Here is a 72089-nt window from a genome sequence, read left to right as displayed (position 1 = left end):
AAAACGCTAAACTCGATTTCTAATCGGATCGGATCGAGGAGTCGTAAACGTAAGAAGTTAGCTTGTCGTAAGAATAAAAACATTCAACGATTTAGTATTATTCGCATTTTAAAATTTAAAATGTGAATGTACGTTAAACAGAAACTCACACTCACAATTAAGTAAACAACCGATCATCCCGAGACCTCGACTCGAGTAGTCAAACTAGTCAAATCGACGATCAATTATTAAATCGACGAAAAACATCGTGACCCTTACTTATCCCTTTTCGTTATTTTTTTAACTGTGAGACTTGCTTGCGGGACACGATTCTACGCGGAGCACAAAGAGTGTGACTTGGGACGGACTTCGGCATTGCTATATCAGGTAGGGTGAGCCGCCCACTAGAGTGAGCCGGTACCTTCTGGGTTAGTGGTTTTCTATATATAAAAATGTATATGCTATACGTCTTTATCGCATGTTGCATTCATTTGCATTTTACTTTGGTCGTATTGTCTCGAGACTGACCATTTTATTTTATGCATGTTTATAAGTTAGTGATTCTGTTTACTGATGTCTGGCACCGCAAGTTTATTTATTATATGGTGAATCTCGCGTCTTGATGTCAGGGTATCATCACGGTGAATCCGTTGTCCTGATGTCTGTCACCGTGTGACTTATTACTACAGTGATAAACGTGTCTTGATATCTGGCATTGTAGTACATTATTGGCTCTCGGTTCACCCAAAGGCAAACCTTAGAGCCGGTCGGGTGGATATACCCTATCGGTGAATTTGCTATTTCGAGCCGAGTCACATATTTTACATCTGCATGATTTTACTTGACTTTCCCTAAACTTTACGGGACTTGTTATAGTCTCGGTTTGACTTTCATTACGTGTTTTTACGCTAACTGTCTATATATATATACTGTTATATTTATATATATGTATATATAAAAATGGTTTTCAAACCTAACTACGGTTGGGTGGTCTCATCTGCATTGGGTTAGCGAGGACGAGTGCTCACCCTTACTTTTCAAGTACCTGGAAGCCGGTTCGCAAGGACTTGGATTAGGTGCTAGTGGCATTGCATCGCTCGTGGTTCACTTTTGATACCGAGGAGTCAGCTTCCGGTGTGACTTCAGATTTACCTGATATTCGTTTCTATTTTAACAATTGCACGACGCGTACTCTGTTGCTTTTCATTTGAGTAGTGCAGTCGTTTCTTTTTGCCCGTATTTATTATGATGACACACTTTTCTCATGTCATACTTGAACTTTCAGTTTTTTGCTACCTTCCGCTTATTCGTATTTATTCAATAAATTGAGCTTCCTTTGTTTTAACCCAAAATTCACTATTATTTACTTATCCCCATAGTCCTGTAGTCGTGAGTTGGCGTTGTCGATGCGTAGGATCCCGTATTGACTGGTACTAACTTAAGACTACAACGATTACTGTTGCATTTCGGGACCGAAAATGGTCCAGGGGTGTGACAGCCAACCTCGTTATCTCCCTGGTCACAACCCCCTGAAACGGCCCAATCTCGGATAGCCAAGTGGATTTGAGACAAGATCTGAAACATGAGGATTGGAGACGAGGAATCACAACACCAAGGATGTTGTCCTCACCAACGTCTCATGCCCGATAAGGGGAGGGAAAGACCTAGACCCCCAGCGTAGAAACCAGCACGACACGAGATGAAGACTTGTCCCCCACCGCCGCTAACCCAAGACCTCCAGAAGAAAGAAGGAGAAAAAAGACAACGAGAAACTCGCCGATTGCTAAAACCTGAGGATGATAGATCTCTCCACCACCATAGGGTTCATCTAATTGACGAAGAAAACTTGGAAAACCAGGTTTGCTGCCAACGATGCAAAGCTACGGCCACAAAACCCTAGGAGGTGCGGCGCTCTCATAGCTCAGCAGAGCTTCATTTTGAACAAAAACTAATATTATATATAAATATACATAGTTCGCGATTTATTTTGAAATTCTATAGTTGTAGAACGCGAATATGAAAACAAACAAGAATGCAGACACGTGTATAAATAAAATGTGATTTATTTATAATGAAGCGCGGGGTTACAATCTTTGTGAACTCCTCTGATTCTATTTCCGTATATGACTTGACTCAAGGGTGACGTGCACTTGATCTTGAGAATTTGAGTTTGATTTGGATTTGGATTTGATGAAGAACAAGCGATTTGGCCGCTTGATGATTCTTTGTGGACTTGAGTTTGGATTTGGATTTGATGAAGAACGAGCGATTTGGCCGCTTGATGATTCTTCGTGGACTTGAGTTTGGATTTAGATTTGATGAAGAACGAGCGATTTGGCCGCTTGATGATTCTCCGTGGACTTGAGTTTGGATTTGGATTTGTTGAAGAACGAGCGATTTGGTGGCTTGACGATTCTTCGTGGATTTGATGATATTCGTGGACTTGATGATCTTCGTAGACTTGAGAGACTTCGAGATTTGTCGAGAGTGATTTTGCTCAAGTGATTTTTCTCTCTTCTTCTCAAGTCCCCTTTCTTCATGTTGAAATGGGTATTTATAGTGTCAAGGTTTCTATTCTATAGAATATTTAATGACACTAAAATAATAAATTTATTTAATTGTATAATTAAATCAATATGTATTTTCCGATTAATTTGAATTAGTTATTCTTATAACTAAATTAAACAGAAAATAATTTATTTAATTATAACCGTTAGGGAATTTATTAATTTAATTAAATGTCCGATTACCATTTCGAATCGTCAATGACATTCAATTTTCCGATTTACGTCGGAATCACGTAGGTTCGATTACGATCATCTGTTTATGTGCTGATACGAGTTTTATTCGGATCCGCACCAATTTTGCTGACTTTTGGGCCACGTGTGCATTTTGTCGGGTCCTTGGTCGATTTAATCATTTAATGAAGATGATTTACTTCGTTAAATTTCATGTGTCTACAATAGTGAAGTTTCTTATTTGGTCCATATAAATAGTCAAATTGAATCTTTTATGTAATTAATATATTAATCAAAATAACGTTAATTTTCTATGATTAAGAAAATGAAGTCTTGAGTCATTTGGTACTGGAATTCGGGACGATCGTATTGATATGTATGTAGGTGATATTATAAAGGAATATTATCGGTTAAACTACCATATAAGTTTACTAGCTTATTGAGCTAATGAAGACAAGAAGTCCCTACTGCGAGGAAAATTAAATTGATGATGCATGCAATGACTTGTCTCTTAACATTCTTTCAATGAATATTGACGATAGATGTTCATATTTATGATCTGATCGATGTCTAACATATAAATAGCTAGCTTAGCATCGAAAATCAACTATTAGTTCAAAAATATTTAAAGACAAAGGATCCAAAGAGTACGTCGTTGTTGATTTGGTAGTCTGACGTTACGGTATGGGCTTAATTATGGTACATAGCCAGCGACTTGTATAAATATAGTAGTCTGAAACAATGAAGGGAACCAGAACTTCAGAAGTGAAAGAACTCATAATTTCCCAAGGATCATAAGTAACAAACAGTCATGTTTACTGAAGTTTCTGGGCCACTACACCGTGTCTACAATGGTTGCAAAGAGAGTTGATGAAATAGAAGATTGCATAATAAAAATTTTGCGCAAGGAAGATGGAGAACTGAAGGTCATCGGCCTCGATACCGCGTGGAGTTTAGTCCGAAATTCAACGAAAAGCATACCTGTAACTTTGCAACTATGCGATGAGAAGTATTGTCACATTGTTCAGCTTCCTTACTTTAATTCGATGCCAAGCTCACTCTTCGATCAATTTTCTCCGTCTCCCGGACTTCACCTTTGTAGGCCTAGGGATTAAGGAAAACGTATATATCCAAGTTGGGAAAGTATGGCCTTGGTGTTAAGAACTCTGTTGATTTGTGGACATTGATTGGAAATGTTCAGAAGCGATATATACCTAGACGTAGTTGAAAATAGTTGTTGGGTTTCCGGGCCAGCACTGCATGTCTGTTTGCATCGCCTTGATAGATCCTCGCGATCGACTATGAGTGTGGTTTTGCATGCTACATCGAGTGCTTTTGGTTATTTCAGAATGGCCTGGGGATGAATTTGTTGGGTGGACACAGATAGATATGCAAGCTAGGAAGCCTGGCCGGATTTGATTATTTTCATTGATATTGCCTTGTTTCTATTTCAGTCTATCTTCTTAATCGAACATTTCCTAAAGATTATTCGCCCTCCGGGGTTAGTACTGTTCACAAGATTGTTCTGATTATTTGAAAAACTGCCACTCGGTCGGGTTGAGCTGTTGGGCTTTCGGGTTGGCTTTTGTTCTGTTCGTTATTTTTCTTAGATCAGGGGGAGAGAGAGAGAGAGATGGTAAGCTGGGTATTTTTGTGGCTGCATGCGTTTCGTGGCTATTGGGTTTCCATCTGTTGTTGCTGTGTGAAGAAAGAAAAGGGGAGGTGCCGTCTGCTTACAATTCGATAGAAAGGAGGAGGTTTCATTTGTGTAATGAGGTTGAGGGAAGGTGTAGAAAAGGGTATCGCGAGCTTTTCCTCTTCGTTGTTTAGTTGCTTCGATTGGTCTTATTAGCCTGGATGGTATTTTGAGTTTTTTGATGGGTTTTATACGGTGATTGATTTGTGGTATGGTTTTGAAATCTGAATATGCGGGACTTCCCGATCAAACTCTAGAACTTCATCGGAAAACTTCTAATGCCGACATCACCCGAAAAATTCAAATGAGGAAGTGTTTTCATTTCGAGCTCGGCGATTGGGTCCAGTTTGACACCGATAAAATGGTGGAAGTAAGCTTTTTGTCTCTGTTTGCTGTTGTGCTACTTCTTGGTTGGATTTCGTTGGTATGTATTACATCTTTGTATTGAAGAAAACTAAGACGATTGAGTTTCCACAAATAGTGGGTTTCATATCGATTTGCTTGGCCAAATGGCCAGATTGGGGGTTCTTTGTTTTCTTTTTCCTAACTTTGATTCAGCTCAAATTGGCTTCCATCGTTTGTTTTGTTAGGAATGGATTCTGTAACAACGTATTGGGTCGCCTGTTCTTTGTTGGTTGCTTATTGTTTGATACTGTGCTTTTATAGCAAGCATGAAACCTGGAAGGAAGTCGGCAAGGGTGAATTTTTTTTTGATGAAAATGTTTCTGAGAGTGAAGTTGCTGACCCTATAAGAATTGAAGAGACATCAAGTATTCACATTTGTTTGTTGTCTCTCCGTTTTAACTGTTTTCAATTATTGAAACTACTATGTTTGTTTTCATTAATCGCTTTTTATAAGAAGGTAAAGCTTTACCATCATACTTAGGTCTACAAAGTTTGTCTCATCATCGGGGTTATCTTTAACTGGCAGTAACCTTTATCTCAAAAGTTATACAATGTGTAATGAATCTGGGAGAATACAAATTTCTTCATTATTCATTTATGTGACTGATCGAGTGTAGTTATTGTTCATTATTCCTTCGTGTAAATTTCACATCCTTCGATTTTGTTTCTTGACTATTTCTATGTCAGGTCATTGAGTTAACATTGTGAATAGTTAACTATTGTTGTATCATACCCTTGCTTTAAGAGAAAGTGCTAGAAGAATGTGGTATGACTCGGATTTTCCATGTTGGTCAAAACTATAAAACACAACAAATCCCATGGCTAAAAAAAGCATGGAAGCACAATCAGTGCCAATGAATTTGATAGCACACCATTTCACTTGCCTCGCAACATCCTGATAGTACAAATGACTCCAAGAGCTCGGCAATTTGTTCTACTCTCAGCAGTTTCCTACTACAGGTAGATTAGAAAATGCTTGCTTTCCTATAGGAGCTTACTATTTATGAGATTTGAACAGAAATGGTGTTGTCTTTGTCCATAGAAGACCAACTTTCTAAGGCTAATCAATTAGAGGAGGCTACAATTATTTCTTTCATTTTCTTTTTCCAGAGCAGTTCTCTTAAGAGTTGATGGTTACCTTTCTTTTTATAGTTTCAGCTACAAACACTCAATATGAATGAACTAGGCAATAAAGGTGATCAAGCAACACAAAAATTAGTATTTTACTAATCAGGTTAGCTTTATATATCATTCTGATAGTGTCTTAATTACATCAACATGATGCCTGACTATTAAGTACCGTTGCAAAACAAATAATTCATACGGTGCATCAATGCATGCAACATTGTTCAGTCCTCTTATGGCTCACTACTCGCACATACATTCTAATTGTTTTTCCATTCATTCGTTCTCTCAGCTTCTGCAGCTTTTGATTTATTTAAAATTTTTTCTGGGCATACAAAGTGAAACGTTGACAAACCCCGTATTGTCCATTTGCTTCAGGTCAGCCTTTGAATGCAAATAATATGATTTTGTATTTAGAGTACCTCGCTGTTGCTTTTTCTAAGTTGACTCTCTGCATTTAAGTTTTCGTATTTATTGACATTTTAGTTTGTTTCGTCTTGATTTTGACGATCACTACAGGATCAGTGACAGAGAAACGTACAACGTAATGTTTGAAGAAATAAATTACACTATAATTGGCTGATAAAGTGGGTAATGTTGTATTATGACGATGTAAACCTCTCTGTATTCCTCTGTATGACGATCACTACAGGATCAGTGATTCACATCTTGGGAGGACAAGCGAAAGTTTTTGTTTGGGTAAGTTTCCTGAATGTTGATTTACTTGACAAGACAGGAAATTGAAAATACAACGGGAATAAGGTGGGTATTTTTATTTTTTGTTTTTGGTTCTTATCAGTGTTATATGGCTTTAGGTACATTGTTACAGACCTATGTTGTTCCTTTTTTGAATCACCCACTGTTCTTTGCCCTGCTATTTTTGCAAACCTATGTCTATACTACGTCTAGGATCGCTTTTGCTAACTTTTTGATGGTGGTGATTTTGTATTTGGTTAGTTCATCAATATTACGAATTTGAAAACCCAACTCACAGTTAATCGATTCCTTCATTGGCAGCCTTACTTGGAGAATCAACAAAGCAAGCTCTTACTTTCGTCATTGTGCTTATGTTTTAAGGAGTGTTGTGTATTTTGATGTCATGATGATTGTAATAACCCTAGTTTTTCAAAACAATATTTGGTTTGATTAAATTCTATAAAGTTTTGAAATTTAATTACAATGAATTGAATTGGTTGCGACTTTACGAAACGAAAACGGAAATGTTTTTGGAACGTTTAATTAAAAAAACGTTACGTTTCCGAACTAATATATCGACTTTTATTCCGTCGCTCGGTTGCGAAAACTTCCTTTACGAAAGTTGTAGAGCTCGTCGATACGAGTTCGTGGATACGTAACGTGTTCTAATCGGACGTTGTACGTAAAAGTTATTAATGATAGAAGTTGTTTCCGATTTTGGAAACTAGTATAAAAAGGGAATTTTGTCAGCTAGGGTTTACAAAATTGGAAACTCCCTCCCTCTGTCTTCTCTCTCCCCGAACTCCCTCACCTCACCTCAGAAAATCGCCTCCGGCGATCTACCTCACGGGGCCATCGTGACGTGCACCGCTCCCACCTACGACATCGCAAGGACCCCTGCAGCCACCCTTCAGCTCGCCACCTCGAGCCTTGCCGCCGTGAGGACACCCGACGTCGCCAAAGATTCTGCAAATCGCCGCGCCGAGCTTCTCCGCCACCACCGTGCTCGAGGCGAGATCGCCACCATCGAATCGAGGTGAGATTCATGCTAGTGATGTACTGTGTGCTCGTTGTGATGATTTTTGGTATATTCGGAGTGAGATCGAAGGGAGAATGGAGGAGAGGGTTACCGCCGCCTAGAGGCGGCGCGTGGGGGTGCGTGGGTTAGCCTAGGAGGGGTTTGAGACCGTGGGAAGGAAGAGGAGGAGGAGAGGGAGAGATTGGGCCGGGCGGTGGCGTGATACGCCCCGGTGTCGGAGTAGGCGAGTGGGCCCCACGCGCGGCCGCCGGCGAGTGGCGCGTGAACAGTGTTTCCGAAGGATAATTTTGTAATTTATTTTTACGTACAGTAAATGTAAAAATGTGATTTACGTACGGTAAATATAAATGTTATTTACGTACGATAAATGTAAATTTTATTTACATACGGTAAATGTAAATGTAAATTACTTTTAGTAAATGTAAAAAGTAACTTTAGAAGGGTAATTCAGTAATTATTATTTACTGAGACAGTACGTACATTTGAATATGATTTATATGTACAGAAATACGTAAACAGTATGTACTCGTACAGAAATACGTATTGGATGTGTATTTGTACAGTAATACATGAATAGTACATAGTGAACAGTAAACCGTAAAACCGAAAATTGCTTAACAGTAACAGATTATTACTGTTTCGGCATTTAAAGGTTTACGAAACGTTTCTAAATTCTTTTCTTATCTTTTCAAGGTGATCGATAAATCAAGCAAAAGAATTATCTTCGGAAATTGTGGAATTACGCTCGAGTTGATAAGGTGAGTAACATCTCACTTATTTACGAATATACCCTTGAGGAGATTCAACATTTTGCAAAATATTAAAGGACGAAATATGACATGTATATAATAAAGTGGATTATATATATATATTGTATAAATGGTAAATAGGTGCATATATATATATAGTTTGCTATATTATATACTGTTAGGATTTCGTTTGTGAATATGATCACAGTGGTGATGAGAATTATATATTGAGCATGTGAGGCGTTTTGTACAAATAATAAGTAGATTATTGTACGTGGTTTTAACGTTGAGAATTGTTAAATCGTTTTGTCTTCGGACGTGTTTAAGAAATATGACATGTATATAATAAAGTGGATTATATATATATATATTGTATAAATGGTAAATAGGTACATATATATATAGTTCGCTAAATTATATACTGTTAAGATTTCGTTTATGAATTATGACCACAGTGGTGATGAGAATTATATATTGAGCATGTGATGCAATTTGTACAATAATGAGTAGGTTATTGTACGTGTTTATGTCTTCGGACCAGTCTTCGGACGTGTGTGGCATGTCGGAACCTAGCCTTTGGCCGGGCGAAAGTTATGATACAGTTAGAGCTCTAGTCTGTCTGCCGGAGTACTACATGAGAGGAAACAGGTGGGTTATCAGCTCATGAGTACTCATATGTTTGACATCGGGTAGTGAGGAGGTTGCTCTATGTCGGATGTTGGGCAGCGAGGAGCTTGCCCAATGTCGGGCGTTGGGTAGCAAGGAGGTTGCCCAACGTCGGCGGTGTACTACTTGAGGGGTAACAGAGGTGTACCAGCGCTCATTAGTACCCGTATTATAAATGCATTTGGGTAAACAGAGGGGTTGCCCAATTTCTCATGAGCACTATCATTTTCATATTTTTGGGACAACCAGATGGGCCGTCCATTGACTCATGAGTGCATTTATATTTGTTGATCTGTGGATTGTTGTATATATTGATATGCGAATTATATTTGTTTTATTTTACTCATACGAGCTGTAAAGCTTACCGGGTTTGTGTTTACAATCCCGGTTCACCAATTCGATGATGTAGGGGATACTACTGTAGGTGTCGATTAGTGGGAATCGAAGGACAACTCCGGAGACTCGAAGTTGTTCATTATCTTGTGTGTGGTGAGGTTTCTGTTGCGGATTTGTGTGTGAGAACTTGTGAGGATTTATTTGTGAGTTGTGAGAGATTGTGAGGATTATTACATTTCCATTTTTATGTAATGTTGATTTATAATTTGGTTTGTAATAATTGGTTGTCTGAGTTGTATTGTGAACTCAGTAATGATCCACTGTGCATTTAAAACAATTTCGATTCGTTGAGGTTGTTTTGGTGTTTTTCGACTTTGGAATTTGGAGTTTTTTATGCTCGAAATTTTAGGGTCGTTACAGTTGGCGATTATCAATATCATCCGGGAGCGATGATCCGACTGCAGGCGGGCACCCATCACGTGCTCCTCGGTATTGATATGTTGTCGGGTACGCGAGAGTGTTTTAGGAGCCATACCTTATGGTTTGGTCCTCTATGGAGTATCGTGATGATACTTCGATGATTCATCTTATTCTGGTATTTCATGTTGATATCTATTGAATCTGTTTTGACTGAACTCGAGATTTCACAAGTATTCACTAAGTGTTTCATTGTTTGAAGGTGATGAACTCAGATAAGGGCCGAGGACAGGCGAGAGGCCGAGGTCGAGGTAGGACCACAGGCCGAGTCCGCAACGTGGAGAACCTTTATGAGGAGGCTGCTCCACAGGAAGAACAGGTTGAGCCTGCTGCTGCGGTTAGAGATGATAGTCGAGTGTTGAAGCTGATCAAGGATATCAGTGCACTGTCAGCGCCGACCTTTCATGGAGGACTAGATCATATGGTAGCTGACCATTGGATCGAGGGTATGGAGACTTATTTTGAGATGATAGAGTTCACAGAGATTGAGAAGAGAAAGATAGCCACATTCTTTCTAAAAGATGATGCTCTAGACTGGTGGAAGAGCATGAGACAGACAGTGGATGTGTCTACATTCACATGGGAGGGTTTCACTGCTCTTTTCCGAGAGAAGTATTTTCCAGCTTCAGTGCAGGAGAACTTAGAGCTTGAGTTTCTTGCGCTGGTGCAGGGAGACATGACAGTTAGGGAGTATGATGCACGTTTTTCGCAGCTGTATCGGTATGTCAGACCTATGGGTGTGACCTCTTTAGCTCAGAAGTATCTACGAGGGCTGAAACAGGAGTACAAGACCATGATATCAGTTCTTTGTTTGGCTACTAAGGAGTTGATATTTGAGAGCGCCATGAGCTTGGAGCAGGCTGATAAGACTCGAGCAGGAGATGTGGGAAGTAGAGATGCAAAGGGAAAAGGCAAGGCAATCTGTATAGGCAGCGAGTGCTCGGGGCCGCCTGGTAGGTCATGGAAGAGGCCAAGACCCCACTATCAGATTTCGGCAAAAGCAACACATCTAACTATCAGGGCTGCACCAGATAGACCATTAGCATCAGTGAGGTGTTATGTATGCAATGAAGCGGGGCACTACGCCACAGCATGTCCGAAATCGAAGAGAGTTGGTTGCTACCGATGCGGGCAAGTGGGACACATTGCTAGGGATTGTACCCGACCCCTTCAGGGTAGACAAGAACGGCCGCAGAGACAGCTTCCAGCCGGCCAAGCTAGAGTGTTCGCAGTGGGTCAGCGAGACACAGGGGTGGAAGGTACATTATCACTTTTTGACTACCTTGCTAGAGTACTGTTTGATACGGGAGCATCGCATTCATTTATTGCTAGTTCAGTAGTAGAGATGCTAGGATTGATTCCTACACCTCTTGGGAACGCTTTATGTGTCACTTCACCCCTTGGGGTGTCCCTTGAGTTAGAGACAATCTACAAAGCTTGTCCGATTGTGATTGGGAGTAGAGAGTTCTCTGCTTCATTGATTGTGATTCCGGACCACACCTATGATGTGATCTTGGGGATTGATTGGCTGAGGCCGCAACATGCGGTGATTGATTGTTTTGACATGGTGATGTCCTTTCATAGTCTTGGGGAGCCAGTGTTTCGTTATCGTTGCCTCAAGTCAGATAATGCCATGAGATCAGGAGTTCTGGCACATGTGGAGTCGGTGGATCAGAAGGAAACTATTACAGACATTATGGTAGTATCAGAGTTTAGTGAGGTGTTCCAAGAGATACCGGGGCTACCTCCTCGAAGAGTGGTAGATTTCTGCATTGATGTAGTACCTGGTACAGCACCTGTATCAAAGGCGCCTTATAGAATGGGGCAGAACGAACTTAAGGAGTTGAAGGTGCAGATCGATGAGCTATTGGACCAAGGGTTCATTAGACCTAGTGTTTCACCTTGGGGAGTACCGGTTTTGTTCGTGAAGAAGAAAGATGGTTCTCTGCGGTTATGTGTGGACTATAGAGAACTGAACAAGGTGACCATCAAGAATAGGTACCCCTTACCTAGGATTGATGACTTGTTCGACCAGCTTAAAGGTGCTATGGTGTTCTCTAAGATTGATTTGAGATCCGGTTATCATCAGCTCAGAGTGAAGGAAAGAGATATATCGAAGACAGCCTTCAAGACCCGGTATGGACATTATGAGTTTGTTGTAATGTCATTTTGTCTAACGAATGCTCCAGCTGTCTTTATGAGTTTGATGAACCAAGTCTTTAGCTCGTACTTGGATGAGTTTGTTGTGGTGTTTGTGGATGACATTCTGATATACTCCAAGACACAAGAAGAACATGTGGTGCATCTGAGAACAGTGTTGCAGACCTTGAAGGAGGCAAGATTGTATGCCAAGCTAGAGAAGTGTGAGTTCTGGAAAGAAGAGGTCAAATTCCTTGGTCATGTTGTCTCAAAAGATGGAGTATTAGTGGACCCGTCAAAGGTAGAGGCAGTAAAGAATTGGAGTCGTCCAAAGAACCCTACAGAGATTCGTAGTTTCCTCGGTTTGGCAGGTTACTACAGGAGGTTTATCGAGGGGTTTTCTAGTATTACATCTTCATTGACCAAGTTGACTAAGAAAGATACTCCGTTCGTGTGGAGGGATGCATGTGAGGAAGCATTCAACAAACTAAAGACCAGTTTGACCACAGCTCCAGTGTTGACGATTCCTTCAAGTGGTGGTGGCTATGTCATTTACAGTGATGCTTCACTCCAAGGTTTGGGTTGTGTGTTGATGCAGCATGGGGGAGTTGTTACTTACGACTCTAGACAGTTAAAGATTAATGAGAAGAACTACCCTACACACGACCTAGAACTTGCGGGAGTTGTGTTTGCCCTGAAGATTTGGAGACATTACTTGTACGGAGAGAAGTTTCAACTATTTTCAGATCATAAGAGTTTGAAGTACTTGTTCTCACAGAAAGAGCTAAATATGAGGCAGAGGAGATGGATGGAACTCCTCAAGGACTATGACTTCACATTAGAGTATCACCCGGGGAAGGCAAATGTGGTGGTCGATTCCTTGAGCAAGAAACCGAGAGGTGTGGTGGCGTCACTTATGATCTAGGAATGGTTCATGCTCGAAACTGCATCAGAGTTTGATTTGGTACCATCGGGAGGAGAACCAAGGGTCTTTCTTGGCAGCTCCGGCCTTCGTGGCTCACACCGCCACTCTCTAAGCCACCGCGAGCTCGACCCCTCCCTTTCCTAGGCAAGACGCGACCTCTTTCGTCGCCGGGAAGCTACACCGAGCTCCTGCATCTGCTGCGACGAACAGCCGCCGCTCAAGCTTCCTCCGATCGAGCTAGGGTTCAAGGCAAGTGCATCTCCGCCGCTTTTCAACCGCAGTACCGCCTACGATCGGAGGGAAAACTCAACGCCGTGCCGCTCCTCACCTTGACTCTAGCACGATCGATCCGACGAACTCCGGTGCTCCCTAGACGTCGATTAGGTGAGGACTTGATTTTAATTGGTTGTGATGATTGTTATTGTGATTTTGGGTTTGAATCGGAGGTGAATTGATGGAGGATCGGAGGAGGAGGAGATTTGGGGATACCGCCGCCTTAGGCGGCGCGTGTAAACGCGTGGAGGTGGCTAGGCACGGTGTGATGCCGTGGGAAGGAAGAGGGGAGGAAGGAGAAGGGTTTTGGGGCGGCGGTGGCGTGATACGCACCGTGGTTGGAGTCGGCGCGTGTGCCCCACGCGCTGCCACAGTGAGTGGCGCGTGCTCCCTACGCGCCGCCACCTGCGGCGGCGCGTGAACAGTGTTTCCGAAGGGTAATTTTGTAATTTAATTTCACGTGCGGTAAATATAAAAGTGATTTTACGTACGGTAAATGTAAATTTATTTTACGTATGGTAAATGTAAATATAAATTACTTTCAGTAAATATAAAAAGTAATTTATAAAGGGTAAATCAGTAATTAATATTTACTGAGACAGTATTTACATTTAAATAGTATTTGTACGTACAGAAATACGTAAACAGTATTACACGTACATGGATACGTAATTGATGTGTATTTGTACATAAATACGTGAATAGTAATTACGTGAACAGTAATCTAGTGAACAGTAAATTCATAAAACCAGAAATTGCTGAACAGTAACTTATTATTACTGTTTCGACATTTAAAGGTTTACGAAATGTTTCTAAATTCTTTTCTTATATTTTCAAGGTGATCGATAAATCAAGGAAAAGAATTATCTTCGGAAATTGTGGAATTACGCTCGAGTTGATAAGGTGAGTAAAATCTCACATATTTATGAATCTACCCTTGCGGAGATTCAAGATTTTGCAAGAGTTTTAAATATTGAAATATGACATATATATGATATAGTGGAATATATATATATATATTTGTATAAATGGTAAATAAGTACATATATATATAGTTTGCTATATTATATACTATTATGAATTCATTGTGAATATGATCACAGTGGTAATGAGAATTATATAATGAGCATGTGATGCGATTTGTACAAATAATGAGTAGATTATTGTACGTGGTTTTAACGTTAAGAATTGTTAAAACGTTTTGTCTTCAGACGTGTTTATGAAATATGACATGTATATAATAAAGTGGATTATATATATATATATTGTATAAATGGTAAATAGGTACATATATATATATATAGTTTGCTATATTATATACTGTTAGGATTTCATTTGTGAATATGATCACAGTGGTGATGAGAATTATATATTGAGCATGTTGATCCGATTTGTACAATAATGAGTAGATTGTTGTACGTGTTTATGTCTTCGGACCAGTCTTCGGATGTGTTTGGCATGTCGGAACCCAGCATTTGGCCGGGCGAAAGTTACGATACAGTTAGAGCTCTAGTCTGTCTGCCGGAGTACTGCATGTGAGGTAACAGGTGGGTTATCGGCTCATGAGTACTCATATTTTTGGACATCGGGTAGCGAGAAGGTTGCTCTATGTCAGACGTTGGGTAGCGAGGAGGTTGCCCAACGTCGGCGGTGTACTACTTGAGGGGTAACAGAGGTGTACCAGCGCTCATTAGTACCCGTATTATAAATACATTTGAGCACTATTATTTTCGTATTTTTGAGACAATCAGATGGGCCGTCCATTTACTCATGAGTGCATTTATATTTGTTGATTTACGGATTGTCGTATATGTTGATATGCGAGATATATTGTTTTATTTTACTCATACGAGCTGTAAAGCTTACCGGGTTTGTGTTTACAATCCCGGTACACCAATTTGATGGTGTAGGGGATACTACGGCAGGTGTCGATTAGTGGGAATCGAAGGACGACTCCGAAGACTCGAAGTTGTTCATTATCCTGCTTGTGGTGAGGTTTCTATTGCAGATTTGTGTGTGAGAACTTGTGAGGATTTATTTTTGAGTTGTGAGAGATTGTGAGGATTATTACATTCCCATTTTATGTAATGTTGAATTATAAATTTGGTTTGTAATAATTGGTTGTCTGAGTTATATTGTGAACTCAGTAATGATCCGCTGTGCATTTAAATAATTTCGATTTATTTGAGATTGTTTTGGCGTTGTACGATTTTAATATTTTGAGTTTTTATACTCAAAATTTGAGGGTCGTTACAAATTGTGCTTTTTTAAATGAACAGCTTTGTTTTGGATTGTGTGTTTGTGGATTATTAAGAAAGCAGGGATGTAAAAGAAGCAGACTCTCCTCCCTCTCATACTCTTAAGCCAAAATGGGGTTGTTTGTTCTTCTTAGGGTCCAATCACTTTGTTTTCAGCGTTATGTAATCATGACATAAAATTTCGATTTGTAGCAAGTTGGGACAAAGATTCCAGTAGTTTGAACACAGGCTGTGTATGGGTTGTAGTTGTCAGGGTTAGTTGGGTCTGGTGAAAGGTACATGTAAGTTACCTTTCTTTCTCTGTATATGGTGTGGAGACAATAGAAGCTACATGAAAATCCCTAAATGAACCTGTAAACATTTTACATGAGATAATAAAGAATAATATTTTCATAATGAATGGTAAATGAACATGTTAGTATAAGGAATGAATGAGCATAGTTATAGATTTGGTCCCATTTGATTTGACTTTATATGAAAAAAATACTAATTGCTAATAATGTGGGTGTTGGAGCAAAACAAATAAAAGAGTATTAATAACATTTATATTGCGATGCATTATTGGCCATCACTGTACAAAGGAAATGTATTGATAGAGTTGATTAGAAAATGTATATGAATTGCATGAGGGATATCCTGAATTGGGAAGCATGGTTCTTTAAAAGAATTTAGTGATTTTCTTTTTAAAGGTTTAACATTAGTGACTAACGTGCTTTGAGCCCTGTTCACCTGGTCAGTTACTGACCATGGGGGATTTGCTCAATGACCCTTAGATCAGATCAAGCCATTTTAATCTAACGGCCACTTTATTCAAAGAGATTTAATTAAACTAAAAGTCTAAACACATTATTTTATATTTTTATTCAAGATAATCAGCTTTTCCTTTCTTTTAACCCAGATTTCTGAGTTTCAACTTGTCTCTTCTCCCAAAATTCATTATATTTAGGGAACCTGGAGAAGATATTCATTGGAGAAGGAGATCCAACGCCAGAAGCCGCCTACCAAGGTTGCCCTAATCTCCTCTTCTTCGTCTTCTTCTTTTCATCTTCTCAATTGTAGGATTCTCCACTTCTACACCTTCCTCGTATTCGTATTCACCGGCTCTCCAGCTTCTAATTGCAGGTACTAGTTCTCATCCCAACCCAGTTCAATCTCAAATCCCATTTATTCCCAAATTTCAGAATCTTAAAACCACCTTCCTCTCACTTTCTCAATCCTCTCTGAAAACAAGAGAAGATTGGTATAAATCGATTACTGAAGATTTGGGATTAATAATGTGGCAGTATAAAGTATTTTTGGATGGAGCAGCAAAGAAAATGAGTTCAGGTCATAATGTTAGCAACAATAAGATTGGTTTCTTGGCCTTCTTGGACTAAGATCGATCGCGGGATAATTGGATGAAGGTGAGAAATAATCGAATGATTTAATAAGGGAAAATAGAAATAAAAAAACATTAATTCAAATTAGCCAAACTTTTCTCAGCCCTCAGATCAAGAAGAAGCAAATCGGGTGGTAATTGGTGACCAGGTGAACGGGACTGAACGTGCTTTTGTATTTGCAGATATCATAGTTGTTGATATGTGAATTATGGTTGATAACAGAGTAGGAACAGTTTGGTGAGTTCTTCAAGGCTTTGCGAGTAATTTTATGTTATTAACGAATCTTTCTTTTTGACACCGTAGACCATTAGATTTTTGCTCTTTGATCAGTTTTGTCCATTGAAGGTATAGATGTATGCGTAAATATTCAGATATCAGATTAATATATGTGATTTGGGAGGCTTTGCGGACAGTTTGAATCCTTGACGTTGCTATAGTAAATGTCTGTAAACTTGGTCTTATATCATTGTGTTGGTTTTGTTATAACTAGAGTCTTTGACAAGTCATCTATACTTTGATTGAGTCCAGTTTCATATTATTTAGTCGGATCGGACCTCTCTAAATTTTGTTCTGGAAACCTAGCCCTACAACTAGGAAACATAAACCAGAGTTCCTATACACTATTCTGTTTGCAGGCTATCCACTGTTTGCAATATTGATGAGTTACAATCCCTTCAATTCCAACGTACCCTTTCCTTTGATTTCTATTTTTCCTTTACGTTTTCATAGAGCTTGGAAATACATCGCAATACTCGCACATGATATGATCTCATATCAAATACCATTCATCTTCTATTATGGTGCAATTCTTACAAAAGATGGATTCAAATAAAAAAGAGATTGAAAATTATCAATGTTTTCAGATGCGAAAGCGAAGGCGAAGGCGAAGGCGACATGGTCAAGCCTCACAAGGCGAGAGCATCGGCGTGCAAATGCGATTTAAGGCGATCGTCTTTCCAACAAACATTAATTTAATATAATACATTTTCAAGTAATATGAATATCCTTCAAAATATGTAAATATGTCATTATAACCATAACATTCATCCAAAATAAGGTTCTAATCAAATTATAGAATTAATATATAGTCATACTAAATTAAATGCAACAGCTACACTTCAATGCGTTCAATCTTGTTCAATCTTCATCGTCATATCCACTCACACCCACATGAATATCATTACAATCATCAATGTTCAATGCATCAATATGTGGATGTAAAGTAAGGTCTTCAATCTCATCTTCATTCCTAAGTAATGAATCCAATGTTTTCATTTTCTTCTTGGATTTGGATTTTTCTTTACCTAAAAAAACATACTAGTATAAATATGGATTGATACGTATATTTTAAACAAACTAAATAACATGAGGATGAATAAGAAAGTACTTACTTGAGCTTTCAACATTCTTCCTTTTAGAAGAAGGTGCGTAAGAGGGCTCATCAAATCTCATGTCATCATCCGACAAAGGAACATCATCTATTGTTGGCTCATCTAGTGGCTCTACACATATAGGAACTCTAGTTGACAAATTTTGTTCATAACATTCAATCGGTACATTCCTTATAGCTTCCACCTCAAACACACCTTCTTCAAGCCAAGAGAGATCATTTGGCAATATAGGATCTTCCACCTCTGATATCCATTCATCATCGGAATCGATTTCTTCCACTAAAATGAGATCAAGCTTCTTCACTCGTCTTCTAATGTTTCTTTCCCTTAGTAAAGAGTTGTACTTGACATAACAGAATTTAGAAACGTTTCGTAAACCTTTACATGCCGTAACAGTAATAATCTGTTACTGTTCAACAATTTCTGGTTTTACGAATCACTGTATTTACTATTCATGTATTACTGTATAAATACACATACATTACGTATTCCTGTACGAGTACATACTGTTTACGTATTTATGTACGTATAATACTATTCAAATGTACATATTGTCTCAGTAAATAATAATTACTGAATTACCCTTCCAAAATTACTTTTACATTTACTGAAAGTAATTTACATTTACATTTACCGTACGTAAATAAAATTTACATTTACTGTACGTAAATCACATTTTTACATTCACCGTCGTAAAAATAAATTTAAAAAATTTCAGATTCGAAATCACGTATCACGCCACCGCCGCCCCAAAACCCCTCCTTTTTTCCCCCTCTTCCTCCCCACGGCCTCATGCCGTCCCTAGACCCCTCCAAGCCCTCATACGCGCCGCCCAAGGCTACGACATCTCTCCCAAATCCTACCTCCTCCGATCTCTTCCAAATCGAAACCAAACAACCACAAATCAACAATCAAGCATCACAACAACCTAATCATGCTAACCCTCACCTCAATCAAGCTTGGAGACCACCGGAGATTGGCTTTGACACGGCGGAGGAAACGCAGCAACTTGGTGATGTTGGTGGAGCTCTGGCGCGGCGCGAGAGGGTGCGTCCTCCTTGGGGTCGCCTGCGGGGCGTGGTGCGACGCCTCCTAGGCCGGCGGTGAGGACCACGTCTCCCTGAGATGGGAGATCGGTGGTGAAGCCGAGAGGGAAGAGGGAGCATCAGGTGAGAGGGAGGCGAAGTGAGAGGAGAGAGAGTGTGGTTTCCAGAAATGGAAACCCTAATCACAAAAATGCCATTTTTATACTCGTTTCCAAAATCAGAAACTAACTTCCGCGTTAATAATTTTCACGTACGACTTCCGATTCGAACGCGTGAAGCGTCCACGAACTCGTATCGACGAGCTCTACAACTTTCGTGAAGGAAGTTTTTGTAACCGAGCGACGGAATAAAAGTCGATATATTAGTTCGGAAACATAACGTTTTTCTAATTAAATGTTCCGAGAACGTTTTATTTTCGTAAAGTCGCATACAATCAAATTTATTTTACTTGAATTTCACAACTTTATAGAATTCATATCAAACCAAATATTGTTTGAAAAATAGGGTTATTACACCAGTACCCCGGCAGACAGACTAGAGCTCTAACTGTATCGTAACTGTCGCCCGGCCAAGGCTAGGTTCTGAAGACAACAAAACGTTTTAATATAACTAAAGTTAAAACCACGTATAAAAGAATCATCACATGACATTGTACAAATCAAAGTGACATGCTAAAATAAATAAATATCAACACTATAATGAAGTTATTCGCAAACGGAAATTATGACAGTATATAATATAGCAAACCATATATATGTACTTATTTTACCAATTATACACATACACAATTCACTATATTATATATATATATCATAGTTCATTCTTTTTAATTAAGTGTAATTATGAAGCTCCGCAAGGGTAGATTTGTCACTGTGAGATTTTACTCACCTTATTTTCCTGAGCGTAATTTCCGTAATTCCGAAAGCAAATCCTTACTTGTTTCGTCGATCACCTAGAATAGATAAGAAGTGATTTAGAAGCGTTACGTAAAACCTCAAATGCCGAAATAGTAATAATATTTTACTATTAAGTAATTTCTGGTTTTTACGAAATTACTATTCACGCAATCCTTTTGAAGCAATGAACTCATTGGTCTCGCAATCTTGGAAAAGTCCTTGATAAACCTACGATTGAAACCTGCATGTCCAAGAAACGATCGAACATCCCTCACACTTGTGGGGAGGGGTAAGTGACGCACAAGATCTATTTTAGACTTATCAACCTCAATTCCTCTAGATGAAACAATGTGGCCTAAGACAATGCCTTGCGTGACCATGAAATGACATTTTTCCCAATTCAAAACCAAGTTAGTTTCTTCACAACGTTTGAGAACAAGTTCAACATTTTCTAAATAAGTTTCGAAATCTTCACCGTAGACAGAAAAATCATCCATGAATACTTCAATTTTAGAACCAATATACTCAGAGAAAATGTGATACATACAATGTTGAAACGTACCTGGAGCGTTGCATAAACCAAAAGGCATGCGACGATAAGCAAACGTACCAAAAGGGCATGTGAACGTAGTCTTCTCTTGATCTTCTTCCGCAACACTTATTTGGTTGTATCCACTATATCCATCAAGGAAACAATAGAAAGAGTGATTAGCTAACCTCTCAAGCATTTGATCAATGAATGGCAATGGCATGTGGTCCTTCCTTGTTGTAGCATTGAGCTTCCTATAGTCAATACACACTCTATAACCGGTCACTGTCCTTTGAGGCACCAACTCGTTCTCTTTATTCTTCACCACCATGATGCCTGACTTCTTTGGCAGAACTTGTATAGGAGAGATCCACCTACTATCTGAGATGGGGTAGATCACACCACAATCGTGCAACTTAGTGATTTCATCCTTTACAACTTGCATCATTGGTGGGTGAAGGCGTCTCTGACTTTCCTTGGTTGGTTTGGCACCATCTTCTAGCAATATTCGATGCACACACATGGTAGAGCTGATTCCTTTGATGTCGGCTAGGGTCCATCCTATTGCCGTCTTGTGTCTCTTCAACACTTCAATCAATCTCTCCTCTTGTTCCTCATTGAGTGCAGATGAAATGATCACTGGCAATGTATCCTCATCTCCCAAAAATGCATACTTCAAGTGGTCCGGAAGAACCTTAAGATCAAGCTTCGGAGCTTGTACCACAGAAGGAACATTCTTGTTAGTAGTTAAGAGAATTGGACTAGGAGAGACAAAGCTTACCTCACGTGTCACCTCAAGAGAGGTCACGTTCTCATGAATGAAGGATGGCACGGCATTTTTAGCTTCTAACTCCGAAATGTTAGAACTATCACTTGTAAATCCGGCCCCTTGGGCAATGGTAAGTGCCAACTCGTCATGTGTCAAGGTATCTAGATAATTATCTAAAAGGGAATCAAGAATGTCAACTGAAAAACAAGAGTTTTTTTCGCCAACAGTCCCTCAACTCTGGTGCACCTACCAATTTGATACCTCAACTCTTAATCGTACCAATGTGATACCCAGACTCTAGTATTACTAGAGTTTTTTTCACCAACAGTCCCTCAACTCTGGTGCACATACAAATATGATATACAAACTCTTAATCGTACCAATGTGATACCCAGACTCTAGTATTACTATCATCGAAGTACTCCCGTCCGTTTTTTTCAACTTTCCCGTTATCTTTATGATGTGGCAAATAGGTAGGGCCCACAAAGATGGGTAAACATGAAATTTTACCACAAGAAGGTTGTGTATTAAGTGTTGCATAACATATTATGCATCATGGAACAATATTTATGTTGATCTGCCATGATTTTTGCTTGTAAGAACTAATGGTACTTAAACATGTATTTGAATTTCGTTAAGTTATGTGTTTCTATATTCTTATGAGATTGTGGAAATGAGATGTTCCATATAAATTTATATATTTATTCTATTAGTTTAACAAGTGCTAGGGTAAAAATAGAAAATGAGATTGATCTAGGTTTTATCAGATTGTGGTCGACTGGTTGGCGGTAGTTCTTTAGTTTAGATAAGAGACACAAATTAAGGAGTAGGGAGGGAAAATTTGCGCCAAAATTGGAATTGTTTGGTGTCTTTCTCAGGGTAAAGGTGGGGAAAAACATTGCTCCTCTCAGATGGGGTTAATTTTGTCTTTTAACCCTCTTTGTGAGCCTCATGTACTTGCCACGTCACCAAGATGACGGAGAAGTTGAAAAAAACTGACGGAAGTACTTCAATGATAGCAATACTAGAGTCTAGGTATCACATTGGTACGATTAAGAGTTGAGGTATCACATTGGTACGATTAAGAGTTGAGGTATCACATTGGTAGGTACACCAGAGTTGAGGGACTGTTGGTGAAAAAAACTCGAAAAACAAACACTTAATTCCGAAAGAGGATACCTCATAGCTTTGAAGATGTTGAAGCTAATCACTTCACCATCAAACTCAAAGGTGAGTGATCCACTAAAGACATCTATTTTTGTTCTTACAGTCCTCATGAAGGGGCGGCTCAACAAGATAGGGACCTCCTTGTCATCTGCCTCAGTTAGTTCCATGTCTTTGACATAGAAGTCTGCAGGGAAAATTAAGCTCGAAACCTGCACAAGAACATCTTCAACATAGCCCAAAGGGACCTTATTGGAACAATCAGCCAATCGAATCACAACATTGTCACGTTTCAAATCACCTAGACCTAGGTCCTCATAGATATAGTATGGCATTACATTAATAGATGCACCTAAGTCTAGCATTATCTTTTCAAATGTCATGTTTCCGATTGTACAAGGGATAGAAAAACTCCCTGGATCCTTAAGCTTTGGTGGTAGCTTCCTTTAGAGCACGGCAGAAACCGTCTCACTCATTGTGACAACCTCCTTCTCTCGAGTCATCCTCTTATTGGTGCACAATTCTTTCAAAAACTTAGCATACCTAGGATTTTGTTGTATGCATTCAATAAGAGGCATGTTCACTTCCACCTTCTTGAAGATGTCGAGCATGGCTTGATCAGAGTCATCCTTCTTTTGCTTTGCAAATCTACTAGGAAAGGGAACACGAGGAAGATCATTAGTTGAAACCAAACCACTAGAGTTAGGATTCTTACCTTTGTCATGCACGGCATGATCTCCTTGTGGTAGAGGCACGACATTATTGGCCTTAGAGGAGGCAGGGTCCTTCTCTAAGTCTTTGACATTGAAACTCTCGGCCTCCTTTCCTTTAGAAGGCACGGCCTTCTTGTGTTGCTGCAATGGAGCATCCAAGATCCTCCCACTTCTTGTCATCATAGCCTTCACGTTAGGATTAGGCTCAGTTTGGCTCGGCAACTTTCCTCCTTCATGGATCTTGCCCATGAAATCGATCACTTGTCCCATCTGCTTCTTAAGCTCGGTTATGTCCTTAAAATGAGCTTGTTGACTTGCTTGTTGACTTGTAACTAAAGCTTGAGTAGCAGAGTTTAGATTTTTTTTCCCTTGAGCAAGAGACTGCAAAAGTTCATCATAGTTAGGTGAAGATGCATTATTCGAACCATGAACATTAGAGTTAAAGGGAGCAGAACCTTGAGGTACCTGAGGCCTCACAAACAAACCTGAAGGACGAGGTCCTTGACCTTGAGCATTGGATGGTTGAGCATTGTTGCTCCAACGAAAATTTGGATGATCTCTAAGTCCAGGGTTGTATGTCTTCGAGTATGGATCGTACCTAGGTCTTTGTTGCCCCATAAAGTTCAACTCTTCTTCAGTCATTGCACCATTTGGACAATTGTCAGTCGTGTGATCTTTGAAAGAACAAATACCACATGCTTGATTGTTGATGCTCGAACCATTGAATGCCTTGACTAGAACGTCAAGTTTCCTTTCTAAAGTAGCCATTTGATTCCTTGCATCAACATCATACACCCCACGGCTCTTGCTTCCTCTCTTCTCCTTGGAACTAAATTGGCGATTGTTGTCAGCCAAGTCATCAATCAAGGTGTAAGCTTCTTGACCGGTCTTGTTCATGAATGTGCAGCCACATGCCGAGTACACCATGCTCTTATTGGTGGTGTCGAGTCCTTCATAGAATAATTGCACCAAGTCATCCAACGAAATACCATGGTGAGGGCACTTCCTTTGTAGTTCCTGAAATTCCTCCCAAGCCTCATAGAGTGAATCACCATCCTTTTGAGTGAAGTTCTGAATTTCCCACCTAAGTCTTTTCGTGAGTTGAGCAGGGAAGAATTGCTTCAAGAACCTCCTAGTCATTTCGTCCCATGTAGTGATGATTCCTGCAGGCAAAGAGTACAACCAACGTTTAGCATCATCCTTAAGGGTAAATGGAAACAAAAGCAACCTCAAGGCTTCTTGAGAAAGATGATGAATCGATTGGAGCTTGCAAATGTCCAAGAACTCTTTAAGGTGAACATTAGGGTCTTCCATTGAAGAGCCAGAGTACTCAGGCAGCTGCCCAAGCAATGAAACCGGAATGGAGAAGTTAGCTTCATCAGGTGGAGTGAAAGCAATGCATGAAGGTGATTCAGGGGTGGTGAGAATAAATGCATTCTTGAGTGCCATTGGAGCACCAACATAAATTATGTCACGGTCCGCAATTGTGTCTAAATCTGAATTGAAGATGAAGGGGAAGGAAAGATCCTCCTCTTCTTCTGATCTAGGTGAAGAGTTTAAGATTGAATTGCTTGGAGATGTTTCGAAATTTAAAGGTCCACTTATAAAAGAGTTGTTTAAATCTCTAAGTGCTTGAATTCGATCCTTGAGCTCTTGTGTTCTCTTAGAAATTTCGGACATGCATAGTACCTGTTGTACGAAAGTTAAAGAGTTAGTATTGAAGAATACACAATGAACACATATAATTTGGGCCTTCCCTTAGTCACACACACGCACACTTATGGGGAAGGGCACGGCAACTATTGTCAAGTTTACAAAGAGTTAGTTCTTTACGTTTACAAAAGTTCATACAATTCACAAGTTCTTTTTGCCATTTCAATGATTGAATGATCGATTGATTCTAAGTTGTAAACCAAGGTGGACGTGCGGCCTAAGTATGGATGCCTAGACACAAGATCAAGTCTTTGTTTCAGAAGGCCTTGTAGCTCAATTAGAGATAGTGAACATGGTAGGACTCATTTGTTGAACTACGGAGAGCGAACTCTGTATCGACTCCATCACCGAGATGTATGTCAGTCATTAGTTCTCTGAGATCTAATTTTGGTCCCATGCACCAGAGTAATAAGAGAGCGTGCCCCTTACCCAGCTGGACTTAACCTTGTGTGTTAGACAAATCTCCAAGTGTTAATAAAAGCCGCCCTCGACCTCATGCAAACTCGAGAGCTAGCATGAAGGGTTAAGGCTAATATTAACAAAACAGACTTTACCTATTCCGTTCGATTTACAACCTACAACAATCATTCACTCAAGCACCAAAACAACAACCTAATATACATTACTATATGTACAACGAAACAAGATAAGAATATACAAATGTACAATATAAACAATGAATTCGCATTAAACGTTAGGGATCCATCTCTTATGCATCCCCGGCAACGGCGCCATTTGATGAATGCTCGATTACTCGACATCAATATTTAACCCTGAACACATCATTAGTAGTATAAAGCAAGAGGATATCGTTCACAAACCGGGGATCCAGCCAGGGCTTAGGATCGCAACACTTAACACGAATTCATAAAGATATAAAAGGTTCTGATATATAGGATCAGATTCATTTGTAAAAACAGTAAATAAAACCTAAGCTAATATATACATGTGATCAACCAACCAACACATAAACAATCACCAAACAAATCATGTAAGAAAAAAAGCCATTGAATTCCCTTCTCATTCATGTTCATGCCGTAGGTATCAAGGTTCCAAACTAAGTTCGATCATGCATCAAGTTCCTATTTGGTTCCTAATACATGGATACATTCGATCTTAACTACTTGTCTTGCTACAAAATCTAACATACCAATTCATCATGCAATTACATATCACATAGAGAAATCAACATGTTTAAACACCTATCCACTGCCGAACTTAGAATCAAAAATCGGTGAAAAACCAAAGAACAATTAATCCACTACTTGTATCATAATCGTTACTAACTTTGAATGATTAACATATGCAACATCAACTACTTGTCTTAATCACACATGCAATATAAGAACACATCGAATTTTGATCAAGAACATGGAACAATAACTCATGGCATCAAAACAGAAATCATTGAAATAGAAATCGAAATCTTTATATCATACACAATTCGAAAGAACAACTATCTCATAGACAAGATTGAATTGAACTTTAACAAAACAAAAACAAAAATCATCCAAGAACAAGAAAATATAAAACCGAAATAAAACATGGAGATCATAGAGTTACACTTTGAAAATAATCCTACGGGGTTTATTCCAAGCAAACGAAGATCCTAGGCTACTTGCTTCGAATCCAAAGGATGAAAAAGGATGAATTTCGGTTTTAAGATTTCTTGGAGGATGGAAGAGTATTTCGGCAGAGCTATGGCTTGTGCTTCGTGTGCAAGGTTGATGATCAAAATATGGGGAGGCCGACCCTCTATATATAGGAGTCTAGGAAGCCATCTGGCCGTCCCATAAGGAGATAGAAACCAATTGGGAAACTGAAATCCTCTTTGTTATGGATTTTGATTCATGTACTCCATATCCAACTTGATGTAGGAAACCAAGACCAATAGGGAGATCTCTTAAGGGCTGCACGGCAACATTCTTGGTCCAACTAGGAGTAGCTAGGCCGGCCTCCTCTTCTCCTTCTTCAACTCGAACATGATTTCCTTGTTCAACTAGGAATGCATCTCGGCATCTCTTCTTCCTTTCCAAATATGATTTGTCTTTCCTGAAAAGAAATCGTCGATTAAGGAATAGGAAAGAATGAAAATAGGAAAGTAGAATCATAGTCGAGTAAGGAATCCTAGCTCAATAAGGAGTTCTAACACTTAGCACAATTTCATCATCAATTCATTCAAAATTCGAAATAGCTCTCTTTAGAACATACAAATGACAATTATGAACCTAAAACAACTAAATAAGAAGTAACAAAGCATAAGAATATGGCATATAAACATTCAGAACGTCACACTTTGTGCTCCTATCAGTGTGCTAAGCAATAAAGAGAGGTAGAACTCCTAGTCCACCTATGTATTAAGATGGAGTACACCACATCATAGAATCGATCTACCTCTACATCCTTCTCCGCTAAGACACTTGCAAATTCCGGCTTATAAATTGCATTCCTCACTTTCTCAATCATCACATCCCACCACTCATAAACCAAGTGAAGACAAGGTCTATCCAAATCCGTCATCCTTATCATCTCATATATAGGACCCATGAATGCAACTATGAAATCAATTTGGTCCCATAGCCTTTCTTCAATAAGCATCTTCTTCACCGCTTTTGCCTTATTGACATCGTCTTCCTTATACATGTCCCATCTTAGACTAATAACCATAGCTTGCAAGCCACTCTTCACCTCTTTAAACCTTTTAAGCATCACAAAATGAGAGGCAAATCTTGTCTCCGCAATAGTGAGCAACTTCAAGGCACAATGATCATTATACATAGACAAATGCATGCCATGGTTCATGATAAAGTTCTTGACAAACCACACATCATTGACAACACTTTCAGTAAGCCACCCCAACTCTTTCTCTACACTCTCACCCGGGTCATGTGACTTTGCCTTCAATATATCCTTCAAAACAAGATTGAGAGTATGAACCACACACGGTGTCCAAAATATATGTGGATGTGTAGTCTCAACTATTGCACCGGCAGCAGCGCACACAGGGGCATTATCAGTCACCACTTGAACCACATGTTCGGCACATATCTCATTGATGGATTCCAAAAGCAATCTACTAATTTCATGCTTGTCTTTATATTGGCCTTCACAATTTATTGCCTTTAACATAATATCCCCATTGGTGGAAGCAGCCATCATATTGATCAATGGCCTCCATTGATCATCGGTCCACCCATCGGAACACAAGCTCACACCGGTCTCCTTCCACGTCTTCTTAACAGGTTGAAGCACCCGTTCAATGTGGCGCCTCTCATCATCAAGAAGAGTGGTCCTCAATGCATTGTACCTCGGGGGAGTATAACCTGGAATGTGTGAAGCACGAAGGTAAGAGCCTTGGTAATAAGGATTTCTTGCAACATTGAACGGTAATCCACTAGTGTAAAACAATCTTGCAACTTCGGCATCACATTGTTGCCTCTCTTCAATCTTGAAAGCTTTAGTAAGATGCGGACTCACCACCCTTCTCTTTTTGCTTGCATCATCCCTCTCCTCCAAGGGAAAGTAAGTTCCACTTCCTGACATAGACAAATTTGAAGGAGGCAAAAAACTTTCTTAGGAGCTTTCTCCCGCAACTTTTGCTCACAAAAGGCTACAAGATGATGTACTTCTTGACTCTGTTCATCATTTATTTTGCTACAAAGCCTGACCCATGTGCCCTTCTCTTTAAGAAAATGAGACCTAACTCTAGAATGTGACCCATTGAAGCTCACATGGCAGAACTTACATTCCCAGGTAACATTTCCTCCTGCAGCTTTGACAACGGTTCCATCATCATCAACCACTGTATGCTTAATAACATATTTCCAAAGAGGAGCACTTAAATTTCCCCCCTCAGTTGTACTACTAACATTACGTTCGGACGATGGTTCGGTTGATGCTGCACTTGAACTCATCCTATTAAAGTATTCAACAATTCAATCATCACATCTAATTACTTCGACTTGAGCTATTAAACACTAGTACACTACCCAATTGAGCTACCAAACACTACCCAGTCCCCAATTGAGCTATCAAATACTACCCATTAAAATCATATCAACAGTTCAACAATCAACAATCAACAATTCAATACCCATTCAATAATCTAAACTTTTAAAAAAATTGAATTACCTTACGCAGAGCTGTCGGCAGAGGCAGAGGCAGAGGCTGGGAGTTGGGAGCTGGCGGCTTGAGGCTTGAGGCTGAGGGAGGCAGAGGCAGGGAGTAGGGAGCAGGGGGCAGGGGGCGGGAGCAGGGGCAGGGGCAGGGGCTGGGGCTGGGGAAAGAGGCAGAGGCTGGGGGCTGGAGGCTGGGGCTGGAGGCAGGAGGAGGCAGGGGCTGGGGCTGGAGGCAGAGGCTGGGGCTGGGGCTGGGGCAGGAGGCAGGAGGCTGGGGCTGGGGCTGGGGCTAGAGGTTGAGGCTGAGGCTGAGGGCAGAGGCTGAGGCTGAGGGAGAAAGGAGTTGCAAGGAGAAATCCAGCAAGGAAGGAGAAGGAGAAATGAGAAAGGAGTCGCAAGGAAGGAGAAAGCCAGAAGAGAAGTAGAACGGCTGCGAGAGATTTTTAGGTTTTAAACGATGGAGCCGTGTCGGTCAACGTGTCCAAAAGTCAACTTTTTCCGATACGCCACGTGGCGTGTCCGATACGGCGAAATGGCGTATCATGTCGTATTGGCGTGTCGGGACATGTCGGACACAGCGACACGCCTCTGCCTGCCGTATCCGTGCAACATAGTGTTATACTATATATAATCACCTGTTATACTGTTTTTCTTGGCATTGGCAACTTCACTCACTATCTAGACTTGTGTGCATTAGCTCCCTTCTATAAGAGCTTGTGGGTTCTGTTTTGTTGTTCATCTACTGTTTGGTTTTTATTTTTATTTTATTCCTTGGAGCATTTCCATATGTTAATTGCATTTTTCCAAGAAGAACATGTTTCTGTGTTCTTTATACTAAAAAAGAATTGGTCTTTTGAGGTTACGCTGATAAACGAGCCGCTTCTGTTTTAATTTGCAGTTGGATGTGGTTCCTTGACAATTCTGGGCTTGTTATGAACAAAGACAACTAGAAGGGTTTTTCTTAGGAGCTCAGTTAAGATCAGTTGGGGTACTTTGAAAGATTCATATGGCTTATATTCAAAGTTTAGACCTTGAAAGTGAAGGCAGTACTAGCAGGGCCGGCCCTGAGAGATTTGAGGCCCCCTACGGGTAAAAAAATGGGCCATTGTACAATTTATTTATTTAAAAAAAAAACCTTTTTCATTGGTAAAATTAGAAAGAAAAATATGGGATTATATAAAACTCTGAACACCGAAGCCGTTGAATTCAGAATATCAGAATAATTGTGAAGGATCACTATTAAGTCTATCCATTTATAGAGGTAGTATCGAAAGAAATTTTGATTTAGGAGAACATCAATCGGCAACCGAACTCTTTGATTTTTGCTATTAGTCTTCTTCATAATGAAATGAGAAGATTAACAATTTAAGAGAAAATAAGACGGCGGAAGCATGAAAAAAGTGAGATTTTGCTGAAAACAATGCAATTGTGAAAGCCAAAGAAAAAGAAAAGGAGATTAATCGAGAAATGAGCAAACAGAAAAAAAAAAAAACAAATTGGGCCCTGGGCCAGTGCAGGAGCACGGCTTGCCCTCCCTCAGGGCCGGCCAGGAGGACTAGTCCAGAAAATGCAGACTTGGAGCTTCTTTGGAGCAAGAGACCGAAGAGCACGTTCTTGAGTAGTGATCTGGGTGTGTTTTTGAGTTCCAGGGGGTCAGTTACGTGCAAATGTGGCACTCAATCATCTAGCAGCGTCGATGAATATAGCGAAGTTAGGATTGAATGTGGGGGGGGGGGGGTAAAGGTAGAAATGAATTCGGAAGAGATTCGAGGGGGTTCGGAACTTTCACAAAAAACATATGAGAATGAGAGGCACAGGAATAGCAACTCTAGGAATGCTATGAAGCCGCCAAGACCTCCGAAAGGTCCATTACTCGATGCTGCTGATCAGAAGTTGGTTAGGGAGATTGTTGAGCTTGCTAGGAGAAAGCGTGCGAGAATTGAACAGATTAAGGCGGCAAAGAAGACGAAAGCAACCAAGTCATCATCTGTGCAAAGTGGCATATCTGCCATGATCTTCACGCTACTGTTATTCTGTGTCATTATATTTCAAGGTAGACTTTTTCCTTCTCTTTTCATCTTTTATTTGTGATTCCATAATTGATCATCATTACATTTGCATGTCTATGTCAGTTGGATCTGTTGATTACGATTTTATGGAACTCCCAAACATTTTTTTCCTGATTGATAGAATCACAATATGATAGCTCTAGCACTTTTTTTGTGGAAAAGAGGTTGTTTTATTGAGGAGGTGCCGGCTCAAAGTATATTAGATGGAATGGTGGCTGCAATATACATATTACACACTTTTTGTACATATGAATATATGAGATTGAGAATAGAGTCTCCTGTACTCATTCCAGGATTCTGTTCTGCTGCAAAGCAAATGTAACGACTCTAAAATTTCGAGCTTTAAAAAAAAACTCAAAACTCCAAAGTCGTTAGAACACCAAAAACAATCTCAATGAAATTGAAATCATTTAAGTGCACAGCGGATCATCACTGAGTTCTCAATACAACTCAGAAAACCAATTATTACAACCCAAATTTATAATTTAACATTACATAAGATGGAATGTAATAATCCTCACAATCTCTCACAATTAAAACCACACCAATTCTCACACACAAATCCTCGCTAGAAAATCTCACCACAAGCAGGATACGAACGACTTCGAGCCTCCGGAGTCGTCACTCAATCTCCACTAATCAGCACCTGCGGAATTATCCCCTACACCATCGAATTGGTGCACCGGGATTGTAAACACAAACCCGGTAAGCTTATATCTCGTATGAGTAAAATCAAAATATAATTCGCATATCAAAATATACGAAAAATCACAAATCAACAAATATAAATGCCCTCATGAGTCAATGGACAGCCCATCTAGTTGTCCCAAAGGAATATAAAATGAAACGCTCATGAGAAAATTAAGTAACCCTTCTGGTTACCCAAATGCATTTATAATACGGGTACCAAGAACGCTGGTACACATCTGTTACCCCTCTCGTAATACACCGCCGATATTGGATAGCCACCCGCTACCCAACATCCAAACAATCTGAGTACCCATGAGCAGATAACCACCCGTTACCTCACATGCAGTACTAAGACAGACAGACTAGAGCTCTAACTGTATCGTAACTTTCGCCCGGCCAAAGGCTAGGTTTCGACTTGCCAAACACGTACAATAATCTCACATCATATTGTACCAAAAATTAGGTCCGAAGACAATTCACATTTTAACAATCTCAATGTTAAAAATCACGTACAATAATCTCACATCATATTGTACAATTCAAATCACATGCTCAATATAATCACAATAAAATCATAACAGTATATTATATAGCAAACTATATATATTCGTACTTATTTACCATTTATACAATACATATATAGTCCACTATATCTTATACATGTCATATTTCACCACACATGCTCAATACACAATCTTCCGTCATCGAAATGACTATTTCTAATGAATTAATAACAGTATATAATATAATGAACTATATATATATGTACTTATTACCATTATACAGTATATATGTAATCCACTAAATTGTATACATGTTGTAATTCATTATTAAATACTCTTGCAAAATTTTGAATCACCGCGAGGGTAGATTCGTAAATATGTGAGATTTTACTCACCTTATTGACTCGGCGTAATTCCACAATTCCCGGAGATAATCCTTCCATTTTCTCTCCCTTTTCTCCTCCTCTACCTACCTACGGTTCCAAATCGCCCCTAGGCTACCTCACACCCTTCCCACGCGCCGCCTAAGGCGGCGGTATCTCCAATCTCCTCCACCCCCGATTCTTCCCCAAATCTCCATCAATCAATCACCAAACCATTCACACACATCACAACATCAAATCGAATGTATTCTTACCTAGATCGGAGCTCAAAAAGCGTCGGAAGTGATAGAATCATCGACGAGCTTCTCGCAGGATCTTCTATCGTCGATCCGGCTCCTTGGCGGCGAAACGATGCACGGGGTGCTTGCAGGTGGCAGCTGAGGGTCTAGCGATGCCCTAGAGGATAGCGGTGGAGGTCACTGCAGCTTGGAGGCAGAGAGTGAGGCGCGAGGCAGAGGGAGACTCGGGGGAACGAGTGAAGCTTTCGGCAGCGAGGCAGAGCGCCGCAAGCTCGGGGTCGCTTGCAGGGGGACTTGCGAGGCCGTAGGGAGCGGCGGTGCTGGCCACGAAGAGCTGAGGACGGAGATCGGGGAGAGAGAGTGACTCGGGAGAGAGGGGGAAGGAGGGAGGCGCGAATCGGGGAGAGAGAGAGAACCGAGAGAGAAAGAGGGACGAGGATGTTTGGAGAGAGAGAGGGTTTTCCAATTATGGAAACCCTAATCTCATAAATACTCTATTTATACTAGTTTCCAAATCGGAAACTAACTTCCGACGTTAATAACTTTTACATAAATCGTCCGATTAGAAAGCGTCACATACCCACGAATTCGTATCGACGAGCTCTACAACTTTCGTGAAGGAAGTTTTTACAAACGAGCGACGGAATAAAAGTCGATATATTCGTTCGGAAACGTAACGTTTTTCGAATTAAACGTTCCGATAACGTATCCGTTACTCGTTTCATAACGTCGTAACCAATCACATCCATTCTAATTAAATTTCACAATTTAATAGAATTCAAATCAAACTCAAATATTGTTTGAAATTTAGGGTTATTACCCCTACCCCCCTTAAAGGAATTTCGTCCCGAAATTCAAGCTCACTCAACAAACAACTGTGGATATCTAGTCATCATATCTGACTCTAGCTCTCAAGATGCATCACCCTCATCATGGTGACTCCATAGCACCTTGACTACCTCAACTTCTCTCCTCCGAATCTTCTTTGTGGATCTATCCAGAATACGAACTGGCTCAACCACAAATGTGGCATTTTCCTTCACTTCGATGGTGCTATGATCAATCACATGTGACTCATCTGGTACATACTTCCTCAGCATGGAAATGTGGAAGACGTTGTGAACGCCCGACATGCTAGTAGACAAGGCTAGTCGATATGCTAGTTCGCCCACCTTCTCAAGTATCTCAAAGGGCCCAACGTACCTCGGTGCCAACTTTCCCTTCTTGCCGAATCTCACTACACCCCTCATAGGTGAAACTTTCAAGAATACATGATCACCGATCTCAAATTCCACATGTCTCCTCTTCAAGTCCGCATAGCTCTTCTGTCTGCTCTGAGCGGTCCGGATTCTATCCCGAATGATTGAGATCTTCTCCGTGGTTTCCTGAACCACCTCCGGACCCATCAGTGCTTCATCACCAACTTCGGCCCAACAGATCGGTGAACGACATGGTCTACCATAAAGAGCCTCATAAGGTGTCGTGCCAATGCTAGAATGGTAGCTGTTGTTGTAGGAAAACTCAATCAATCTCAAATGGTCTTCCCAGCTACCCTTGAAATCCAACACACATGCTCTCAACATGTCTTCCATCACCTGATTCACCCTCTCTGTCTGTCCATCCGTCTGAGGGTGAAAAGCTGTACTCATATCCAAGGTAGTGCCCATCGCCTTCTGCAAACCACCCCAGAACTTCGAAGTGAAACGTGCATCTCGATCAGAAATAATAGAAACTGGGGCACCATGAAGTCTCACTACCTCATCCACATATAGTTTCCCAAGCACGTCCACTGAGTACTTCATCGACACTGGGAGAAAATGAGCCGACTTCGTCAACCGATCTACAATCACCCATATGGCATTGTGACCCTTCTTCGATCTAGGTAATCCGGTCACAAAATCCATAGATATCTGCTCCCACTTCCAAAGAGGAATAGTCAGTGGTTTCAACATGCCAGCTGGTCGTTGATGTTCTGCTTTCCCTTGCTGACATGTAAGACACTTCGATACCAACTCCGCTACATCATTCTTCATACCGTTCCACCAGAATTGCCTGCAAAGGTCCTTGTACATCTTGTTGTTCCATGGATGAACGGTATAACGTGAACGATGTGCCGTACGAAGGACCTCCTCCCGAAGATCATCACAATCTGGGACACACAATCTTGGCCCAAACCTCAACCCTCCATCGGGTCCAACTCTCCACTCAGAAGGGCACTCATCAAGCGTATCAACTACAAGATCTGCCAACTTAGCTTGAGAGAGTCTATCCCGCGCCTGACCCTGTATGATCCTCGTGATCAATGTGGGTTGCACCGTGACACTACCAAGGAAGACCCTTGGTTCTCCTCCCGATGGTACTAAATCAAACTCTGATGCAGTTTCGAGCATGAACCATTCCTGGACCATAAGTGAGGCCACCACACCTCTTGGTTTTCTGCTCAACGCATCGGCCACCACATTTGCCTTCCCCGGGTGGTACTCTAATGTGAAGTCATAGTCCTTGAGGAGTTCCATCCATCTCCTCTGCTTCAGATTCAGCTCCTTCTGAGAGAACAAGTACTTCAAACTCTTGTGATCTGAAAAGAGTTGAAACTTCTCTCCATACAAGTAATGCCTCCAAATCTTCATGGCAAACACAACTGCTGCAAGCTCTAGGTCGTGTGTAGGATAATTCTTCTCATGAATCTTCAACTGTCTCGAGCCATAAGCAACAACTCCTCCATGCTGCATTAACACACAACCCAAACCTTGGAGCGAAGCATCACTATAAATGACATAGCCACCACCACTTGATGGAATCATCAGCACTGGGGCGGTGGTTAATCTGGTCTTTAGCTTGTTGAATGCTTCCTCACATGTATCCGTCCACACGAACGGAGTATTTTTCTTGGTCAACTTGGTCAATGAAGATGCAATACTAGAAAACCCCTCGATAAAACTCCGGTAGTAACCTGCCAAACCGAGGAAACTACGAATCTCTGTAGGGTTCTTTGGACGATTCCAATTCTTTACTTCCTCTACCTTTGATGGGTCCACTAGTACTCCATCTTTTGAGACAACATGACCAAGGAATTTGACCTCTTCTTTCCAGAACTCACACTTCTCTAGCTTGGCATACAGCCTCGCCTCCTTCAAGGTCTGCAACACTGTTCTCAGGTGCACCACATGTTCTTCTCGTCTCTTGGAGTATATCAGAATGTCATCCACAAACACCACCACAAACTCCTCCAAGTACGGACTAAATACTTGGTTCATCAAACTCATGAAGACTGCTGGTGCATTCGTTAGACCAAATGGCATGACAACAAACTCATAATGTCCATACCGGGTCCTGAAGGCTGTCTTCGATATATCTTCTTCCTTCACTCTGAGCTGATGATAACCGGATCTCAAATCAATATTAGAGAACACCGTAGCACCTTTGAGCTGATCGAACAAGTCATCAATCCTAGGTAAGGGGTACCTATTCTTGATGGTCACCTTGTTCAGTTCTCTGTAATCTACACATAACCGCAGGGAACCATCTTTCTTCTTCACGAACAAAACCGGTGCTCCCCAAGGTGAAACACTAGGTCTAATGAACCCTTGGTCTAATAGCTCATCGATCTGCACCTTCAACTCCTTAAGTTCATTCTGCCCCATTCTATAGGGCGCCTTTGATACAGGTGCCGTACCAGGTACCACATCAATGCAGAAATCTACCACTCTTCGAGGAGGTAGCCCTGGTATCTCTTGGAACACTTCACCAAACTCAGATACTACCACAATGTCTGCGATAGTTACTTTCTGATCCACTGACTCCATATGTGCCAAAACTCCTGATCTTATGGCGTTATCAGACTTGAGGCAACGATAACGAAACACTGGCTCTCCGGGTCTATGAAAGGACACCACCATGTCAAAACAATCAATCACAGCATGCTGTGGTCTCAACCAATCAATCCCCAAGATCACATCATAAGTGTGGTCCGGAATCACAATCAACGAAGCAGAGAACTCTCTACTTCCAATCAAAATAGGACAAGCTTTGCAGATTGTCTCTAACTCAAGTGACACTCCAAGGGGTGAAGTGACACATAAGGCGTCCCCAAGAGGTGTAGGAATCAATCCTAGCATCTCTACTACCGAACTAGCAATGAATGAATGCGATGCTCCCGTATCAAACAGTACTCTAGCAAGGTAGTCAAAAAGTGATAATGTACCTTCCACCCCTGTGTCTCGCTGACCAACTACGAACACTCTAGCTTGGCCCGTTGGTAGCTGTCTCTGCGGTCGTTCCTGCCTTCCCTGAAGTGGTCGGGTACAATCTCTAGCTATGTGTCCGACTTGCCCGCACCGGTGGCATCCTGCTCTCTTCGGTTTCGGACATGCTCAGGCGTAATGTCCCATCTCGTTGCAGCCATAACACCTCACCCCTGCCAAAGGTCTGAATGGTGCAGCCCTGTTAGCTAGGGGTGTCGCCCTTGCCGAAACCTGATAGTGGGGTCTTGGCCTCTTCCATGACCTACCTGTCGGTCCTGAGTGCTCGCTACCTGTACAGATTGCCTTGCCTTTTCCCTTTGCATCCCTACTTCCCACATCTCCTGCTCGAGTCTTATCAGCCTGCTCCAAGCTCATGGCACTCTCAAATATCAACTCCCTAGTAGTCAGGCAGAGGATTGATATCATGGTCTTGTACTCCTGTTTCAGCCCTCGTAGATACTTCTGAGCTAAAGCGGTCGTACCCATAGGCCTGACATACCGATACAGCTGCGAAAATCGAGCGTCAATTAGGTCATGTCTCCCTGCACCAGTGCTAGAAACTCCAACTATAAGTCCTCCTGTACTGAAGCTGGGAAATACTTCTCTCGGAATATGGTGGTGAAACCTCCCCATGTGAATGTAGACACATCCACAGTCTGTCTCATGCTCTTCCACCAGTCTAGTGCATCACCTTTGAGAAAGAATGTAGCTATCTTTCTCTTCTCACTCTCTGTGCACTCTATCATCTCAAAATAAGTCTCCATACCCTCGATCTAATGGTCAGCTACCATATGATCTAGTCCTCCATGAAAGGTCGGCGCTGACAGTGCACTAATATCTTTGATCAGCTTCAACACTCGACCGTCATCTCTAACCGCAGGAGCTGGCTCAACCTGCTCCTCCTGTTGAGCTGCCTCCTCATACAGGTTCTCCACGTTGCGGACTCGGCCTGCGGCCCTACCTCGACCTCGGCCTCTCGCCCGCCCTCGGCCCTTATCAGCGTTATTCACCTTCAAACAACGAAACAATTAGTCAATACTTGTGAAGTCTCGAATTCAACTAAAACAGATTCAATAGACATCAACATGACATTCAGAATACGATAAATCATCGAAGTATCGTCACGATACTCCCTAGAGGACCAAACCATAAGGTATGGCTCCTAAAACACTCTCGCGTACTCGACGACATATCAATACCGAGGAGCATGTGATGGGTGCCCGCCTGCAGTCGGATCATCGCTCCCGGATGATATTGATAATCGCCAAATACACACTTAGGCTCTGATACCAACTGTAACGACCCTAAAATTTCGAGCTTTAAAAAAAACTCAAAACTCCAAAGTCGTTAGAACACCAAAAACAATCTCAATGAAATCGAAATCATTTTAGTGCACAGCGGATCATCACTGAGTTCTCAATACAACTCAGAAAACCAATTATTACAACCCAAATTTATCATTTAACATTACATAAGATGGAATGTAATAATCCTCACAATCTGTCACAATTAAAACCACACCAATTCTCACACACAAATCCTCACTAGAAAACCTCACCACAAGCAGGATACGAACGACTTCGAGCCTCCGCAGTCGTCACTCAATCTCCACTAATCAGCACCTGTGGAATTATCCCCTACACCATCGAATTAGTGCATCGGAATTGTAAACACAAACCCGGTAAGCTTATAGCTCGTATGAGTAAAATCAAAATATAATTCACATATCAAAATATACGAAAAATCACAAATCAACAAATATAAATGCCCTCATGAGTCAATGGACAGCCCATCTGGTTGTCCCAAAGGAATATGAAATGAAACGCTCATGAGAAAATTAAGTAACCCTTCTGGTTACCCAAATGCATTTATAATACGGGTACCAAGAACGCTGGTACACATCTGTTACCCCTCTCGTAATACACCGCCGATATTGGATAGCCACCCGCTACCCAACATCCAAACAATCTGAGTACCCATGAGCAGATAACCACCCGTTACCTCACATGCAGTACTAAGGCAGACAGACTAGAGCTCTAACTGTATCGTAACTTTCGCCCGGCCAAAGGCTAGGTTTCGACTTGCCAAACACGTACAATAATCTCACATCATATTGTACCAAAAATCAGGTCCGAAGACAATTCACATTTTAACAATCTCAATGTTAAAAATCACGTACAATAATCTCACATCGTATTGTACAATTCAAATCACATGCTCAATATAATCACAATAAAATCATAACAGTATATTATATAGCAAACTATATATATTCGTACTTATTTACCATTTATACAATACATATATAGTCCACTATATCTTATACATGTCAGATTTTACTCACCTTATTGACTCGGCGTAATTCCATAATTCCCGGAGATAATCATTCCCTTGATTTATCGATCACCTTGAAAAGATAAGAAAAGAATTTGGAAACGTTTCGTAAACCTTTAAATGCCGTAACAGTAATAATCGGTTACTGTTCAGCAATTTCCGGTTTTACGAAATTACTGTTCACTGTTACTATTCACTGGTACTATTCACTGTTACTGTACAACTACACAAGGTAATACGTATTTCTGTACGTATACATACTATTTACGTATTTCTGTACGTATGCATACTATTTACGTATTTCTGTACGTATACATACTGTTTCTGTACGTATACATAATGTTTACGTATTTCTGTACGTATACATACTATTTAAATGTAAATACAAATTCAGTAAATAAAATTTACTAAATTACCTTTTACAAATTACTTTTTACAATTACTGAAAGTAATTTATATTTACATTTACCGTACGAAAAATTTAATTACATTTACCGTACGTAAAATTAAATTACATTTACCGTACGTAAAATTTAATTACATTTACCGTACGTAAGTAAATTACCTAAATACCGTTCTCGGAATCACTATTCACGTTGCCGCACGTGGCGGCGCGTGGGGTACACGTGCCACCCGCCAGCAGGCCGCCCGTGACGCTCACGCGCCACTCACTGTGGCAGCGCATGAGGCACACGCGCCGAGCCCAGGGCTAGATCGGAGCTCAAAAAGCGTCGAAAGTGATAGAATCGTCGACGAGCTTCTCGCAGGATCTTCGATCGTCGATCCGGCTCCTTGCCGGAGAAACGATGCACGGGGTGCTTGCAGGTGGCAGCTGAGGGTCTAGCGATGCCCTAGAGGATGGCGGTGGAGGTCACTGCAGCTTGGAGGCAGAGAGTGAGGCGCGAGGCAGAGGGAGACTCGGGGGAACGAGTGAAGCTTTCGGCAGCGAGGCAGAGCGCCGCAAGCTCGGGGTCGCTTGCAGGGGGACTTGCGAGGCCGTAGGGAGCGGCGGTGCTGGCCACGAAGAGCTGAGGACGGAGATCGGGGAGAGAGAGTGACTCGGGAGAGAGGGGGAAGGAGGGAGGCGCGAATCGGGGAGAGAGAGAGAACCGAGAGAGAAAGAGGGAGGCAGATGTTTGGAGAGAGAGAGGGTTTTCCAATTATGGAAACCCTAATCTCATAAATACTCTATTTATACTAGTTTCCAAATCGGAAACTAACTCCCGACGTTAATAACTTTTACATAAATCGTCCGATTAGAAAGCGTCACATACCCACGAACTCGTATCGACGAGCTCTACAACTTTCGTGAAGGAAGTTTTTACAAACGAGCGACGGAATAAAAGTCGATATATTCGTTCGGAAACGTAACGTTTTTCGAATTAAACGTTCTGATAACGTATCCGTTACTCGTTTCATAACGTCGTAACCAATCACATCCATTCTAATTAAATTTCACAATTTAATAGAATTCAAATCAAACTCAAATATTGTTTGAAATTTAGGGTTATTACAGCAAAACAACGAATCGGTCTCCCAACTAATAATTGGTCAGTGGTAACTGTGAAATAAAATATGGATCCTTTAAATAAACTGCTCGTCAACAACTTTTAACTTTGTGTATAGTAAAGTTAAAAGGATAGGACTTTGATCTAGATATTTTTGTTAGTAAAGCTTTCACTTCAATTACATAATCGTAAACTAAATGACTATTGATATATCATTACTTTCCTTACCTCTAACGTTGAAACAGGTAAGATAGAACCTCCTTCATATTGTTTTAATTTCTTACACTATATTATTGATTGTGCATGCATCTGTGTGAACTGTGAAGTGAAGTAGTTGTATTGTCTTCTGTCTGAGCTAACATATATACCAGCTGAAAGGTAGAATCAAATATACTTTAACTGGTTTTCTATTGATTTTTATCAATGTTTTCAAATGCGAAAACGAAGGCGAAGACGACTAGGGGTCGCCTCGCTAAGGCAAAGCCTCAATGCGAAAAAGCGACCGCCTTTCCAACAAATATTAAATATATACATTACATTTATAAAAATTTATCCTTATAAATAACATACTTCAAAATAACATGAAATTCATTGTTTAGTTCTTTAAAGGTTCCAAATACGATTTCAATGACATAAAAGAGTTCAAACATAGACTCAAATTACATCAATGCAAAGAGAACTACACTTCAATCGTCCATATCATCATACTCAAATCTAGTCACACCCATATGAATATCATCACAATCATTGTTGTTGAATGTAGTAGTATGAGGAGGCAAAGTAAGATCTTCTATCTGATCTTCATCATCTCTAAGTAATGCAGCATGTTTTTTCATTTTCTGCTTGTTTTTTCTTTTACCTAAAGAGAAAACTTGGAATTAAAAATGGAAGGATACATATATTCTAAACAACTAAATAATATGTAGATTAGTAAGAAACTACTTACTTGAGCATTCATCACTCTTTCTTTTATTACTTTTATCAGTGAAAGTGGGTAAAGTGGCTCATCAAGGCTCATATCTTGATCCAACACAAGCTCATCATCCATGACAGGCTCCTCTGATGGCTCCACAGAAATAGGAACTCGAGTTGAAAATTTTTGTTCATAACAATCAATAGGCACATTCCTTATAGCATCCACCTTAAATACATCCTATTCAAGCCAAGAAAGATCACTTGAGAGAATTGGATCTTCCACCTTTGATATCCATTCATCATCGGAATCAATTTCCTCTACTAATATGGGGTCAAGCTTCTTTGATCTTCTTCTAATGTTTCTCTCCCTCAATAAAGAGTTGTACTTCACATAAACCAATGCATTTAATCTTTTGTGTTCAAGTTTATTCCTTTTTTTTGTGTGAATCTGAAACCAACATAAGAATAAACTTAGAAGTATGCAACTTATTATATAGTTGAAGTTTATAATAACAATCAAACACATGACCGTACCGACTCAAAAGTGCTCCAATTTCTCTCACATCCAGATGCACTACAAGTCAAGCTAAGGACAGATGTACTTCATCAACTCAGGTGTTTCTTCTCCAAAACGCTCCCACCAACTTGCTACAAAAAATAAAAATTGCATTATTATTATCTACAAATACTCAAGTATAGACATTTGTATTATAAAAATAACATACGAGGCATTACCTGTATTTCTTATCTTTCTAGAGTGTATAGCAATCGGAGTTCCAAACTCTCCAAGGCATTTGTCAAACATCTCCAATTGAATATAAGCTTTCAAGCGATCATCAAAAGATATCATCTGATCCATACATTCATACAATCCCTTCTTCACTTCCATAACATTAGAGAAGTTGTCCTCATAATGCAATTGAGGGTTTAGGTAGTAACCGGCAACATGTAAAGGCTGATGGAGTTAAGGAGTCCACCTTGCATCAATTTTATTCCAAATTGGTTGATAGTGTCTGATGTTCTTCTTCAAACTAAATGCAATCTTCTCTTTGGCAACATCCATCAGTTCATATATGTACCCCATAGCAGGCCTTACTTCAGAATCAACCTCCCTCAAGACACACACTAATGGCAGCACACACTTCACACAAAAAGCAACATCAGTCCAAAAGTTCTAAAAAAGAATAATGGCACGAACTTGTATTGCTTCATGGCTTTTAACAAAAGGGTCTTCAGCCCACTGCTTGCTATTAAACATCATTTGAAGAGGCTGCTTTTGCTTATAGATCCCTTGAAGAGTGAAAAAGGCAGTTGCAAAGCGAGTCACAGCTGGTCGGATTATCTCTTTGTTGCTTGTGAATTCCCTCATTAAAGAAAGGACCCGTGTGTGACCATAGAGAAATTTAACCACTTGCTTAGCACTTTTAATTGATTTCTCAAATATCGTAATTTTGCTAATATCTTCAAGCATAAGATTAATACAATGTGATGCACATGGCGTCCACCACAACTTTTCTCGTCTTTGCATAAGCCTAAGTCCCGCATTCTTATAATTGGATGCATTATCGGTGACTATTTGAATCACATTCTCTTCCCCAACTTCTCTCACCACATCATCCAAATATTTTAACATCAAAGATCCATTTTTTCACACTACCGGATGCATCAATGGACTTCAAAAAGAAAGTACCAGCTGGACTATTCACAAGAAAATTAAGAAGCACTCTACCCTTTCCATTGGTCCAACCATCCGACATAATGGAACATCCATATTTCTCCTAAGCTTGCTTATGCTCTAACAAATACCTATCAATGTCTTCGACTTCTTCCCTAAGAATCCAAGTTCTTAATTCATGCATAAAATGAGGCTTAAATCCTACACCATACTTAGCAATGCCCTCTATCATAGCTAACCAAAATGGATCATTAACCGTATTAAAAGGAAGAACTCTAGAAAACATAAAATGACTAACCATTCGACAAAAATCTTTTCTTAACTCTCTTTTGTAAGCCTCATTCAATACAGTTTGCTTAGGCTCCGAAGCCACATATTTATCACTCGGTCCTATAACGTTTGGTTGGGCAGTAGTACTCCAACATTCTGAACATAGTTGGTGTTCAACAACATTACTTTCACCACCAATACCTGCCCCTATCTCTTATTTTTATCATCTTTAGCATCCTTAATAGCTATTTGAAATTTGTTCTTTACCTCTTTAGGGACTTTATTACAAGCTTTCATGCCACCCGAAATGCCTGCTAAATGATGCTTAAGCCTAGAGATAGTGCCACTACATACTTGATTACAAAAAACACATCTAAAATATTTCTCCCCTTCCGTTTTCTTTGTATACTTCCAGGCCTTATCTCTTCCATCTTCCCATTTCCCACTCATCACTAATATAATTACCAACACTGTAATAACTCGATTTTTTTAGAACGATTTATTGGATTGTTTTAAAGTTATAAAGTTTGTGAAATTTATTAAACGTGTTTGTTTCACTTTGCGACGTCGAAAATTGAAAACGGAACCGATATCGGAAATGTGATTTAGAAAAACGTTACGTTTCCGCGACGTGAGAATTGACTTTTGTTCCATCGCTCAATTGTGAAAACTTCCTTCATGAAAGTCGTAGAGCTTGTCAATACGAGTTCGAGGACACGTCACACATTTGAATCGGACGTCAGACGTGAAAGTGATTAACGACGGAAGTTAGTTTCCGATTTTGGAGACGGGTATAAAAGGAAACTTTTCTGAAGTAGGGTTACCATTTTAGGAAACCCACTTCCTCCCAAACCCCGCGCCTCCTTTCTCCTTCTATCTCTTTTCTCTCTCCCTCCCCGAGTCTCTCTCCCTCTCCGAAAAAATTTAGCCGCCGATCTCCCATCTCCGAGCGACGTGGTCCTCACCGCCGGCACCTACGTCGTCGCAGGCTCGAATCCACCCTCCTCCGAGCAAGACGCGATCCATCTCGCCGCCGTGAAGCCTCGCCGCACCTCACTCGAACCCAGCACAGCTGGTCTAAGCTCTCCGACGAGCTCTGGTGCTTCCAAGGCCGGGAATAGGTGAGGTTTCGACTATATTGGATGTTGTGATCATTGCTGTGTGAATTTGGGTTGTTTTGGATGGATTGTGGAGGAGATCGGAGTAGGGGATGGAATGGTGAACACTGCCGCCCTAGGCGGCGCGTGTGGGGGCGTGAAAGAGCCTAGAGGTGGCGTGAGGCCGTGGGAAGGGCGGAGGTAGGAAAATGAGAGGTTTTGGGGCAGCGGTGGCCTGCTACGCGCCGGTCTTAGGCTCGGTGCATGGGCCCCACGCGCTGCCATAGTGAGTGGCGCGCGCCGCCACGTGCGGCAGCGCGTGAATAGTGTTTTCGATAAGGTGGAGACGGGTATAAAAGGAATTTTTACTTACGGTGGATGTAAAAAGTAATTTACGTACAGTAAATGTAAATTTATTTTACATACGGTAAATGTAAATGTAAATTACATTAAGTAAATATAAAAGTAATTTCAGAAGAGTAAATCGGTAATTATTATTTACTAAGAGAGTATTTACATTTAAATAGTATGCATACGTACAAGAATACGTAAAGAGTATGTACTTGTACATAAATACGTATTTACTATATATTTGTACAGTAATACGTGAATAGTAAATACATGAACAGTAAATTCGTAAAAACCAGAAATTGCTGAACAATAAAACATTTTTACTGTTTCGACATTTAAGGTTTTACATAATGATTTTAAACTCATTTCTTATCTTTTCAAGGTGATCGATATTTCAAGTAAAAGATTTGCTTTCGGAATCGTGGAATTACACTCGAGATTATAAGGTGAGTAAAATCTCACAACGACAAATCTACCCTTATGGAGATTCAAGAATATGCTATAATTTAAAGAATGAACTATGATATGTATTTGATATAATGGATTATATATGTGTATAAATGGTAAATAGGTACATATATATGGTTTGCTATATTATATACTATCGTAATTTCCGTTGTGAATAAGTTCATTTTGGTGTTGAGATTTATATATTGAGCATGTTGATTAGATTTTGTCCAATATGATGTGATGTTTATTGAATGTGGTTTAACATGGAGTTTGTTAAATCGTTTTGTCTTCGGACGTATTTATGTCTTCGGGCATGTTGTTGTCTTCGGACGTGTTGTTGTCTTCGGACGTGATTTTGTCTTCGGACGTGATTTTGTCTTCGGACGTGTTTATGTCTTCGGACGTGTTTTTCTGTCATCGGACTAGTCTTCGGATGTGTTGGCATGTCGGAACCTAGCCTTTACCCGGGCGAAAGTTACGATACAGTTAGAGCTCTAGTCTGTCTGCCGGGGTACTATATAAGAGGTAACATATGGGTTATCGACTTATGAGTACCCATATTTTTGCTATTGGATAACAGGTGGTTGTCCAATGTCAGCGGCGTACTACATGAGGGGTAACAGAGGTGTATCATCGCTCATGAGTACCCGTATTATAAATGCATTTGGGTAAACCAAAGGGTTACCCAACTTCTCATGAGCATATATATTTTCACATTATTAGACAACCAGATGGGCCGTCGAATGAGTCATGAGTGTGTTTATAATTGATGGTTTATGGATTTTCGTATATATATTTATGCGAGTTGTATTTGTTGTTTTACTCATACGAGCTGAAAAGCTTACCGGGTTTGTGTTTACAATCCCGGTGCACCTATTCGATGGTGTAGGGGATAATTTCATAGGTGTGGATTAGCGGAAGACAACTGACCACTCAGAGGACTTGAAGTTATTTATTTCCATCTTGTGGTGAGGATTTTGTGTGGATTTTTGTGAGGATTTATACATTTCCATTTGTTATATTGTCGAATTATAAATTTGGTTTGTAATATTCGGTTTGAATGATTTGTATTTTGAACTAAAAAATGATCCGCTGTGACATTAAAATGATTTCGATTTATTGAGATAGTTTTAGAGTTTTTCATGACTTCGAAATTTGAGTTTCATACTCGAAATTTTGGGATCGTGACAGTTGGTATTAGAGCCTAAGTGCGTATTTGGCGATTATCAATATCATCTAAGAGCGATGACCCGACTGTAGCGGGCCCCCATCACATGCTCTTCGGTATTGATATGTCGCTGGGTACACGAGAGTGTTAGGTGCCATGCCGTAAGGTTTGGTCCTCTAGGAAGTATTATGACAATACTTCGATGATTCACCTTCTTCGGAAATTTCATGATTAATATATGTTTGATCTATTTTGTCGAATTCAAGACTTCACATGTATTGACTAAGTGTTTAATTGTTTGAAGGTGATGAATTTGGAAAAGGGCCGTCGACAGGGCCGAGGACGGGCGAGAGGTCGAGGCCGAGGTAGGGGTGCAGGCCGAGTCCGTAATGTGGAGAACCTTTATGAGGAGGCTGCTCCACGGGAAGAACAGGTTGATACTGCTACTGTCGTTAGAGACGATGGTCGTGTGCTAAAGCTGATCAAGGACATCAATGCTCTGTCAGCGCCGTCATTTCATGGAGGCCTGGATCATATGGTAGCGGACCATTGGATCAAGAGCATGGAAACCTACTTTGAGATGATAGAGTGCTATGAGATAGAGAAGAGGAAGATAGCTACATTCTTTTCGAAAGATGATGCACTAGATTGGTGGAAGAGTATGAGGCAGACGGTAGATGTGTCTACCTTCACCTGGGATGGGTTCACGGCTCTCTTCCAAGAAAAGTATTTTCCAGCTACAGTGCAGGAGAATTTAGAGCTTGAGTTCCTTGAGCTAGCACAGGGAGATATGACAGTCAGAGAGTATGATGCTCGTTTTTCACAATTGTACCAGTATGTCATGCCAATGGGTGTGACCTCCTTAGCCCTGAAGTTTCTACAAGGGCTTAAACAAGAATACAAGACCATCATATCAGCGCTTTGTCTGTCTACCAAGGAGTTAATGTATGAGAGTGCCATGAATTTGGAGCAGGCAGATAAGACTAGAGGAGGAGATGTGAGAGATAGAGAGGCTAAAGGAAAAGGCAAGGCAATCAGTTCAGGCAGTGGGCACTCAGGGCCAAAGGGTTGATCATGGAAGAGGCCAAGACCCTACTATCAGATTCCGGCTAAGACAACATCTCCATCTGTCAGGAATGCACCTGTTAGACCGTTGGAATCAGTGAGGTGTTTCGTTTGCAACGAAATGGGGCACTATGCCACAGCATGTCCGAAACCAAAGAGAGCAGGCTGCTACAGGTGCGGACTAGTGGGACATATGGCTAGGGACTGTACCCGACCCCAACCGGGTAGACAGGACCATCAGCAGAGACAGTTACCAGCGGGTCAAGCTAGGGTGTTTGTAGTGGGTCAGCGAGACACATGAGTGGAAGGTACTTTATCACTTTTTGACTACCTTGCTAGAGTACTGTTCGATACGGGAGCATCACATTCATTTATTGCTATTTCGGTAGTGAAGATGTTAGGATTGATTCCTACACCTCTTGGGAACTCTTTATGAGTCACTTCACCCCTTGGAGTGTGTCTCAAACTGGACACAATCTACAAGGCTTGTCCTATTGTGATTGGAAGTAGAGAGTTCTCTGCTTCGTTGATAGTGATTCCGGACCACACCTATGATGTGATCCTAGGAATTGATTGGTTCAGGCCGCAGCACGCGGTGATTGATTGTTTTGACATGGTGGTGTCCTTTCATAGACCCGGGGAACCAGTGTTTCGTTATCGTTGCCTCAGGTCAGATAATGCCATGAGAACAGGAGTTTTGAAACATGTGAAATCGGTAGATCAGAAAGTAACTATTGCAGATATTGTGGTAGTATCTGAGTATATCGAGGTGTTCCAAGAGATACCAGGGTTACCTCCTCGGGGAGTTGTAGATTTCTGCATTGATGTGATACATGGTACGACACCTATATCAAAGACGCCTTATAGAATGGGACAAAACGAACTTAAAGAGTTGAAGGTGCAGATCGATGAACTACTGGACCAAGGGTTCATTAGACCTAGTGTTTCACCTTGGGGAGCACCGGTTCTGTTCGTGAAAAAGAAAGATGGTTCTCTGCGGTTATGTGTGGACTATAGGGAACAGAACAAGGTAACCATCAAGAATAGGTATCCCTTACCTAGGATTGATGATTTGTTCGATCAGCTTAAAGTTGCTACGGTGTTCTCTAAGATCGATTTGAGATCCGGATATCATCAACTCAGGGTGAAAGAAGAAGATATATCGAAGACGACCTTCAGGACCTAGTATGGACACTATGAGTTTGTGGTCATGCCATTTGGTTTAACAAATGCACCAGCTGTCTTTATGAGTTTGATGAACCATGTTTTTAGCCGGTACTTGGACGAGTTTGTTGTGGTGTTTGTGGATGACATTCTGATATACTCAAAGTCACAGGAAGAGCATGTGGTGCATCAGAGAACAGTGTTGCAGACCTTAAAGGAAGCAAGATTGTACGCCAAGCTCGAGAAATGTGAATTCTGGAAAGATGAGGTCAAGTTCCTCAGTCATGTCGTCCCAAAGGATGGAGTATTAGTAGACTCGTCAAAAGTGGAGGCAGTAAAGAGTTGGGGTCGTCCAAAGAACCCCACAGAGATTCGTAGTTTCCTTGGTGTGGCAAGTTACTACAGGAGGTTTATCGAAGGGTTTTCTAGTATTGCATCGTCATTGACCAAGTTGACCAAGAAAGATGTTCCGTTTATGTGGACGGAAGCATGTAAGGAGGCATTCAACAAACTAAAGACCAGTTTGACCACAGCTCCACTGTTGACGATTCCCTCTAGTAGTGGCGATTATGTCATTTACAGTGATGCTTCACACCAGGGCTTGGGTTGTGTGTTGATGAAGCATGGAGGAGTTGTTGCGTATGCCTCTAGACAGTTAAAGATGCATGAGAATAACTACCCCACTCACGATCTAGAGCTCGTTGCAGTTGTCTTCGCCTTGAAGATTTGGAGACATTACTTGTATGGTGAGAAATTTCAACTCTTTTCTGATCATAAGAGTTTCAAGTATCTATTCTCACTGAAGGAATTGAATATGAGGCAGAGGAGATGGATGGAACTCCTCAAGGATTACGACTTCACATTGGAGTATCACCCAGGGAAAGCAAATGTGGTGGCCGATGCCTTGAGCAGGAAACCGAGAGGTGTGATAGCTTCAATTATGGTTCAAGAATGGTTTATGCTCGAAACTGCATAAGAGTTTGACTTGGTACCATCGGGAGGAGAACCAAAGGTCTTTCTTGGTAGTGTCACTGTGCAACCTACATTAATCTCAAGGATCATACAGGGTGAGGCGCAAGATAAATTCTCACAAGCTAAGTTGGCAGTTCTTGTAATGGAGTTTGGGTTTCCATTTCTGGAAACCCACACCCCGCGCCTCCCTCTCCCATTTTCCCTCTTTCTCTCTCTCTCTAACCCGAGTCTCTCTCCCTCTCCGAAAATCGATCGCCGATCTCCCTCCTCCAAGGGCCGTGTTCCTCACCGCCGGCACCAGCGGCCTCGCTACCACGACGCGACTCTCCTCCGAGCAAGACGTGATCCAGCTCGCCACCAGGAAGCCTCGCTGCGCCGCACCGAACCTCGCACGACTGGTCCGAGCTCTCCGACGAGCTCCGGTGCTCCCAACACCGAGAATAGGTGAGGTTTCGATCCAATTGATGGTTGTGATGCTTTGTTGTGAATTTGTGTTTGTTTTGATTCGAATTGGAGGCAATCGGTGGAGGAGGATTTTGGTGAAGTTACCGCCACCTTAGGTGGCGTTTGGGGTAACGTGGGGTGGCTTAGAGGCGGCGTGAGGCCGTGGGGAGGAAGAGGGGGAAAAATGAATGGTTTTGGGGCGGAGGTGGCGTGATACGCAACGGTGTCGGAGTAGGCACGTGGGCCCCACGCGCGGTCGCCGGCGAGTGGCGCGTGTACCCCACGCGCCGCCACGTGCGGCGGCGCGTGAACAGTCTTTCGTAAACAGTAATTGTAAAAATTTATTTTTACGACGGTGAATGTAAAAATGTGATTTACATATGGTAAATGTAAATTTATTTTACGTACGGTAAATGTAAATGTAAAAAGTAATTTCAGAAGGGTAATTAAGTAATTATTATTTATTGAGATAGTATTTACATTTGAATAGTATTCATACGTATAGAAAATACGTAAACATTATGTATACGTAATTGATGTGTATTTTTGCAGGAATACGTGAATAGTAAATACATGAATAGTAAATTCGTGAACAGTAAATTCGTAAACTATAAATTGCTGAACAGTAACATGTTATTACTGTTTCAGCATTTAAAGGTTTATGTAACGATTCTAAACTCTTTTCTTATCTTTTCAAGGTGATCGTTAAATCAAGGAAAGGAGTTACTGTCGGAATTGTGGAATTACGCTCGAGTTTATAAGGTGAGTAAAATCTCACATATTTACGAATCTACCCTTGCGGAGATTCAAGATTTTTCAAGAGTTTTAAATATTGAAATACGACATGTATATGATATAGTGGAATATATATATATATATATGTATATATATATTTATATAAATGGTAAATAGGTACATATATATAGTTTGCTATATTATATACTGTTATGAATTCATTTTGAGTATGTCTTTTTGATGACGAGAATTATATATTGACATTGTCGAGTTAATTTGTACAATATGAGGTGATGATTATTGTATGTAGTTTTAACATGGAGTTTGTTAAAACGTTTTGTCTTCGGACGTGATTGACGTCTTCAGACGTGATTTTTGTCTTCGGACGTGTTTATGTCTTCGGACCAGTCTTTGCACGTGTTTGGCATGTCGGAACCTAGCCTTTGGCCGGGCGAAAGTTACGATACAGTTAGAGCTCTAGTCTGTCTGCCGGAGTACTGCATGAGAGGTATCAGATGGGTTATCGGCTCATGAGTACTCATATTTTTGGATGTGGGTAGCAGAAGGTTGCCTAATATCGGCAGTGTACTACGTGAGGGGTAACAGATGTGTACTAGTGTTCATTAGTACCCGTATTATAAATGCATTTGGGTAAACATAGGGGTTTCCCAATTTCTCACGAGCAGTTTCCTTTTTATATTTTGGACAACCAGACGGGCCGCCCATTGACTCATGAGTGCATTTATATTTGATGTTTTTGTGGATTTCCGTATATATTTATATGCGAGTTTTATTGTTGTTTTTAATCATACGAGCTGTAAAGCTTACCGAGTTTGTGTTTACAATCCCGGTGCACCAATTCGATGGTGTAGTGGATAACTCCGCATGTGTGGATTAGCGGGAATTGACGGACCGCTCAGAGGACTCGAAGTTATTTATTTCCAATTTGTGTGAGGATTTTGTATGACTATCTTGTGAGATTGCTGTGAGGATTATACATTTCCATTTGTATAATGTCGAATTATAATTTGGTTTGTAATAATCGGTTAGATACTGAGTTGTATTATGAACTCAGAGATGATCCGCTGTGGCATTTAAAATGATTTTGATCCATTGAAATTGTTTTATTGTTTTTCATGACTTTGAAATTTGAGTGTTATTCTCGAAATTTTGGGGTCGTGACATAGAAACAATACATTAATTTGTTCAAAAAAAAATCGGGTTATTACAACAAGATATCCACAATTGTTTGTTGTGTGAAGAATTTGAATTTCGGGATGAAATTCCTTTAAGGGTGGTAGATTGTAATAACCCGATTTTTTTTGGAACGATTTATTGGATTGATTATAAAGTTATAAAGTTTGTGAAATTCTTTAAACGTGTTTTTTTCGCTTTGCGACTTACGTAATCGAAAACGGAACCGATACTGGAAATGTGATTTAGAAAAACGTTACGTTTCCGCGACGTGAGAATCGACTTTTGCTCCGTCGCTCGTTTATGAAAACTTCCTTCATGAAACTCGTAGAGCTCGTCGATACAAGTTTGTGGACATGTCTCATGTTTGAATCAGATGTCGGACATGAAAGTTATTAACGACAGAAGTTAGTTTCCAATTTTGGAGGCGAGTATAAAAGGAAACTTTTCTGAAGTAGGGTTTCCATTTTCGGAAACCCACTTCCTCCCTCACCCCGCGCCTCCTTCCTCCTTCTCTCTCTTCTCTCTCTCCCTCCCCGAGTCTCTCTCCCTCTCCGAAAAAATTTCGCTGCCGATCTCCCAACTCCGAGCGACGTGGTCCTGACCGCATGCACCTACGCCCTCGCAGGCTCGACTCCACCCTCCTCTGAGCAAGACGCGATCCATCTCGCCGCCGTGAAGCCTCGCCGCACCTCACCCGAACCCAGCACAGCTGGTCCAAGCTCTCCGACGAGCTTCGGTGCTTCCAAGGCCGGGAATAGGTGAGGTTTTCGACTATATTGGATGTTGTGATTATTGTTGTGTGAATTTGGGTTGTTTTGGATGGATTGTGGAGGAGATCGGAGTAGGATTGGAGGAGGGGATGGAATGGTGAACACCGCCGCCTTAGGCAGCACGTGTGGGAGCGTGAAGGGGCCTAGAGGCGGCGTGAGGCCGTGGGAAGGGCGGAGGAAGGAAAAGGAAAGGTTTTGGGGCGGCGGTGGCTTGTTCGCGCCGGTCTTAGGCTCGGCGCGTAGGCGCCACGCACTGCCACAGTGAATAGTGTTTTCGAAACAGTAATTTTTTAAAAATTTATTTTTTCTTACGGTGGATGTAAAAAGTAATTTACGTACAGTACATGTAAATTTATTTTACGTACGGTAAATGTAAATGTAAGTTACATTCAATAAATGTAAAAGTAATTTCAGAAGGGTAAATCGGTAATTATTATTTACTGAAACAGTATTTACATTTGAATAGTATGCATGCGTACAAAAATACGTAAATAGTATGTACTCGTACTGAAATACGTATTTAATATGTATTTCTACAGTAATACGTGAACAGTAAATTCGTAAAAACCCGAAATTGCTGAACAATAAAATATTTTTACTGTTTCGGCATTTAAGGTTTTACGTAACGATTCTAAACTCACTTTTTATCTTTTTAAGGTGATCGATAATTCAATTAAAGGATTTGCTTTCGGAATCGTGGTATTACACTCGAGATTATAAGGTGAGTAAAATCTCACAACGACGAATCTACCCTTGTGGAGATTCAAGAATATGTTATAATTTAAAGAATGAACTACGATATGTATTTGATATAATGGATTATATATGTGTATAAATGGTAAATAGGTACATATATATGGTTTCCTATATAATATACTATCGTAATTTCCGTTGTGAATAAGTTCATTTTGGTGTTGAGATTTATATATTGAGCATGTTGATTCAATTTTGTCCAATATGATGTGATGTTCATTGAATGTGGTTTAACATGGAGTTTGTTAAATCGTTTTGTCTTCGTACGTATTTATGTCTTCGGACGTGTTGTTGTCTTCGGATGTGTTGTTGTCTTCGGACGTGTTTATGTCTTCGGACGTGTTTTTCTGTCTTCGGACCAGTCTTCAGACGTGTTGGCATATCAGAACCTAGCCTTTGGCCAAGCGAAAGTTACGATACAGTTAGAGCTCTAGTCTGTCTGCCGGGGTACTACATAAGAGGTAACAGATGGGTTATCGGCTTATGAGTACCCATATTTTTGATATTGGATAACAGGTGGTTGTCCAATGTCGGCGGCGTACTACATGAGGGGTAACAGAGGTGTACCATCGCTCATGAGTACCCGTATTATAAATGCATTTGGGTAAACCAAAGGGTTGCCCAACTTCTCATGAGCATATATATTTTCACATTATTAGACAACCAGATGGGCCATCTAATGAGTCATGAGTGCGTTTATAAATGATGTTTTATGGATTTTCGTATATATATTGATGAGAGTTGTATTTGTTGTTTTACTCATACGAGCTGAAAAGCTTACCGGGTTTGTGTTTACAATCCTGGTGCACCTATTCAATGGTGTAGGGGATAATTCCGTAGGTGTGGATTAGAAGAAAACGACGGACCACTCAGAGGACTTGAAGTTATTTATTTCCATCTTGTGGTAAGGATTTTGTGTGATTTATGTGAGGATTTTGTGAGGATTTATACATTTTCATTTGTTATAATGTCGAATTATAAATTTGGTTTGTAATAATCGGTTTGACTGAGTTGTATTTTGAACTCAGAAATGATCCGCTGTGACATTAAAATGATTTCGATTTATTGAGATTGTTTTAGAGTTTTTCATGACTTCGAAATTTGAGTTTCATACTCGAAATTTTGGGGTCGTGACAAACACAATCACACACAAACAACAAAAACCCAACAGTGAGCAAATCAACATAACCATTTACAAAAAACTAAGATAAACTAATAGAGAGTAGCAACGATAACTAACTTGATAGAGACCAGATCAGGTAGAAAAACTGAGGCTGGAATTTGATGTGTGTAGACTGCAGAGGCAATGAAAACATTCGGGTTGATTCGTCAGTGACAACAAATATTGACCAAATATGATTAGTCTAATTAAAGCATTATATCATCTACATACACCATACCTTAATTACTCCCAGTTCACAAATGAGACAATAGACTGAGAGCAGAAAGAATGGAGACGACCAAGCGGCTGAGAGAATGGAGAGGCTGAGAGGGGGTGTTGATAATTATAAGGTCGAATGGAATGTATGTTTAATTAACATCCCAAACGACGGATGATTATAGGTCGAATGGAAGTTGGTTTAATTAAAAAACGACGGGTTGTTTGGACGGGAAGGAAATAAGAAGAAAGTCTTCGTCTTCTTCCTTGAAACGGATCGTTTGGACGGGTCGCACCTCGCATTCGTTTCTCAGCTCCGCCTCACAGCTCTGGGCGTCTCCTTTCCAGCACCGCGTCGGCGTTAGAACCAGCGAGGCTTTTCATCCCCGCCCCGCACTGAAGCGCGCATCGGCGTCGTCTCGGCGTCGCCTTTGACCACATTGATTTTTATACTAAGTTTTTGGCAATTTCCGCTTGATTACAGCTTATCTAGACATTTGATGATATCAGACCAGTGAAAATGAGAATGGTATCTATTTATTGCTAAGTCTATCACAGGCTGAAAGTTCCCAATTTATTTATATCTGTAACCGTGTGTTTAGTTCATTAGTTACATACTGTTTTCCACAGCTCATATTGAAGTCATTTTACAGATGTAGACCATCAAGGTCCCAAACAATAGAACATGCAGTAGTAAGAGACAAGTATAGTATACAATGTTCTAAAAATCGCTAGACGTTAATCAGGCGGACAGCTGAAAACCAGCGCTTAAAGGATTAATCGGATTTGTATTTTTGTATATATTTTAAATTTTTAATAACAAATAATTATATAATGCATGAAATTAATGTAAAAAATATATATAATGTCTAGAATACTGAAAATACATATGTTCATAATCCTTAGAAATGTTCAACAATATTGATCTAATGATCTTAGCCTCTTAGGAAAAAAAAAGAAATACAATTCAACAACAATGAACTTAGGAAAATCAATAATAAGAAACACAATTCACCAACCTTTTGGAAATTAAGAAAAACAATTCAAACAACAGGAATGCATTTCTGCAAGCATAATCCCTCGGAGCTCATCAAATTCTTCTTCTCCATATTATTCAAGTACTTCTTTTGTATCCGAATCAAACTTAAAATCTAAAACAAACAAAAAATGCCCAGGATCCGCCCAGCCGCCTAACACCTCCATTTAGCCACACTCATGTCTGTAAATATATCTGAACGTTATTCAATTTTTCTCATAGGGATCAGCTCCACAACTGTTCCAAATATCAAAACACAACGGTCTCCAGAGCCAGCAGTTGCAACAGCTAGAGAAGTAACTCTTCTTCATTACCCGCAAAGCACCATACTTCATTCTAGCTTTGAAAAGTATTTATACGTCTTCCCTACCTTTCATATTTACCTTTACTTTGTTTTCCGTTCTTCGTAACAAAATCCCAGAAAAATATGGTACTAGTCTCTCTCATTCGCTCCCTTCTGTGTATTTCAGCTCTGCCAAAAATCAGAATCCTCGTTCAAATCCGACAGAAAATGAGTTGAAGATGTAGGAGCTGGTTGATCTACTGTCGTGGAAAATCCTATTCTGTTCCCTTTTTGCTAATATCACATCACCATACGGCTGTTACTTTTGTAAGTTTTTTTTCTGTTTTGAGAAGATTAGATTTTTGTAAGTTTGTAACAGTCCATAACTCCAATAGTTTTTTCACCAAGTTACTCCTTACTCGTGTACAGTAGCTCAGTTAAACTGGTTGATGAATTATTATACCAAAGGCGATAAGGTGGTGATAGTCAGATTGCATTTGCATCCATCCAGCAGAGTCTAGTGAGAGTGTGAGAAATAGCAAAGATCAGAGCTATTCGGCCTGGTTGTAAGTTCTTATGTACTTCCCATTCATTTTAGTGAACTGCTTTGCAGTATAGGCCTTCGGGGGTTAAAGTCTGCAGGGTTCAACCTCAGTCCGGGGGTTTTTCTAATTAACAAATTATTTGGTTCTTGCTCTCTGTCGCTTCTCTGCGTCTACCGAATACATTGTCAGATTTCATAGAGACATTTTTAAGAATTAGCAGTCCTTGGATTGCTTACGCTATGCAATCTTGTTGAGAAAGTCTGTTCTAGTGAACTTAATTAAAAGGGGTGAGATGTACCAAAACAAATTGTATATATACGGTTGAGTTACAAATTATATGTACATACATGTAATAAAGAGTTTGAGTACGGTCGTACCCTAGTAGATATACAGATCAACCTAGCGTTTTCTCTACCTCAATAGAGAGAAGAATGACATTATTGAAATTCATGACAACACAGAAAACAATGCGTGCACACAGAAAACAACATCATAACTGGTCGCATATTGTAGGAAGAAACGATATCGTCTCCTTGACTAGATCATGCAGAACCAGCATATTCTGCTGCTGATAATTCCCAAACACGGACATATCGCCGGAGCTCCCAACAGCCAAACAAATGACTCCCACGCCCGTATCGGCAATCATATAATTCTCACTTGGTAGTTCCAGATCCGCACCTTTGAAATGAAATACGAACTTGGGCACCTCTACTTTGGTAGCATCCTCTGGCAATTCGAAGCACAAGTCTAGCCCTACCGTGTCGACCGCATCTTTCTCAGGAAGGTCCATCTGGGAAGAGAATTCTTTCGCAACAGCATCGTAAGCATCCTCGGCAAGATAGGTAAGGGTTGTTCCAGAGTCTATGATTAAGCCACCGCCACCATCATCTCCCAGGGCGAATGTGTCCTTATCGATAGACAAGCGAGTTCCCCCTACAGTGATTCCTTCAAGGGAAAGATAGTAAAAAGTAGGCTGTAATGGGTTTCTGATCAAAGGGGTGGTTTTGATGTTTGCAACATCAGATGATGATGTAGTGCCGTTTAAGCTTGCTACTGACCCCATCAGAAGTGTGCTCGTACTTTCCGTGTCGTCCACGGATGTAAGGCAATAGGAGAACTTGGGCTCCTTGAGCTGCGAAACCAACGACAAGGTTCCGCGCCCTAACCCTACCAGCCCCGCACCTTGGCTGAACCCGCCACCCTCGTTGTCTTCCCCACATCCAAAACTGATTTTGGGAATGGAAACGTCTCCGAAAGAGAAAGTTTCGGTTGCGAGAAACCCCTCAGTTGATGAAGAATCGCCATAACTGTAGTAGTACTCGCAGCTTTTGTTACTGCATTTCGAGGAGGGCAGAGCATCACATAGCTCACTTGTACATGTCACCTTTGAGAAAGATGAAGACTTTTTGGGGTTGAAAATTGGGGTTGGCTGCTTATAACACTGCTTGCAAGGCTCGCACTGAGTCCATATAAGATCACTCCCGGTGTCCACGATTGCTGAGAAGCTCTTTGCCGGAGAACCAATCGATAACGTCATCAGAAACTCTCCCATGCCTGCATGAACCGGAGTTTCAACTCGGGTATGGCTATCAGGTGATGCAGAGCTCTTGAGCTTCATTGCGTGCAGCCTTTGCAGCCTCTTTCGTCCTTGCTTGATTCGGCGTTGAAGACGTTCGAGCTTGGTAAGGTTCCTTCCAGAATCCACGTGTTTGAGAGTCACCTTGAACCCACGTTGCATCTGTAAGCTGTGGTCGTGGAGATCTAGGGCTCGTCTTGAAGTGGAACACGAAGGGTTAACAAACAGTGCACCTAGTATTCCCAGTGTTATCAATAAACTGAACCATGAGAGAATCACTGAAGCCATATCAATTGATGTAGAGAAATGAGATCGCGATCAATTAATCCAGAAGGTGGTGGTCGGAAATTTAAGTAATGTAAGATGTGGTTTACAAATCAATGATGTTGCGTCGTATCTAATGCATGATCTTGCGTCTCTCCTTTTTCCAGGGAAATGGAATGTAGGATCGAACAAACAACAATCCTAAGAGCGAGAGAGATCGATAGAGACTGAGGTGACTTCACACCCTTAGGAGGTTGGACATATATATTGTTAATTGTCTTGGAGTACTCTCTTATATATGTTGGCCACCTATTTCAATGACTCTTACCTAGTTAAGTATAATGGACGATGATGATTGTGTTTATGCAAAATGATTATTAAAGAGCACACACTATCCGTTAGGACCAGAAGTAGATGATCGATCTCTGAAGAATACTACAAAGGACTTGCCATAGGCATACTCAAAGATGTATAATTGTGTACATGTCATTGCTTTCATTTCATCAAATAATAATTACAGAGATAGAAAATTGGTATAGGAGTGAAGAAACTAGCTAGGAATGATGTATTAGAGGGTTGGTGGGCTAATTCGTTTACTATTGACTGAAAAAGAGCTTGGAGAGTTGGGGTTGGTTTGATTTCCACGCATGGGGCAGAGAATGGAGAACAACGTGGCCATGATGAATAATTATTGGTAGGTAAGAGTATATATGTCTCTCGTAGTTATCCACTTACACAACTACAGAAGTCATATATAGGTTGGCAAATTTAGTTACGTACAAAGGAGATGTACGTTAAGGTTCCAATCTTAGATACAACGTAGTAGATTACTAATCCATAAATTTGATAAGACACCATCTTCATCGTCCAGTATTGTGTGTTTTTTAGTACATGCATATATATATAGTCTCTATCCAGAGTGAAGTTTCACTCTGAAATTACAAAGTGAAGTTTCAATTTCGACACACTTTTCGGTCAAATTTTTTCACCAAAAACGATTCAATATTTAGGTATGTTATTCAAGATCATCTCTATAAAGTTTCATCCAATTTGATCAATTTTAAAGGTCAATGATCAAACTGACCGTGACACAAGAGGTTAAGATTGAGAAATTAATTACCCAATTAGAAGATATATTGAGTGGAAAGTGGAAACGAGTTTAAGTTTTCATTTTCAGTTAAATGTCTCATTTGTCCCATTTATTAGGGGCCACTCATAATTCATGTTATGAAATTAACAGAATAGTAATGAAATTTGGATGGATAGATTTGGTTGATCGTAAAAAAAGAGTTGAGGGGTCATTTTGATCAATTTTAAAAGTTAGAGATTAAACTGACCGTGTCACAAGAGTTTAGGGACCGTTAGTAAAATTTTCTCTTAATTAATTGATCTAAAACTCACTGATGCAATTTAATGTGAACTTAAAAAAAAAGGAAATTATTTTGTTTGTAAAAATAAAAATCAAAATAATCATTCTATGTATTCATGCACAACTTACTCTTCATATAACTACAACTTATTAGCAACCATAGGACATGCATTAATCAAAAGATAAAAACTTTAAATTTTGTCTTTACCCTTTAACGTACAATTGGGCATTCTGGAGCATCAAAGTAAATCAAACTAGGATCAACTTGTTCCTTCTTGTTCTTTGGAGGAGTTTGAGTGTTATATATGTACCTACTTAGCTAATTAATGTTTACTGTACTCAAATAATGCTTAATTTAAGTATTTTATCCGTCATTGCATGTTAATTTATATACACCTTTGAGATGAGAAGTCATCATTGTCTGTATAATCTTTTGTGAACGTTACTATAAATCTTGTTCACTTAAACAGAGTTTTGGTAACTCATAATATAGAATAATATACGTATAGTAGACTGATAAGTATAATACATTGAACAATGTACTATACCAGCAAATATAAAAAAATCTATATTTAATTTGAAAAATAAAGTATATTTCATGTATTTATAAGTAGATATAGTTGAATTAGATAATTTTTTTGTATTTCTTAAATTAGTGAGCTGAAATTTACACTCCAAGAATTGTAATCCCCACTTCCACTTTTCTTATGTGGTAAAAAAATCTTATAAAAAGACAAAGTAAAATCACTTAAAAAGGAAACATAGAATGTGAATTACAAATTTGAGAGTGTAAATTTCACCTTCTTAAATTATTATCCCTTATATTTAATTAAACTGATATGATACTATTTCATTGGTCTCATGCTTGTTCGGGTACTGTACAAATTATGGAGGTTTAATTTAATTAACTATAGAAGATAAGAAGAGGATTGATCGATGAAATTCTCTAAGGTTAATTTAAACCCATTAGAGCATCTCCGATAACTTTTGTAAAATGAAAATTATATCTATTTTAGAGGAAAAATATTATATTTGACTCGAACAGCTCATGTAAAACATCTTCTATTATACAGAAAGTGGGATGAGAGAGAATGAAAATCTTTTATATTTATAGAATTCTCAAAACTTTTATAATTTATTGAAAAATCTTTAAACTTCAATACTTGCTTACAACTATCTATCTCCTTCCTAATAAGGAAAAACGTTAATAATGTCAATTATTTACTTTTTTAATTGAAACAAATATGTAATATTTTTATACATTCATTAAATTATACATAAATGCATTTAATTTTGTCGGAAAATATGGAAGAACTGTTGGACTTGGTGACATTTTTTATAGATATTTTGTGATTTCTTCCTTGATAATAGAGAATTTATACAAGAGCTATTAGAGATATACTATAATTACTCATACCATAATTACTTGCCCTCATTTTCTTTTTAATCTCCTAGTTTGACATGTCCTAATTAATAGACATGCCATTAACTTAGGCTGTTTAAAGAGTATGTATGGATTTATTAATGAAGGTTTGAGGGCAACTGCACTAACCCTTATATCAAAAAAAAAAGTACGTATTGTTCTGGGAGAAATAATATTCTACCATTGTGTGTGTCTTAAGCCATATTAGGTTTTCTGAAGTAGATTAGGACTCCGAATTCTACGGGATTGTGGTTATGTAATGCCTATATATAAGCCCCATTATCAATAAATAAAGTGTTACGTTATGTTCTTTTATGTTGTTATTATTCTCGTTTCGTTCCTCCTCAAACACGTTGTTCTAAAGTGTCTGAGCGACGAGACCATCACTAGAAAAATATTAAAACCCTATCCTTGAAATCCTTGGTGCCTGGTAGTTTTATTTCTTCTTAGAATCGCCGGAAATATAGTAGTATCCGACAAATCGTTGTCGGAGCAGCAGAAATCCAACAATCGAATTTTCTTTGAGCACCCAGGAATTTTCTCTGGGCACCTATCTTCTTCTCCGATGGCTACAACCCCGAACTCATTGCTTCCCGGCTCCTCGAGCTTTGAAGACAAGGCAACGACACCACTTGGATTCTCCAGACCAACATAACAGGGAGTCTTCCGCCTCGAACAACGCTTCCCACCGTGCGCCTGCTCTCGGCAGTCATCGTCATCTCGTCTAAGCATCGATGGTCTTGGCATCTAGCATCGACGACACAAACCCCAAATTCATCAGAAAAGCCCCTTCATCTTCCCTCCTCCAGTCAATGCCGACCTAGTCGCGGTTTGATGACCAAAATCCCACAAGTCATCGACCTTTGCCCCTCCGATGTCCTTAGATTAGTCGCGCCGCCACAAATTTTTTCAACCTCTGCCCCTCCAACAGTCCCGACCACAGACGGTGCGGCGCCACTGTCAGCCCATCGTTTCCTCTCGCCAGCGACTTCAAGCATCTTCGTCCGGCGACCCATGGATTCCATTGCAGCACCTCTGCAGAACGTATCTTACTCGACCCGAATCTGTAGGATCCGACCCGCATGACTGACCCAAGTTAGGATTGGGCTTCTGCTAGCTCAGCAGCTCCTTCTAGGCCTCTGGCTCTTCTAGCTCAATAGCCCCTTGGGCTTTAGACTCTTTTCCCCTTCTTTTTCTTTTCCTATTCATTTATTTAATCTTTTCATTGCACATGTAGTTTCTAACTATATTGCATATGCTCGTAGAGGAAAAATAATTAATCGTCGTACCACTGTGATGACATGCATGCCAGAGATGGATGTTAATCAAGCACTCTCGATGCCATCAGTACGAAGATCAATAAGGAAAAATAATTCATTAAGCAACTTTTTTGCATGAAGATAAATTTGAAGACTATCTCAAATTAATGCGATTTATTTGGCAAACCACTAAGTAAGTTTTTCTTAAAGTTGCTGCTTTTGAACATATATATATATAAATTATCGGGTGCTATTAGCCTTCTTCATGTTTCTTTTCCGGCCTTTCTTATAACGCTAATGAGACCAAAGAGGGATATGATTCCCCTCTTGGTCGATGTTTTTCGTGTGACAGTCCTGGTGAGTCACGTCATTATTTAACAGGAAGAAATCGATTTCATGTGGTTGTATGAGTACACCATTGTTTTTGGTACGATCAGAACCCTCGTTTGTGATCGATTATTTTGTGACCATATATATCATAACCCTTCTAATTCCGGTTACATACTTCAATAGTTCAATTATTCGAAACATATACAACCCTCATTTCTTATGGACGCGTCGTCATCTTAACTGTTATTTGAATATTTGAGTTTTCTTAAACTCATGTCTATAAACGATAATCCCAAGGTCTACGTACTTATTTATTTGAGTTGAAATCCATTACTCAGAAGCATCACTATTTGCTGACAAAAAATCCAAAAAATAGCAAATTCTATGGGCCACACTTAACAGTGATTCAATAAATGTCTATGACGTTGTTTTACCATAATTAACCTTGATGCATGCTCCACATCCAAGAAACACATGCAATTTTCGGCACCTGTACTTAAATCTATTGAGGGAACTTTGGAGATGGAAACGTAATATTCTTCCATTTTCAAGTAAGCAAATTTTTTGAGCTTTAGGCTAAGGCTCCGCCCGATCCGATATATAAGAATTTGTTGCAACAGACTTTTGATTAGTCAATCTATTTTGACTATGTTTTCTGCTTATTATTTTTCAAGTATGACATTGGCATTGCCATGTTTCTTACTCGACTTTAGCTTAAGTCGTCTATTGGCATTGACAGCTTGTTTGTGTTGTATTAAAAATTAGCATATTTAATAAAATTTCTTGTATTTCTTGTTGACAAGATGATCTCGTGAGAATTTTATTTGTCTTAAATCTAACATGAATTGTCAACGTTTGCAACTCACGTGGTTTTTAAATTGGATGTTTTTGGGTCACATGGGACCACACACTACATTGTGAATTTAGATCTTAAAATTTATAAAATGGACCTCGGAATGTCAAAAATTGACGTCGTTTTAGCCTCTTGGCCATACCCGGTTACCGTTCCGACGTTTTGCCCACCTTCCGGCCACTTTCCAGCGTTTCGGCGCCGCCACCCGGTTCCTTCCAGCATCCCATGTCGGACTTGCAGCTCTAGCCTCCATACCGGCTAGCTTCGGCCGCCGCCGGCTAGTTTTCTGACAATCAACTCTGCCGGTTTTCGGCGAGTTTTCCAGCAATTATTTCATCGTTTCTCATCATTTTTCTGGCATATTTCCTTCAGTTTTTTGCTGCCACGTTTTTCAAGGCCAAATTTCACCCGGTTTTGAGTTCTTTTGTCATGGTTTTCTAGTTAATTTTCCAGTTTTCTCAAAGTCGTTTCATAGCTAAAATGATTTTATTATTATTAGTGATCACCCGTACCAATTGGATGGTTTTTACCACCCTAATTGTTTGGTATTCAACTGCTTCAATACCATGTTTTTCCAACTATTTATGTTGAAGAATGTAGTTCTATTGTCATGTGATACATTCAATAGGATTGTACTATTTGTTTTCAATCCTCGATCTGACAATGCCCATCACTATCTTAAAAATATTTGTTTCGATATGCATCACATCATAGATATTGCGCAACATGTTTGTTTTCTAATAAGGCAATTTGCAAAATATGCTTACTTTTTCCCAAATGTGAGTCTTTCCACATCCAAGGATTATATGTTTTTTTTCCTTCTTTCTGAATTTTCCCGTCTTCAAACCCTAAGCTTCATCCACAATTTCTTGACCAGATTGTCTCTTTGGTCTGCATTTATGCTCCCTTGTGTTATCAAAAAGTTTTTTTTGTATGCCATAGATGACCCTTTGCTAAAACCCGACGGTTTCATATAACACTATTTTGAGCCATGTCGCAATCTACAATGTGGAGTCTTTTATGCACAACTTGGACATGCCAATTTTCTAAAAGTATTCCAACTCGACATATAACTGTATGTAGGTAAATAATTAATTTTCCACATGGCTGCAGCTCTCATCTGCAAGTTTTGCTTTGTGGAAATGTCGTACGTCTCTGTTCCATGGTCCCACAATTATTTTAACTCATCGATCAAAGGCTCAAGGTAAACATCAATATCTTGACCACCAAATGAGTTATTCGAGCAGCAGTTGTCTTGCACTAATGGTTCATGCTTGGAACGTGAAAAGGAGATTGGAGAACTGAAACAAGAAGTCAGAACTCTTAAGGATGGGTTGGCTGATATGAAACAACTCGTTCAAGCTCTTATTGCCAATGTGACACCATCTCAGGTAAGTAAATACATACTATGCCCCTTTTCGTTAGTGCTTTCATATTGTCCGGTTTATTTAGTTTAATATTAAAGAGAGACTTGAGTTCTTTGCTTTACCTTTTTCATTCGAACATGTTTGACAATTGATCTTGTGAAGTTACTTATGATAGAGTAAAACTTAATTTTGGACTGATAATTGTTTGCTGGGAATTTTAGTGGGCAAACAGAAATATCATATATACTTAGCACATGTGCCCCTTTAGGCATATATGATCTTTCTGTTTTATCCCCCTTTAGGCCCTTGCTTAGCACCTGGCTTTTATAATAATTTTCTTAATAGTCGATACGTGATTACTCTTTACACACATCAATCTTCATATTGCCTCTCATAATGATAAAGGAAACCAAAAAGCATGTCTTTTATTCAAGTAATTCATCATGTATGCCTTATTTAGCTAATACACCTCAGATACAAGGAGAAGTCCATTGTTTACAGTTAATTCTTTGTCCATACCTCATTGTCTTGTTTGTCTTTCGTATGAATACTTATCATGGACTTTTGTGTTATAGTCTGCTTCTCCAATATCACTTGCAACTGCAGCTACACTGATCACAAAAGATACTAATGGAGATACCGAAGCACGTGCACCTTGATCTACTGTTGGTGACTGCTACTTATGAAGATTTAAAGAAACATTTATCTCTCTATTCTATCTATCTATTTATCTTCTCTATTTGACGCAATATAGTCTCTAAATACTTAGACTCTCTGTTCTTGTTTAGTATGTTGTCTTGTATTAAGTCTACTATTAGGTAAAGATGATGTTGTTGCTTTCTCACTTACCTTAAGACTATGTAGTTGATTTCAGTTTGAACTTTCACTATGTATTTGTTAAGTTCTTATTTTAGAAAACATGAATTTATGAGAAAATTAGAATTCAACATTGTATTAAATAGTGGTTCCCAATAGTAATTTTTTATTAAAAATAATATAAATTATTCAAAAGTTGATTTCAACGACCAGTTTGGACAGAAATGTATCGTCGGAAAATATTTCCAACAATAATAGTCATCGAGAATGTATTGTCGTAAAAAGTATACCGAAAAAGCAATTAGTCGATAATAAATCGTTAGAAATGTTACTTCTGACCGGAATATGGTCGGAAATACCTCGTCGGAATTGAAACTATTCCCATAAAGTTCCAACGAGTTTATTTGAGGGAACATATAATTAATTTCAACAAAAAATCGATGAACTTTCTTGTTGGAAATGAAAAATATTTCCAATTGGTGGTTGGAAATGCACTATTTCCGACGAGGGTAATTCTAATGCCTTCCAATGAACGATTTCTCGTCGAAAATTTTTTTTCTAACAAAGATGGCATCATTTCCAACCAATTGTAGAAAATTAAACTTTGTGACTAGTGGATGTTGGACCCGTGCATGTGAGCATGCCAAGTATATTTAAACCCTACTCATCATGTGTACGTATAGATAAAAAGAATAAATCTATACGTGTTTGAGGAGGAACGAAATGAGAATAATAACAACATAAAAGAACATAACGTAACACTTTATTGATTGATAATGTGGCCTATATATATGCATTACATAACCACAATCCCGTAGGATTTAGAGCCATAATCTATTACAGAGATGCAAAACTATCTCTATGATCGATTCGATTACTCGAGATCAATATTACCCCTGTAAGCATCGTTAGTAGTATAAAGCAAGAGGATATCGTTCACAAACCAGGGTTCCATCCAGGGCAAGAATCACAAATATTTAACAACGAATTCATAAGAGTTTGAGGATTTTGGGATATATTTCGGATCAAACATAAAATAAACCTAAACTAATATATACATGTGATCAACCAACCAACACATAAGCAATTACCAAAACAAATAACATAAGAACAAAGGTAACGAAATCTAATCTCATTTAAGTTCATGCCGTAAGGTTCATTATACATCCTAAAATCGGTTATGTAGTTAAGTTCCTCCCAAGGTTCCTAACTCAATGACACTTTAACACATTCGAACTCAGCCCCAGCCGCATTCGAAATCTAACATACCAATTCATCATGCAATTACGTATCACATAAAGAAATTAACATATTCAAAGGCACAAGTCTAACCAAACCTATGAAATAATCGGTGAAGGTGACAAAGAACAAACAATTAATCAACTCACAAGTATCAAAATCGTTTATAACTTTGGATTATTACACATGCAACGTCAACTTCCGGGTATCAATCACACACATAAGTAAGAACACACCGAAAATCATTTAAATAAATAAAAAAAAACTCATGGCATAAAACCTAAAATCATTGAATAAAAATCGAAAACCTTAATTTATCATGTCATTAGAAAGTTACAAATATCTAATAGACAAGAATAAAAATAACTTTAACAAAACCTAAAAATAAATCATCCAAGAACAAAAACATAAAAACCCGAAAACTAAACATGAAGATCATAGAGTTACAATTTATAATTCTCCTCCCAAGGTTCCTTACAGAGCTAGCACGAGATCTTCAAGAATATGGTATCCTAGGCTCTCAAGCTTTGGACAGAAAATATGGTGAAGAGTGGTGAATTTGGATTCTATGGTTCTTGGTGAATGAAAGTGTTTGGGCAGAGCTTTGGCTATACTTGTGTGCAAGGTTGATGATGTTTTATGTGGAAATGAGGTGTTATATATAGAGGAAGAAACCCAAGGGAGGCTGGCCACAAAGTCCACAAAGTTGAAACCAAATTTGTTCATGTTTCCTAGATTTTCTCAATTCGGCATATTTGACCTTTGTGCCTTGTTGTGGCCATAACTTTCTCTAGAAAGTAGATATTAAAATGATTCCAACTGGCATTTGCAACTAGACATCCGTAGATTTCCATCCATATATCATGCATTTTCTGAATCATTGTTAGCTGTGTAGGAGAGCCCGTCAGAGTTGGATGATATGCACTGCCTAAATTCTGATTTCTATAAAGATTGGACATTAATTGCATATCTTCTTGCTCCTTTAATGCTGATTTTTTTTACACAAATTTCTTCCTTTGAATTAGGGAGGCAGCAAAAGTCTTAATTGTTGCAACCATGTTTGATTTTTCTTACCTTAGTGAACCGTAAAATGTTCCGGAAAAGGAGACACTCGTGGTTTTCTAATGACATAAACTTCACAACCTAATTTGACTGGAGCAGTTCACAGTGCTCTGTCGAATTTGATGACTTGCAAATTTCTAGACAGAATTATCATATTTTGCTAAAATGGCCATAATGCACTCAATACGATAGTTATGAAAAAATGGTTAGTATCCCTAAAAAGTAGACATATAGATCTTTCCAACGGTACCAAATTCACCATATTGCATTGAGTGAGCTGTCCTATAGGTCTTGATGAAGTTGACCCACGAAACTAAACAGTTTCTAATTTGTCCCATTCACTGTGTCTTTCATAATGGAATTGGAGAATGGACCAATGAATGACTGATTTTGGTCCAAGACGGAATCATACGTATCCTCTATGCTACCAGTACGTGTCAACAGCAACACTAGCGCGTACGCTAGTGTGTATGAGCTGGTGGTGGTGTTAGTGTGGGGAGGAATGTATTGATTCGCTAAATGTAGAACTAGACACATGTGAATGGAACAATTCAAGTTCAATGACAATGCATAGGCGCATAGTTAATCACATCATTATAAAAGCAATAGTGTCCCAACAACACTAATATATATGAATCTATAGCTCATTGATTCTCTTCATCACCTATACTTAGACGAAATCGAGAATAAAGAATTAGTTTTTCATATGAACGCATATGGGTATAAGTTCTTGCAACCGATTGTACTACGTTCTTTCGAACGTCGCAATCTGACTGCATAAGCAATTAAGGTCATTTGGCCACTTTCATATCTGTGTTAAGATCCCTATACAGATATGATATGACAACTATTATATGTTGTAAATCAGTTTTCATGGACACTACTACAGATCAAGTAGCAGAAAGCAATTATGTATATTGTGACAGAATATAACTCATCGTATTCAACACTAGGATAATTATATAATATTTGTGCCATAAGCCCTGTAGATATCGCATGAGTTCATCTTTCTCATTACACTTACGAACAATGACTAACATAACAAGTCTAGTTCAACTTGTGTTGATTCTTTCCACTTTGGTCAAGTTGCTTATCGTTGATACTTTACAACAGAATAAGAGCATAAGTGAATACATCATCAATCATGGGAGATCAATCCATTAACATACGCCTGCACTTAGATTTATTTTGTTCTCAAACATCAACAAAATAAGTCTGTAGCATCCCACATAAACTTAGTTGATACACATGTGTAGAGAATATCTCTTGATAGTGGGCGAAATACTTGTGCCTACGCACATCGCTTCTAGTCTGTTTTTGATTCAAGAGAATAATGGTTCCCCCTCATCTAGGTAGGAGTCAAGACCGAATCTATGACTCTTATTAGTTCATCTTTGCGTTTGCCGCCCTTGTTTTGTGGTGCATTACCATGGGTGCCGACAACACCACAGCGTACAATGGTGTCATCGCCGGCTTCCTTTTCACTGTTAGGGATGGTGCCAACTGTATTAGGACCAGGTCATACGAAATTATCACATATTCTGAGAGTTCCAACCTTACCGGCACATCACAACATTTATGTGTGATCTCGTCATTTTCGCAATATCGGTAAAGTCATTAAGCATCGAATCTCTGACTTTCTAGAGGTCGATAATGCGTTGCACTTATTACTTACTTAGAGTAGTGTGTGATCTGAATGAGACATAGTATCACACCACGTCAATTTTTGGCATTGAAACCGGAATGAGGGCATTCCATATCTCCCCCTAATGACGGAAAGTATGTCTCATCAAAGTGACCATCTGCGAATATAGCAGGATAGAGATCCACAGTTGTAGATTGGAAATATCGGACAAGTGTTGGTGATTCATAAATCATAACCAACCAAAATACTTCAGCGTTTCAAGTAGACCCATTGAGATTACTACAGTATAGGCACATAAACAACTTAACCAAATAGGCGGTAGTGAAAAGAACGTTGGGATCGTATATAGTAACCATCTGGTACGCACTAAACGTTTGGTGAGTTGTTGGTCTGAAATGAATAAGTGTCGCTGCATGCAACATCATTGCATATCCCCATGAAAAGACCGGTAGATTAGTACCCATAACCAAGTCCGAGTCTCTGCTAGATCGTTCTATGAATGAAAACGAAGATTTATATGTTCAACGACAATCCCAGTAGATATGCAAAATGAAATCATCCAAAGTCTTGGAGGTGAACGCTCTAATAGTATCCAATCGAATATATTTGACAGGATGAGAAGGGTGGTAAGCCCTTAGTATGATGATCATGGCCAAAAACTTAGCAAATGCAGCGTTCCTTGTGGAGAGCAAAGCGACGTGTGACCAACGCGTCGATACTCTTAACCTATACCATAAAAAATACCGAAAAATGTCCACATTCGGTTGGATAAGGTCCATTAATGTCACCTTAAATACTTTGTAAGAATGAAATGTTCTCGGTTAGAGCCTTAGAAAATGAATAACTTCCTTGAAATCTAGCAAGAGAACGAGCTTTGCAAAAATGAGCGAAGGGCATCAGAGATTGCCATGGAGGTATTAGAAAACACGGGAGACATCACAAGCTTCTGTGATTGAGGGGATGCCGCTACCGACGGCCTGAATGCCATGGAGCTGCCGAGAAGGGCATGCTCGGCCTCACCGTGCATGACACGGATAGGCACGGCCTCACCATGTGGAGCATGAAAAATAGATGATCATGTGAATTTCAAAGAACTCTAATCATCATATGTCGTTCAAAATGATCAAAATTGATCATGTCAAAACCGATAAGACATCAAAACCGAACCCATGATTCAAAGAATCTGGAGTTACATAAAGCTATTGCTGCAGACAAGCAAAGTTATGTCTGCAGGCTAACAAAACTACTGCCAAAGCTTGAAAAAGCCATTGTCAACAAAATCTGACAGATTTATTCCTCTCCATTATCAACACAAGTATCAAAACGAAAATTTATCATTGGCATGTATTGTCTTTTAAAACTTAGTAAGACACGAATATATAAAACACAATCTCCGCATGAGATCCGTAAAACAACTACCTATCCC

The 72089-nt window shown here is 39.8% G+C and overlaps 3 protein-coding genes and 1 non-coding gene across 4 annotated transcripts; 2 read left to right on the top strand and 2 right to left on the bottom strand.

The window, feature by feature from the left end:
* Window positions 1-24373: 24373 nt before the first annotated feature.
* LOC126805348 (small nucleolar RNA R71) lies at window positions 24374-24480 on the top strand. Its single transcript, XR_007674019.1, has one exon. It is a non-coding gene; the product is annotated as a small nucleolar RNA R71 (small nucleolar RNA).
* A 2928-nt stretch (window positions 24481-27408) lies between these two features.
* Window positions 27409-28644, bottom strand: LOC126803298 (uncharacterized). Its single transcript, XM_050531083.1, has one exon. The coding sequence runs from the start codon at window positions 28642-28644 to the stop codon at window positions 27409-27411; it is 1236 nt and encodes a 411-aa protein (XP_050387040.1).
* Window positions 28645-30968: 2324 nt separating this feature from the next.
* Window positions 30969-57178, top strand: LOC126803289 (uncharacterized). The gene is made up of 3 exons (XM_050531075.1): window positions 30969-31272; window positions 56852-56978; window positions 57100-57178. Exons 1-3 carry the CDS (start codon window positions 30969-30971, stop codon window positions 57155-57157), a joined length of 489 nt encoding a protein of 162 aa, XP_050387032.1. The 3' UTR covers window positions 57158-57178.
* Window positions 57179-57752: 574 nt separating this feature from the next.
* Window positions 57753-59467, bottom strand: LOC126785890 (aspartic proteinase nepenthesin-1). The gene has a single exon (XM_050511564.1). It carries the CDS (start codon window positions 59322-59324, stop codon window positions 57948-57950), a length of 1377 nt encoding a protein of 458 aa, XP_050367521.1. The 5' UTR covers window positions 59325-59467; the 3' UTR covers window positions 57753-57947.
* Between the last annotated feature and the right edge of the window lie 12622 nt (window positions 59468-72089).

Source organism: Argentina anserina, chromosome 1 (assembly GCF_933775445.1).
Source record: "Argentina anserina chromosome 1, drPotAnse1.1, whole genome shotgun sequence".
NCBI lineage: Eukaryota > Viridiplantae > Streptophyta > Magnoliopsida > Rosales > Rosaceae > Argentina > Argentina anserina.
This window is presented reverse-complemented; position numbering and strand designations above follow the sequence as displayed.

Excerpts from the sequence above, each read along its gene's own strand:
- LOC126803298 (XM_050531083.1), bottom strand. The coding sequence starts at position 28,644 with ATGTCAGGAAGTGGAACTTACTTTCCCTTGGAGGAGAGGGATGATGCA.
- LOC126803289 (XM_050531075.1), top strand. The coding sequence starts at position 30,969 with ATGAATTCGGAAGAGATTCGAGGGGGTTCGGAACTTTCACAAAAAACA. Across the intron at positions 31,273-56,851 it reads CTGTGTCATTATATTTCAAG|GGATCAGCTCCACAACTGTT; the intron begins GTAGACTTTTTC and ends TTTTTCTCATAG. Across the intron at positions 56,979-57,099 it reads CTTCATTCTAGCTTTGAAAA|CTCTGCCAAAAATCAGAATC; the intron begins GTATTTATACGT and ends TGTGTATTTCAG.
- LOC126785890 (XM_050511564.1), bottom strand. The coding sequence starts at position 59,324 with ATGGCTTCAGTGATTCTCTCATGGTTCAGTTTATTGATAACACTGGGA.